The sequence below is a fragment of the Podarcis raffonei genome, chromosome 4 (assembly GCF_027172205.1).
Source record: "Podarcis raffonei isolate rPodRaf1 chromosome 4, rPodRaf1.pri, whole genome shotgun sequence".
NCBI classification, from domain to species: domain Eukaryota; kingdom Metazoa; phylum Chordata; class Lepidosauria; order Squamata; family Lacertidae; genus Podarcis; species Podarcis raffonei.
The window spans coordinates 105,530,985-105,603,073 of NC_070605.1; the positions used below are offsets into that span (position 1 = coordinate 105,530,985).

General features: G+C 41.1%; 1 long non-coding RNA gene across 2 annotated transcripts; it reads left to right on the forward strand.

Moving 5' to 3' along the window:
* The first annotated feature begins 19,715 nt into the window (after nt 1–19,715).
* Nucleotides 19,716–43,871, forward strand: LOC128412008 (uncharacterized). 2 transcript variants are annotated; one of them, XR_008330011.1, is made up of 3 exons: nt 19,716–20,021; nt 22,837–23,037; nt 43,449–43,871. It is a non-coding gene; the product is annotated as an uncharacterized LOC128412008 (long non-coding RNA). The 2 variants fall into 2 exon arrangements; XR_008330012.1 differs by lacking the exon at nt 43,449–43,871 and adding an exon at nt 31,198–31,478.
* Nucleotides 43,872–72,089: the final 28,218 nt, after the last annotated feature.

Sequence of the window (72,089 nt, forward strand, 5' to 3'; positions counted from 1 at the left end):
TCATCCTTGACATGCTTGATTACATTTTTTTTTTCACTGTGTTTTAATGACATGAGATTTAACATCTTGTTGATCTGCGTGTCACAGGCTCATTTGACAAGTTCATTGTCTATTCTCCCCCACTTCACTTCCCACCACTCCACAAAACTACAAGAATAACTTATATGTGTGGGGAAGGGAGAACCCTTCATTTCAAAGTTATTAAAAAGTACACAGTTCGAAAGAACTAGGTCTGGGTAAATGGTTTGGAAAAAATCCAAATCATATCACGCATGAAAAGTAAAGAACACAGAAATGATGCAAGAAAATTATTTTTCATGCTATTTTAGCTATACTGTGTGTCCAGATTTATCGGAAAGCCAAGCCCAAAGTTTCTTGGGTGATTGAGCATTTCCTCTAAGTTTGACTTCAGCTTGCCTTCATGCCAGTATGGGATGACATAAAGTGTCACATGTGATGGATATGGGTTTCTGAAAAACATAGAAAGAGCATTACGATGCTTTTGTGATTTTGATGCATTTGACCTAAAATTGTGACATACCAGCTCCATCCCTGAAACCCTCCGATTTCAGAAGGGTAAAGTGATTTTTTAAAAGTAGAGTTTTTATTTGAGTTCCTACCTTTTTTCACCATTCTCTAAGATGAGGTTTGGAAGGCACAAGCTGTATTAAATATTCTGACTATCTTGACTGTGAGTGGACCCACAGACTGAAAGAAAAGGTTTAGGCAATAATGCTTATTCCAATGGTAAATAATTAATATTTACTGCAGACTATCACTCATAAAAACTATGAAGTATAATAATACATATTTTTATTGACCATAATTAGCAGTAGCCATAGTATCAATTTTGCTCAACCTTGCTCAGCCTTCGTCAGACTTTTTAGTGGTTTGAATTTGCTAGGAAATCATACAACTTTAAAATTAAAAGGAGCGTCTGAGATCAGCAGGGCAAAATATGAGTGGACCATGAGATACTCCGTGGCAAAGGAGCTGTGGCAAGCAAATGATCCAATCAATATTAATCAGTGTTTGGGAAGTTCATTTAAAAAATGAACAAGATGAGTTCTTCTTAATCCAGATGAACTTTTTAGTTCAAAAAACATCATCCTTGCCACATGCAAAAACCAACGTTCTTTATGTTATGTGCTGAAATATAGGCTCCAAGAGTAAATCAGACTGTCAACTGGTGAAGCTTTCCCTATAATTGCATTTCCATACTAGAAAAGGCTTATCTGGTTTGATGGTGTGCCAATCACATAGCTGTTAAAGGCACAGGGCATTATTCCCCTTTTCTTATTCCTGTACATTTTACTGCAAAACTGGTCTTCTTGGAAGAGTGCAGATCTCTTCAGCAGGGAATATAAGGAAATGCCTCCATCCTTTTCTTCTGATTGCCTAGCAACAGTGATTAAGTAGCTAAACATCCTTAGCAACAGCACCACCTCCATATCTACATAAGAAGCCTGAGGACATTGCCTGCACATTTTGCTTTATAACTTTTTCTTTATAGATATGCCTGACTTATTTTTAAAAAATTAAATTTAAGAGTCCAGACCTTATATAAGGTGTGTGGGATGAACATGAAGATGGACTAAAAAATGTTCAACGATCTACCGCAAAATGAACCTAATTCACTTTTATTTCACCTAGCAATTACGGGAACTATTTTCATGTGTAGTTCAGAATTTTACAGCGTTCGTTCATCAACTAAACTAGAAATTAACCAAGAATAAATCAACCTTGTGTGATACTTTCAGCACTGAGTCTTCTTGCAGTTTTTTTAAAATCTTTTTTGTTTTTATGACCAGTTACACCTGTTTATGGTGAGATTGATTACCAAAACAATTTAACAAGTCTTCTAGGAAACCCAGGTGGATTTTATGTCTGAATATATAGGAATGTGGCTATATCTGCAGTTGATAAAAGAATATAAATCCTCACATAACAACTAATGAAAACCTGAACAAAGGAGACCATAGATCTAATCTAATCTCACAAGTTATTATCAACATAGCATCGGTAGCTATCTGCTTGTAATAAATTAAATTAATCACAACAGAGCAGGAATTTCATAATTAACAATTACAGAAACTATTGTGGTTTATATAAAATATATACAGTCTTGAGCCCAAATGCCTCCCATCAACCAATATTCTGAAACTGTGGTTTAAACACCATTGATAATTGGCTCCAGATATATCTCCTATAAACAAATGAATCTTTAGGAAGATCTGTACAAAACTATGAATTTTTCAGTCTTGTCTCAGAAAAATATTCCAGCTGGTTTATTATTTGTCAATTAATATATGGGCAAGCTGTATCATTATTAAATTCTAAGCAATTTCCAATATTTCAATACTTTAGATCAAGACACATCAATGAACAGCTGAGCATCAGGTACATATACTTTGAGAGTTTCTAGATGAAGTCAAATTACCAAACCAAATCTAATATTATTAATTCTAATATTATTAGAGATTAAACCATCTATAGCCAACATTTAAAAGAAAATAGAGAAAATGCTTGACAATTAGCAATCTCTACACAGAATAAGAATGTTAGCAATCTCTACACAGAATAAGAATGGGCTTGGCTGCCAGAACCACTGGCAGTCATCTTTGAGAATTCCTGGAGAACAGGCGAAGTCCCGGCAGACTGGAGGAGGGCAAATGTTGTCCCTATTTTCAAAAAGGGGAAAAGAGAGGACCCAAATAATTACCGCCCAGTCAGTCTGACATCAATACCAGGGAAGATTCTGGAGCAGATCATTAAGCAAACAGTCTGTGAGCACCTGGAAAGGAATGCTGTGATCACCAATAGTCAGCATGGATTTCTGAAAAATAAGTCATGTCAGACTAACCTGATCTCGTTTTTTGACAGAATTACAAGCCTGGTAGATGAAGGGAACGCAGTGGATGTAGCCTACCTTGATTTCAGCAAGGCATTTGACAAGGTGCCCCATGATATTCTTGTAAAGAAGCTGGTAAAATGCGGTCTTGACTATGCTACCACTCAGTGGATTTGTAACTGGCTGACTGACCGAACCCAAAGGGTGCTCATCAATGGTTCCTCTTCATCCTGGAGAAGAGTGACTAGTGGGGTGCCACAGGGTTCTGTCTTGGGCCCGGTCTTATTCAACATCTTTATCAACGACTTGGATGATGGACTCAAGGGCATCCTGATCAAATTTGCAGATGACACCAAACTGGGAGGGGTGGCTAACACCCCAGAGGACAGGAACACACTTCAAAATGACCTTGACAGATTAGAGAACTGGGCCAAAACAAACAAGATGAATTTTAACAGGGAGAAATGTAAAGTATTGCACTTGGGCAAAAAAAATGAGAGGCACAAATACAAGATGGGTGACACCTGGCTTGAGAGCACTACATGTGAAAAGGATCTAGGAGTCTTGGTTGACCACAAACTTGACATGAGCCAACAGTGTGACGCAGCAGCTAAAAAAGCCAATGCAATTCTGGGCTGCATCAATAGGAGTATAGCATCTAGATCAAGGGAAGTAATAGTGCCACTGTATTCTGCTCTGGTCAGACCTCACCTGGAGTACTGTGTCCAGTTCTGGGCACCACAGTTCAAGAAGGACATTGACAAACTGGAACGTGTCCAGAGGAGGGCAACCAAAATGGTCAAAGGCCTGGAAACGATGCCTTATGAGGAACGGCTAAGGGAGCTGGGCATGTTTAGCCTGGAGAAGAGGAGGTTAAGGGGTGATATGATAGCCATGTTCAAATATATAAAAGGATGTCACATAGAGGAGGGAGAAAGGTTGTTTTCTGCTGCTCCAGAGAAGCGGACACGGAGCAATGGATCCAAACTACAAGAAAGAAGATTCCACCTAAACATTAGGAAGAACTTCCTGACAGTAAGAGCTGTTCGACAGTGGAATTTGCTGCCAAGGAGTGTGGTGGAGTCTCCTTCTTTGGAGGTCTTTAAGCAGAGGCTTGACAACCATATGTCAGGAGTGCTCTGATGGTGTTTCCTGCTTGGCAGGGGGTTGGACTCGATGGCCCTTGTGGTCTCTTCCAACTCTATGATTCTATGATTCTATGATTCTATGATTCTATGTTAAAAACAATACTGTTTCTACAGATAAGCAATGATTTAAGGGAAGTTTCTTAAATCTATATACCAGCGGCACGTTACTCATTGCAGACTAAGCAAAATTTCTATAGTCAATATAAGCAGTTGGAGATGTAGAAAAATTAAAGCAGATTGTATAAATATGTTATGGTCCTTTTAAAAGTACTTTAAAAAATAATAATATTAATGAGGTGTTGGATACCACACACCTATCAAATCTACTTGTATGACTGTAAGAAAGGTTCAGCTTCTTACAAGTCTCTGAACAGGTGCAAGGTCATGAACTGGCCAATACTTGAAAAATAAATAACCCTTCTCCCATAACTGAACGGATAGGACAAAATAGCATTGTCAGCTGAACAGACATACCAAACAGGAGCTATAAGCAACTCTCAAAAAATAAATTCATAGAAAGATGGGCTTTGGTTGTAAATTTCTGGGATGTAAAAATTGATGGTAATGTCCCTCTTTGTCATTCATTTTTACTGCTATAAACATATAATATGCTTTCCTAACCAGGAGAAATGTTTATCCAGTGTAGATATGATGAATGAGACTAATCTTTGTTTCCTTTTCATCTTCTCTGTTTTAAGAATTACAAAAATAAAAAAATAGAATGCCTTCAGACTTATCTACCACAAAACATGGCATCTGCAGCTAATTAATAACTGTGCTGTTGTGTCATCATTCCAGCTGAATTTAAGGAGTGCCAAAATATCACAAGGAAAAGTATGAGACCTTGTTCTGATCAAATTCTGGCTGAAGGTTGCAAAAGCTCTAGCCAGTGGTCAGTAAACGTTTTCAGCAGCGGGCCAGTCCACTGTCCCTCAGACCTTGTGGGGGGCTGGACTATTTTTTTTGGGGGGGGCGAATTCCTATGTCCCACAAATAACCCAGAGATGCATTTTAAATAAAAGGATACATTCTACTATGTAAAAACCACAGATTCATGGACTGTCCACGCGCCGGATTTAGAAGGTGATTGGGCCGGATCTGGCCCCTGTGCTTTAGTTTGCCTAACCATGTTCTAGACGACTCTCCCTGGAAATGGGATTCTTGTAAGAAGAATAAAAAATACTTCATGTGCATATTAAATATGATAAGGTAGTTGAAGCAAGATTGAAGAAACTCATATCATGAAACAATATTCTTATTTCACCAGCTCATTCATTCCCTCTTCACTTGAAAGCAATTAAAATTTTGAACGTGACATCTTAGAACGCTCTCTGATGAATTCCTTAAATGGCAATTTGGCAAGTGAGGGGGACAATCTCCAGGGTTACCCTGGAGGCTTTGTCCTAATCAGAACTGTGCCTAAGCCACACTTTTCTCACTCAAGGCCTTGGTTGTTTTTGTGTCTTCCAGCCATATCAGCCACTTTAACACAATTGTTCACGCTGCAGGATCAATGGAACTATGAAAAAGAAAGCAAAAATGTTTTCCTGCTTGATAGACCATTGGTGAGTTTCTGATTTAGCAGGACTTGCTTGGGTGAAAACAATCTAGCCCAAGTTAAGCACTTCAAAGATGCATTGATTTCAACAGGGGAAAGTAAGCATGCACTTAACTGGGGATGGATCATGCCCTTTCTTTGTATATGTTTTACATGGTTTTGATAGGATTTGAAACAGTTTGGCAGCAACTGTACATATAAATTGGCATTTAATGATCGGTCAGATTTCCGAACTTGGAAAACTAGGGTTGAATCTAAAGTGTTACTTTATATTTTCACAAGGGCATTCAACTAAAATAGTAGGTTTTTAGGCTTTTCATTTCTGAATAGGAGGTACCAAATTATTTTGCAACTCTGTTGAAGCTCAAAAGTATGTGGTCATGCAGGCACACACACACACACACACAAAATGCATGTCCAAGCAGTGTCAATCCACTTCTTGACCAAATTTAGAATATTGTGCTATGATATGGAGAATCATAATGTTGATACATAATATTGATAAAACAATCAGATAAATTTTTCAATGTAATTTCACTGCTCAGCATATACCCTGTATTCACATATCATACGACAAGTGTTATAAAAATTGGCCTTTAAAAAGTACAGGCACAGCCCTGCTTTTTTTAAAATAATAATAATCCCTCTAGCACAAAACACCTTAACTGGACTTCTGTCATAACCACATCATTATTTTATTCTCAGCTGCTGTTTCTTATCTTGTCTTACAGCTTGTCTTACAAGTTGTCATTTTAGATTTTTCATCTGTAATTGCTTTGTTTATATGAAGTTGTCTTCTCATAATGGATGTGTAGCCTGTCAAATCTGCTTAACCTGGCCCTCAAAAATGATACTACTTGATATCTCTAGTCATATGTTGGTTTCTTCAAAACTTGAGCTTGTTTAACGTGTGAAATTTTAATAGACAGCACTGTCTATGGAGATCCTCATGTTTCTAAATGTGCTGTCTACTGCAACAATGCAATTACTAATTATGATGCAAAATAGAAGCCTGCAAGGGTGAAGGTCCTGACTCACTTCTTCGCATTTCCATTTTCTTTTAAAAAATATTTACGTCAGCTTTGACCTCTGTCCAGGGAATTGTAGAATAATCTCACCAACATCTCAATTCAAAGGAATAGGTTATTCATAGGAACTGTTAAAAACAGCAACAAAAGCCCAGAACGCTGTTTGCACCTGGTGCCTAAAAATCATCAGATTTGGTGTCAGGTGAACATAGAGTGAGATGCAATCCCACAAATGCGAAGCCTGCTAAAGGATCTTATGGCAGCAGAGCTGGGGAGAGCTGCTGTTGGAAACGCTGGAAACAAGCTGACAGAGAATATAAACACTGGACTAGTTATTCACATTTTCATACCATTAAGGAAAGGGATGGTGAATCTGCTGTCGGCCTCCATGTCCCATCAATCCCAGGCAACATGACCAATAGTCAAGGATGAGGAGATTTGGCCCTCAGCAATATCTGAGTTGTCCTCGCTGATTTAGGGCAATATACTGATGTAGGGCAATATCTCAGTAGTTAGGTACCTGGTTGCACTATATCCCAGCTTTAATTTGTTTTTGCAAATTTGTTTTTCTTAAATTTGCAAATTTAACAAGCAAGGGTTAAAGGGGGAAAGTTGAAAAAGAGAAAAATAAACTAAAACCAAAATTCTAATATGCCACCCTGGTTGGCATCTCGGGAAACAATGGAGGAGTGTGTCTTCAGGGGTGCAGCCAAGCCCTTGGAGAGTTACAGCGCCTGCTGTGGCTGGAGAGAGACTAATATAAGATACACGTTTTGTTGCAGCTGGGGCAGAGGAAGGCATCTGGTTGTGTGCAGGTGTTTGTCATTCCTCCTCTGGTCACTGCTGTGGGTGCATGACCTGACTGTCTCTCTCCAGGCACTGCAGACGTCTGCAAGGGATTTCTACACAGCAGGGTTGATGTTGCCAGCCTTCATGTCTTGTTTGCAGACATCTTTGTAACACAGAGTTGGTCTGGCAATGGGCCTGGTGCCTGAAGCCAGCTCCCCACATCTCAACACCTTCCACATGTGTTGCATCAGGAAGATTGGGGGCATCACATGACAGGGCAAACAAAGGTGTGCTGTCCCAAGCCCACATTCCCAGCATGTTTGTGCTCCTGTCTCAGTGACGTCTACACTGGCTTGGTCATGTCAACAGAATGGAAGATGCCGGGATCCCCAAAGATGTGCTCTACAGGGAGCTAACCTCTGCTAATAATACCAACGATAACAGTAGATCTCCACCAGTTCACGCTGCAGGCACACTGACCATCAGTAAATGAATCTGCCTGAGAACTTGAAGACCCACCAAGTAGCTAGTTTGGGGACACATAGCACACACAGCTCTGTCCTCCAACATCCGAAATCCTAGTTTAAAAGTCTTCCAAGCAGCTTCAGCAGGCTGCATCCACAGCAGACATACTGTCCTGACCTCCTCAGCCATAATACCTGGTTCTGAAAAATGACTCCTTTCTTCTTTTCTCAGAGGTGGTAGAGATGCTGCCAGTGCTGCTGCAACTATTGCTAAAGCAAAAAATGTCTTTAAGCAAAATGTAAGAGAGGGGCCTGGGAAGGGAAGGGAAGGTGAGCAGCGGAGAAGGAAGAGGAAGGCAATGGTGCTGCTGCAGCTAAGAGGAAGAGCAGGGGGTCCATCCACGGGGGGGGGGGGCAGCACTGGCTGGAGTGTGCTGAGGATGTCTGAAGTGTGATGCCAGTCCGGCATGCCATGTGCAACAACACCTGGAACTACACCTGAAAACAGGCTAACCCAGTGGTAGAATTTGTTGCCTATGGGGGGGCACGTGCAGCCAGTTCTGAATACTAGGGATGTTCATCTGTTGAATATAGTGGTATTAGGCTAAATAGCTTGTGACCCTGCAAGACAAATGCAGCTTGGCCGCCTGCCCAATTCTTCACATGCATTCACACCTACCACTTATTCAGTTATAAGCAAGCAGCAACTGCATGTGCACACAGAAACTCAAGACAGACTACTGAGCGCTATGGAGGATTGTGTTCTGCTTGGTGAGTCACAAGGACGTTTGCAATTCATTCCCCCTGTACCTTCTTTTCCTGCTTCCTGTTCCTGTGATGAGTGCTATACATGCACGGGGGGGGGGTGGGGGCGGGTCAGCTAGCAAATAAAGTGACAGGAAGATGTCACGAGGAATTCACCTGGGAACGTTGCAGGTGATAAATGAATTTAGATTGTAAGGGTGGGATTAAGTCTATCTGATCAAATGGGAGTCTATTACAATTCTGGCTTAAATATATCAGCCATAGGCCACATATAATCTGCATAAAACTATAGTGGGTGAAAGATCAGGGCAAAGAGTGGAAAATAGGAAAGGTGCCAATGCCTCATAAATCTGCTATATAAACACAGACTTAATGTGTTTCACAAGGCTTTAATCAGACATTTACTCAACTCTAATGTGATGCTGTTTTAATACTCAACATACATATTCCCAATATATGGACAGAGGCCATCTCCATTAAAAAGCTTTCATTAATGCTGCATTTATTTTTAGCCAACATTGCTATTTTAAAAATAGATTTGATGGAATGCTGGCATCTGTTATAGAATTATAATGTTTAGGGCCGTATGAACATGGCAAGGGCCAGGGTTCAGTTTTTAAGACGATGGCATCCCAGAACGTAATGGCAGTAATGGAATTTTCAATACTTAAGCATGCATTATAAATCAGTCTTCTATATTAGTGCCATCAAAAAAGCAGGAGCATTATTTATTCCAGAGACTGTAAATAATCCATTTGAGCTGTGGGATGCTGAAATATCATCATCACAATGGGCAGCATCTCAGGAATCAGGGAGGAAACCGCTTGGCTCCATTCTAAAGAGAACCTGGAATGGTCTGATTCTGCCTCACCAAAACTCCAGACAGCAGAATCTGGATTGCAGTGAAAGGTCAGTGGTATCATGTGAGAAAAGGTTAGCTATGTAGGCTCGCTTTGCCCAGCAGAATGCAGCAGATACCTCATCCAGCCTCCCTCTGCACCCAGAGCCTAACCTCCGACTTGGCCAGGGCAGTAGATCTTGCTTCCATCCCTACTTCTTTTCTGTTGAAAAATGCATAGTGTAAAATGTGATAAAAATCTTGGATGGAGCAGGAAATGTGTATTTGATGTTTGGGGATTAAATGTGCTACCTAGAATGACACAACAGTTGTGAATTATTTACAAATGTGGAAGCGGTATGCTTCTGAAGGGCAAAGTCTGAGCTGGCAACCTCTGTGTACCTGAGAAATAAACCCCTTTGGCTCTTGCCTGGCATTTGGGTTAGAGTTAAGCAGGAGTCAGTCCTCCCGTCATGAATACCTTTATTGATTCTGGCCTTTGAGTAAAAGAAAACTCAGGCAAGGTCAGAAAGTTTGTAGCATGGCAGCCACAGAGCAGGTGATTAAAGCCCTGTCTCTCACCTTAAGTGTTCCAGTTCAGCCTTGTGAGGTTTAACACCTCACCTCAAGTCTCCAGTGGCTTTGAGTCGACTTCACAAACACACCTCCAAGTTTAACAAAGAAGGCAAAAAGAGGACAAATAAAGGGAAAAAATGTTTCTATGTGCTAGAATGAGCTGCTCCGCAGAGATTTAAAAACAAAGCAGAGCTGCAAGAATACATTGCAAAAGCACATTCAGTTGTTGTTGTTTTTCCACAGCAAGCAACTAGAGCCAATGCCTACCTTTGGAGTGCACGCCAGTGTCCAGATAAAACACTATCATCCTTTACTGTAATGAACTCTGCACTGACAAGTCTGTTATGACAAATTTTGTTTTTCTGGCAGTAACTTCGAAACTCGGTGAGATTTGGAGTCCCATTTAAAGACATCTCTGGTCTTGTCTCCTCACCTGTGTGACAAGTTCTCTCAAGTCTCATCTGGGTCACTAAATGGAGATCCCATGAAAGGGAAAACTGACACCCCATTCATCTTGCTTTGCATGAGTGCTCTTTCTGTCAGGAGAACCACATAACAATGTTAGTTTTATATACTCTCAAGAAATACAGCCCCAAATCACCTGCCTCCAGTCAAGTAAAAGAACCAGCACAAAGGAAAGCAGAGGAAAGAAACTGTAAATGTAGATTACAACAGGCAAACAGAAGTACATTATGTGTGTAATGTTATAAAAGAAAAAACACCTTCCCTCTTTAGCAATCAGAATTTAGGCACATCAAGCACGTTGTTTGCTACAAGCAGGATGTCCATCACTTATACATAACCTACTTGTCAATGGATGAAATGGCTTCTCAATCTGCCATATTAAGCAACACAACAGACTGTGGTCCTTAGTGCAATGCACTTCACAGAATGAACCCTGAGTGTCACTACATGGGATCCTCCTGCATTCCTAAAGTGGTGCTGAAAGTGTGCTAACTCCACATAGCAGATTTTTAAATAGCAACCTTCAGAAACCAGATTGAGAGCATTGCAAATCTCCAAGGACATTGTCCCTCACCTTAAAATTACCATTCTTTCATGAAAAGGTTTAAATGGAGACACCAGAATAAAAATACCTAGTTGGAATTCATTAACAAACTTGATCCTGTGGAACTCACTTAACAAGCGTTGGGAGTTGCTTTGTCACTACAGTAAGGAGTTGTCCCACTTTACATGTTAATACTACCTTCACTGCTCCATTAATTTATCAGCAGTGGCCCCTTTTGGAAAGCAGATCAGGCCTACCCTGGCAGGATCTTGAATTCATTTTTGTGGTGCTCATAACATCAACAAATTTATGACCAGCCCATGTGTTTTATTGACTTTTGGTTTCTATGTAAAATACAAAATAAAATAAAAAATTACCTCTTTTCTGCATCTTGTCAGTTAGCCTCTGTAGCTGCTCCTTAAAAGCAGCTAAGGATTAGCAGATGAAGCTTTTACAGCCTTTGTCACCCAATATAATGCAGTCAGATCAGTCAGCAATTGATCATGGATGCCATGCACATTAATAATTTTGGATGGTCTGCCTCTGCTGAATATGCTGGAAGGGCAGAGTTGGAGCAGGCAAACTAGTAGGCAGGAAGGGAAGGCGGATGAGCCAGATGCAGAGAGGTGTTTTCCCGTTGGATCATCTGTTTCATTTCTGAGTAACTTGGAATTTCCTGTTGATTCTCTTCAACATCTTAGCACCTCTCAGAACCTTAACCACAAGTGTCTTCCTGGTTAGGTGGTCTAAAATAAATTTCAGTGAAACTGAATGATGACATTTATGTTTATATTTGGATGGCTTATTGTAGAAGGACTACTCTCGGGTTTCTTGGCATTTAAGCTATGGAGCCCTACAAGGATGTCTCTTCCCAACCACCCCCAATTGTTTTTTCAAAGCCTACATCAAAACAGCGGCCTTGGAGCTTGGTGCCATCAGTATGGTGGCAACACCCAGTTCTATCTCTCTTTTACGGTGGAAGAACTGAACCCCTGCCTGGACTTGGTCATAGGCTACATAACGGCCAACAAGCTGAAGCTCAGTCAAGGCCGGATAGAGACATTAGGTGCACACGCTACTTCCACCTGGGATCTTCCACCTGAATGGACAGGACTGCAGGCTGCTGTAGCTCTTTCACTGAATGCTCAAGTGTCTTACATGGCATACAGAGACTAGCACACCATCTTAAACCACAGACAGCCTGTCCATAGTAACTCATGTGTTGCTAATCTCCAGGATAGATTACAGCAAGGCAGTGTTCATGGAGCTACCTTTGGAGACTGTACGGAAAATGTTGTAAGTTTAGAATACAGCTACTGGAACTGGGTTTTGGGATCACATTTTGCAACAGCTGGAACAGATGCATTGCTTCACTGTCTTTTTCTGGCACTGTTCAGTGTGTTGCTGCTTATCTTCAAAGTCCTGCATGTCATGGGCTATAGGTAGCTAAAAGACTGACTGCCTCCATATCAGCCAAACTATATAGTGATATCTTTGTCAAAGATCTCCATCCATGTTCAACTGACACCTGAACAAAGTGGAAGTGGCCATGTGAAAGAGAGTCTTCCTAGCATTGATACCATAGCTATGAAATGCTCTTTCTGGTAAGTGTTCCCGAGGTTCTTAATTAATTTTATTCTTTCCAGAATTGGTTCCATGATGCATTTATTTGCTGTTGTATTTTTTATTACATACTTTTAGTGTAGTTTTTATTTATTGCTGAAGGATGCTGAAGTCTCTGCCTGAGCTGATGAAGGTGGCTTCAGTCCAAGGCAACAAGCATTGTTGGCCAAGAAAAAAAGGAAGATAGACTGTGATCCTCTTTATTTTCTTGGATCTCTCAGGGCCATCTGATATCAAACCATGATATCCTTCCTGAAGGATTCTCCAAGTTGTGTGTTGAATGCATAGGGATAGGAGAGAAATTCTGTTCAGTTTTCATTATCATATGAAATGTTCTAACTCACAGTTCGCCAAACAATATGGAGACTTCATCAGGCAAGGCCTTCTTTCACCTTTCTTGCCCCACCCTCCAGTCCTGGACTCCATTCTGTCACCTATGATGTTCAACGTCTACATGAAACATCTGAGTGAGCACACCTGGACAGCTGGACTGAAGTGCCACCAGTATACAGATGGCAGCCAGCACTCTCTCTCTATTTTTCATCTTAATCCAAGTGAGACAGTGTGGATGTTAAATTAGTGCCTAGCCATGGTGCTCCGCTGAATGAGGGTCAATAAACATGGGTGTCATCCAGACAAGATGGGGGTACTGCTGGTGCTCCATTGCCTGCCCAGGTGAGCGTTGTTCACCCTACTCTGGAAGGGGTTGCAATCCCCTAAAGGATGTCATGTGCAGTTTGGTAGCGCTCATTAATTGTCACTAGTGCCACAAACAGCCACTTTTTAGCTTTGGCTGAAATATCAGCTGCAGCCATACCTGAAGAGAGATAACCTGGCTTCAGTTACCCATATTTCCTGTTTGGATTATTTAAATGTGCTGTACATGGGACTGCCTTAAAAAAATTATGCTGAAAACTTCAATTAGTCCAAAACAGGGCTGCATGATGGTTAATTGCATTGTAATGGTAATTGGCTAAAACAATAAACACCTGACTGACTGCCAACTGGAACTGGACAGTTTGAACATATTTTGTCAGTTCTTCATCATCTGCAGCAGCATTCAATCTGTTTCTGGCCCCAGTTCCAAGTGCTGGTTTTGACCTTTAAAGCTCTTCACAACTTGTAACCTGAAACCTTATGGTTTTCTGTCATAAATACTTGCACAGTCTTTGACAACATCTTCAGGGGTCTTTCTCTGGCTAGCCCATCTAGTGAAGTTAGGTGGGTGACAGTTAGGGAGCAGGCCATTTTGGTGGTGGCACTCCAGCTGGGGAATGCTCTTTCCAGAGGTTTGTGGCCTTGTGGGATCACCCAAACTTCCTCATCAGAAGACCCCCAGCAATGGAGGTGGAACATAAGGTAATATATTCACTTTATTTGCAGTAAACACAAGAGAAGGAAAAGAGATGACTGAGGAACACTGGGTTCCCCATTTCACTTTTTTTCTTCATCACATATAGCTATGCACAGTTTTTGAAAGGTTGTTCATGGTACTTTTTAAAAGGTATCACTTCACTTATTATATATGTACATCTTCAGTTATCTAGAAACTCATTTTTTCCCTTTCAGTTTTGCTATTCCAGGATAACTACTTGCAATAAACAACCCATTATTTGGCTAAAGTTCCTGGAATTTATTTAGAATCCTGAGAATTTATATTAGAAATTAATGCTTATATTTTTACTTTAGCAAATGTCTTAAAGTGACTATTTCTTATTGTTTTTTAACTAGGAATGGCTGAAAATATGCTTAGCTAAAGTTGTAACATTGCATGGCTGTTTATTAAAAAAACATGCAGCAACTGAGGTATTAAAAATACTCCAAGGTATTTAAAATGAGTAGATATTAAAATAGGAAGATACTGAAATTTTAATGCTTTGTGTTAACATTGGCAGTGGTCTCCCCTGCATGTTACCTATAGCTAGGCAACCCCCCACAGCTTTTAATAAACAACATGTTACTTCAAGTAATTCCTAAATGATATTCTAGTCAAATTAAAGATGGCATTTGTCATGTACACAAGTGAAGTGACTCATGCACATAATTGGGAGAAAAAACCCCGTCATGGTAAAGTCTTTTATTTGCCACTTCATCATAATATAGCACATAAGGAAACGAGGCTAAAACTGCCTAAACCCTGATGAAGTCTGAAAGTAATAAACAGGATATCAGCCAAGTCTAGTCAACTGTGAATGCTTATTAAAGATGAGTTTAAAAGGGATTGTAAAGTTACTGGCCTAAAAGAAGGCCAATAAAAAGAACATTAATTGAAAAGGATAGAATGACAAATTGCATTTTACACACACACACGCATGAAGCATACAGGCAGATTTTAAATTTTCCAAGTCTGAAATGCTTCATAAAAGGAACATGTCCTCCTACTGTGATTTATCCCTCTGTACCTTTTGTCTCACCTCACACACGTACTAATATGGATGTCTGTGGAGGAAAATTGTATAAAGCATAGTCTCCTTTCTGTGAAGGGATAAGTTACAAATTCACTCTGCCAATGTTAACCCCAAAGGAAACAAGCTGGCATTGCTTGGGCAACACATAATAGTCCCCCTCCCCGTTTCACCTCCGCCCTTCTCTTGAAAGCAAAGGAATTGAATTTCGCAACACTGTTTTTCACAACAGAGACCTGTTTAGTTTAGAAGAAATATAGGTTAAAGTGTAATCTTTTGGTAATCTGGTGGATAAGCTCCACAAGAAGCAGGACTAGGGGCAGGTTGTAGTAAAGCAGGAAAATGTAAAATTCTTAGCATTTTTCACAGGAGTCCAGAACTGCTACGGATCTAAGTGAGGCGCTAGTGCACTGGAAGATGCAAGTTCAAAAGCCCCTTTGGCCATGAAACCTCCTTGGGGACTTTGGGCCATTTGCTGAGTCTCAGCCTGACCTTCCTCAGAGGGTTGCTGTGATAAATTTGAATCCTGGGCTTTATGGAGGAAGAGCAGGATACAAACTTCAGAATCAAAGCAAGCGCTTTCTGGTTCCAGTCCTCAAATATACACTGTATCTCACAATGAACTCAGTATGAACTTTGCTGCCATAATGCTTGATTTCCTTTCTGTTTCCCAGTTGTCATTCTAATGGCGATATCATAATGTTATGTAAACAAAAAAGACAGCATTGTTACAGAGAGTGCATAAAATATTAAGAGGAGTTTGTTGAAAGACAGATCTAAGGAGCAATTCACACATCAATTCAATAGTCTGTTTATAGATGGTATTTGCAAACAGTATTCAAGTGTTGTTCCCCCTATGCCTAAATGAATATAACACCAATTTTTGCTAAGTTTTTGACAAAATAGTTTATTGGCTGAGAACTGTGGGCCACACTGAGAATACACACACAAACACACACAATCTGTCACACGAAGTCGTATGCATACTACACATAACACTTCCTGTACATAGCCCACCCCCAATTAAAGCCTAATTAAGAGGGATGAGAGGGATGCGATGGCGCTGTGGTCTAAACCACAGAGCCTAGTGCTTGCCAGTCAAAAGGTCAGCGTTCAAATCCCCACAACGGGTTGAGCTTCCGTTGCTCAGTCCCTGCTCCTGCCCACCTAGCAGTTTGAAAGCACGTCAAAGTGTAAGTAGATAAATAGGTGCCGCTCCGGCGGGAAGGTAAACAGCATTTCTGTGCGCTGCTCTGGTTTGCCAGAAGCAGCTTAGTCATGCTGGCCACATGACCCGGAAGCTGTACGCCGGCTCCCTCGGCCAGTAAAGCGAGATGAGCGCCGCAGCCCCAGAGTCGGCCACGACTGGACTTAACTGTCAGGGATTCCTTTACCTTTACCTAAGAGGGATGAAATTTCATTTCATGTGCGATCCCTGACTGGGTGAGATTGTCAATGTGGCTAATCCAAACAGAAGAGTCAGCAGCCGGATGGGGAGGCACTGAAGCAGTTGCAGCCAGATTTCTACCCAAGGCCGGCCCACCCTTCAGGGAAGCTGAGGCAACTGCCTCTGGCAGCAAGATCTACAGGGAAAGCATATCCCACACCCTCGTGTTCCTGATGAAGATCTTCACTCCCCCATTAGTGTGTGTGTGTGGGGGGGGTGCATTTTGTTTGGCCTCAGAGGCCAAAATGCATTGTTCCCACCCCACCAAAAACTACCAGTTTCCTTTCTACCCAAAACTGATATTAAGATTGACATTATTGATCAAATTATCATTTGACATGTGATTTGGATGCACAAATTGTGGGAATGTTCAGGGGTGCAGGAGAGGATATATTGACTAATTATATCCTTATCCAACTTGTGCTAACAAGTTCCCACAATATCAGCAGAGTTTATAAACATTCCCCTTTAAGTTCGCAACGGTAACGTTTGCACAGGTTCGCTAGAACCTCTATAATAATTACTCTGGTAATTTCCCCTTTGTTCCCTCTTAAAATACAAGACACAACACAGTCTTCATAAAAGTATAAAAGAGTTTACTCACGTTCTGTTCACAATATGATCCCAGAAGGCACACAGGCTTAAAAAGGTAAAATACATTTAGAATCTATCTTGTAGCAAGATAGTCCTTATCTCCTCTCTTGGCTGGGAGCCAAGAGAGCATCCTTAGATGTTTCCTCATCGAAGGAAGATGGCAGAGAGAGAGAGATGGCTGCCTGCCCTGTGCTTTTGTCATTTACCTGCACAGGTGAGGCCACACCCACCTCTGGTCACATGCGGAGGAAGTCCGTCCCCAGGAAGTTTACCTGCTTGCTAGACAGACATCCCTCCCCATGTTCTAACATGTACACTCTAGGAATGTTGTCATTGACTGCTCCTGTGTTTACATCCCACACAAATGTGGTTCCCCACTGGTTGGCAATGTCCAGCCCACCAGGACCCTCCTGTCAATCACGCTCCCAATTATTCCCCTCTATTTTGCTGCTTCGTGTGCTTCTGGGGGCTGAGTAAGAAGGCACTGCTTCAATCAATGCCTTTCTTGAATTCCCAGAGGTTCACCTTTCATCAGCCATGCCCACTCCTGATCCCCAACCTGCCACACAGCAGCACCATCCTCCTGCAAATCTTCCCTTCTGCAGCTGCTGCTGCTGCTGCTGCTTCTTCTTCTTCTTCTTCTTCTTCTTCTTCTTCTTCTTCTTCTTCTTCTTCTTCTTCTTTTTGGTAATAAATGTTTATTAGTTTTCAATTACAGTTCAATAATAGCCTCATTATAACAATACCAATTTATAACACAATTCCAGTCATTCAAATAGCGAATTATATAATTTGTTAAAGTGGCCCCCCCACATGCTAGATTTGATGATTTTCTTTATTTCTGTGTTCTAAAATCTTCTAGATTCTAGCTGCTCCAGTGTCGCTGCAGACTGTTACACCTTGCCACCAACTGCTTCAACGCACAGCCACTGGCTCCATACACCACCAGGACTCACCAGCTTCCTGCTGAGATGTTGTCGGTTGTTTTGCACTCTGCACACACTCAGAAACACTGGGCCCATAACCTGTCAGTGTTTGAAAAGGAAAAGGTTCTGGTCTACTTTGCCTGGTCCTCAGACCCTAGTTAGCACAAAGAGTCCTTGAGAAAGAGTACTTTGCAGAATGCTGCTTTTATTCTTAAAAGTCTTCTTATTCAACCAAAATCGACAGCTTCATACATATCAAACACAACCAGCTTTCTACCATCCAACCAACCAACACCACACCACACAAAATCAATGACCATTCTATGTATACAGGCATATGCAGCTGAAAGGTTGCATGAGTCATGCAGGCTTTGCCGATTCATTGTAAGCTGCTGACTCATGGTGACTCAGTTCCCTTTGTATTAAAGAAACAGGGGGTAATTTTAAGCTGTGACAGTTAGTTTCAGTTACATTTCAGTCATAATAATAATCCCTTTTACAACTAACTTCTATTTGTGTTGACACATTAAATGATTTATAAAACTACAAGTGAGGAACTCAAACTATATCCTTGTTCTTTCTGTGTGTGGCAGTTATTCTGTCTGTGGTGTTTCTTCCTTGTAAGAGGTTATGTCTTTCTTTCCACCGATTGTTGCTGTTATCCATCATGCCTTGGGCGGAGCTGATATCCCATAGTTGTTCCAGAAATTTCTCCATTGCTTCGTCCCATGCTTCATTGTTTTGCACCGAGAACTTTAACAACAGCTGCAAAAGTTGCTCTGTCCCAGTAAATAAACTGTTATCACCATTTTTCTTCTCAACCTGGGAAGAAGAGTGATCTGTTGAACTGCAGATGACTCAATAAGGAACCTTATTAGTTCCTTGGCAGCTCACAGACTCCTTTCATCCTTCCTTCCAGCTGAAGATATATGGCAAATTATCCTTCCAATTAAATTAAATTAAATTCCAAGCCCTCTTAGTGTTATTCAGTTCACTTCATAGATAATAAAGGATGGGGAACAGCAAGTTCTAAGTTTCCATCATAAACCTTTTGCAATATAGAGCTTTATTCCCTTTCTCCTTTTTTTTTACACACACAGTTCATTTGATATTATAATCCAATTTCTTCCATCCTCTCTTGTAGAAATATAATTTGAACTAACATTCAGAGGAGAGTTGCTGAATCATATGTGAATCAAATGTAGAGAAGAAAACTTTAAATAAAGAAAGCGTAAGCTCCCCACCGCCCCGTCTTTTGCACTGAACGAAGTCTTATCTAAAATTCAAACCTTGAAGTCCTTGCAGTTGGTTTGTTCTGAAGTTTGTGATCTCATCTCTTCTAGCACGGGCCTGTACTTTAGTCCAATTAAGCTCTAATTAACAGAACCTCTGCTTCTTAATGGCAATGTTGGAGGGTTTACACCAGGTGAAGGGCTTTTGCACTCAGCGCCTCCCTGCCCCCCACATTCTATGCCAGAGCCAGGTGTTGAGATGAACTGCGAGTGAAGCCCGTTCCCCCCATCCCTGGGGAGAATTTGCAAGGATGATTCATCCTTGTTTTTCCTTCACCAACGATCTCCCGCTGTCATGGGGACTGCCTCCATTAAGGCAGAGTGGAACTGGAAGCCCCTTCTGCAGCTTCTTGGTTCCTCCTTCTTGGTTCTTTGAGAATGATTGTCAGTGATTGTCAGACGGTTCCGCTCTCAAGACGCCAGAGATTCTTAAGCCACAGGGCTGGCAGCTGGCCATAGCAGAGGGGGTAACCAACAGAACTTACGTGAGGTCAAGGCTCTCAGGGGCCTTTGTGATGAGGGCCTTCCACCTGGGGGTGAGTTGACATCCTTTCTTCAGATGCAGCTGGAGTTTAGGACGAGGCCAATCCTGAACCTCCCAGGTCTCAAGGCACCTGAGATTGAACCTACCCAGGTGGCAACTGGGGAACGGTCGGTCCCGGAGGCAGCAACACTGGCGGCTCCCACCCTGGCATGGAGAACGATGAGGTAACAGAGGCTCCCCCCCCCAAGGTATCACCCCGTGGCCCCTGAGAACACCAGCTGCGGGGGGAAACCCGAGGACTCCTGCTGCTAAGAGGAACACTTTCTCTGTTGCTACAAGTGCTAGCGCAACAGCAAGGGGAGGGCCCCCTGAGACCATTGAGCATGGCATCAACACCGAACAGGGAATTTACCGAGCCTGCCCCTCCTTCCTTTGCCCGTCCCCTGATGTCGCTTGGTTGTCCAGGTTGGCAGATTCAGAGATCATTCGAGTAGACTCAAGGTGGCACATGATGCTACAAAAACCTCCGGGGCCCAGAATTGTCGATAGCACAGGGGGAAGAATCGATCAGGTTTGGCATTAGCCATTCCTTGTTTAGCTCTTAATTTTAGAGGAAAATGTGATCTATCACCTCCCTTGTTGTCCATTAATAGCATCTTATGCAGAATTCTGGGTCCAATATTAAGGGTAGGAGGAACTTTTTTTCCCTTCCCCCCTTCCTTTGCCAGCTGTTTTAGCTCTTTATAGTCCGTTATTTCATGATTATATTTAAGTTTTGCTTCTCTATTGTTAGATACTTGATTGTTGTTTTCCTGCTAGTTAGGTGGTTTTTCTTCCCTGAATGTATGTTATATGGTAGCTTTGTTTAGCCGTGGAATGTTTTGTGGTTTATTTTCTAATTTAATTAATTAGTTTAATATTATTGGTTGACAAATAATATAATAGTTTTCATATAATCAGATAGGTAGCTGATGGTTAGCTGGTTTGTCCTACTCAACTAATTAGAGTATATCAAGTTGTTGATATTTTAAGCAGAATAACTGGGCTGGGAAAGAATAACATCAATGCCATCAATGGAGGCTAGTATGAGGCTTGGGATTGCTACCGTGGAGGGGCGAGGGAGGTATGGTGGTGGGGGCAGATGTTATAGGCGAAGGGGATCGAGATACGGATATGCTCGTAACCCCTTCCAATCTGCACCCCATCCCGAGGGATGAGGGTAGGGTGAGCAAGGATTCTTCACCTCTGTCACTGGTATTGTCCAACACCATGTCTATAGGCAACAAAACTGCCACCCTGCGAGATTTCTTTACCTCGCAGGGGGTTGACCTGGCTTATGTGACAGAGACCTGGAGGCACGAAGGGAAAACAGTTACCTTACGAGAGATGGCGCCCCTGGGTTTCTGTGTCCTCCACCAGTTGCAAGGGCCGGAGGGGGAGGGGTGGCATTGTTAATCTGGGAAGATTGTTCTTTCAGGGCTCTGCCATCACCATCGATCCCCAGCATTGAATGTGTTGGCCTAGTGTGGGGTTCCGAGGAGAGCTTGGCTGTCTGGCTGGTGTACCGGCCACCTAGCGCACCAGCAGCCACCCTGTCAGGCCTACTGGAGGTAGTGGTCGGCTGGACCTTGGAGTTCCCTAACCTATTGGTATTGGGGGACTTCAACATCCATGCTGATGCCACTCCCTCCGCACAGACTCTGGACCTGGTGTCTTCCATGGCGACATTAGGGCTCTCCCACTTTGTTTCGGGCCCCCCCACATCAAGCAGGCCACATGCTGGATTTGATCTTTGGTGCAGGCATAGATGTGATCATGTCCCCCTCAATGAAGGTGCCATGGTCTGATCACTATGCCCTGAAAGCCAGGATTGACTTTCCACCCCCACCCTGCTTAGGTGCCGAGCCGATTTGGGCTCGCCCGCAGAGGCTGATGGACCCTGATAGATTCCGCCAAGCCTTACAGGACCTTGCTTCCCCTGGCGACTCATTGACTGAGTTCCTTTTAGGAACTATATCTAAGCAGGTCTAGGCTCTTCAGAGGTAAGAGACAAAATTAAGTATTACTTAGCAATTACAGGCTTCATGTAGATTTATTACAACACACTGGTCCTGATGCTGCAGTACTAACTGCACTATTACACTTGAGCACTCCCTGAAACATCATCAGTGGTACCTTATAGAAAAGAATGAGAAGCCCATACATATGGAACATTTTCGTTTCAGCTCTATAGTCTTGCTCATGAAATAGTTCATCATGAATAAGTCCTCTGAAATTAATAGGGCTCAATAGGTTGTAACTTTCTATGGATAGGGACCAGTCCGTTTTAGTTGCTGGCTTAAATTTATTCTAATTAGAAAAAAACTTTCAGAAAAGGTGAGCAATGACAAGAATTCACAAGGGAAGCTGCAGAATCTCTTTCACTGGAAGTTTTAAAAATAGATGGGATAAACAGCTGTCAGGAATAGTTATAGGAAATGCTGCTCTCATGCTGTGATTTTGGCTAGATGTCTTTGGGTTGTCCTTCACCTTGATAACAAAGATCAAACAGATATTTGAAAAAGTTGCAAGTGTTTGTATGAAATTAACAAGTGGCTATCAATCTCAAACCAGCAGATCCAGGTCCTAATCCAGGTCTGGTCATGGGAAATAATTTGCTGTGGACAAAACAAGGGCATCCCACCCTGCAGGAAAAGATGCACCCAGCCATTTGAATGCTGGATACACATGCATGGTATTAGCTTTGCACCCAGAAGCTGTTAATGCAGGTGCCCCATCCTGGATTGGGGCCTTCATCTCTTTTTATATGTGTGTTTGCCATTGTGATAGACATTGTTTTTTCAACTTAAAATGGAAACTAATGCTAGTAATATTGCATTTCAGGTTGATTTTATCGAACAGATTATTATTTTGTTGTTTTCTTATATAAGAATTTTAAATATGGGTTGGCTGTACCAAAACTATAAATTATTTTGGGTAACCCATTCATGGACAGTGGGGTCATCACACTAACTTTCTGCTGGCATGATTTTCTCTTAGGAAAATATTTCTTCCCCTAATAGTGGGACAAATAACTGATGTGTGGTGTTTCCTTTGCCTCAGTATGAGTTTCCACTACAGCAGCCAGTAGATGTGCATAAGACACTTGGAGGAGTACAGTCAACAATCCCTATGCCTGACCTTTCCTCATCATGGTTGATCACTAGCAGCAAGGATGTGTCCAGGTGGATCCAAGAGGAGGTAAGTGAGACTGCTCCTGCAGAAACATCAATGGACTTGGTAGCAAAACTCCTGTTATTGGGAAAGCTTTTTGTGTGATGGCAGGTAACACCAGACATTTCTGGATGGCATTTCTGAACCCATTTCTGGCAGTTTTGGGAACTGAAACCTTTGTGGGTAGTCTACACTAGGATGAGATACTTGATTAACTTGTTGTTCTCAGCAGCTTTTACACCATTCCATCAGTCATGGTATCCTCCTGCTTTGGCTATCTGGAATGCAAATAGGAGACACTATGTTGCAGTGGCTTCACCTGACTTGACAGGCAGATTCCAGCAGGTAGAGCTGGATGACTATTCATTGACTCTGTGGCATTTATCTTATGGGATTCCATCTGGTTTTATTCCACCATGCTACATGAAACCACTAGGAGAGGCCATCTACTAAGGGGAAGTACCGTCAATACGCGGACAATACCAAACACTAAATCTATTTTTAATCTTATCCAAAAGTAGCTATGCATGTCCAGAATAGGGATTTGTAGTCTGCAGTGTTCTACATAAAGGATAATAAATGAATGCTTAACCCTGTCCAGACAAGAGACGAGTGTGGTGGTTAGATGAGTCAACACCCATGAGAATAGTAGTTGGCCTGTATTGGATGGGCTTGTACTTCCTTAAGTTTTGCTGTTGGTCACAGAAATGGCATCTATAGCATTTAGTGGATACCCCCAGCTGTGCCTCCTCCTGAAAAGCGGTGACTGTTCCAGAGACTGGTAATATCCGGGCTATATTATTACAGCTTCTCAAGTCTCTTTCATTTGCCATAGCTGCAAATTCTGCTGTACTTCTGTTTACATATATTTTTTTGTTTTAATATATTTCCTATTGTATTGTTTGGTCTTCATAAGCTACCTTAAAGACTTCTAAAAATATTAAATGGCTAATTTTAATAATAATAATAATAATAATAATAATAATAATAATAATACAATTTTGTACGATGAGAACTTGTTTGCTCAGCCTGATTTGCTTTTAAATCCACAATGCCTTAAGGTTCAGTGGCACCATGCCTCTCCTTTTCTTCCTCTTTCTCACAATCTCATGCAATCTGCAGTTTATATAATATAGTCAAAGCTACCACAAGTCACTGAGCAACCCTTTACATGTAAATATTTATCCTACTTAGTACAAAGTTTGCATAATAATGTGTATACTAAAAATGCAGAAACTATATTCATGTAGAATTTCTGATTCATAGGATAAAAAGATTTAGATAAAAGGAATTTCAAGGATGATTAAGATTATGCAAATTTCTGGTCATATTTTTATCTACAAATCCATGGGCTGGCACATGCTGGCCCAAAACTTTAAATCTTGGGGACCCATTCACATGTAATACTGTTAAAGAGTTGTTGCACCAGTTCTAATGTGCCGTGCACCAGGTTGTTGGCCTTTTGCACCTGAACCACTTGCATGGTATCAGCAGGAAGGCTATCACCTGAAAGCTGTGAAAGAGGGGGCCACTGTTCTTTTAAGAACCTGAACAGTTGACCTGCAGAGGAGTCCCCAAATGGCTCTTCCTTCTAGAACCTAATTGTAAAAAAAACAACCTCTCAAAGCGGTTTGCAAAAGATAAAACAGTAACATCAAGGGGAAAAAACACAACTCTACCTTAAAACATACAAAAGTTACAATACTATAACAGATTAAAAATACCTCAAATTTCTAAGCAGCTGGGTAGACTTGGATGCCCGCACACCACCTCCTCCAAAGGCCCCACGCCCACCCCGGAGCTTCCCATACATGAGCAGGAAAGTCTGAAGGGGAATTCTTTGTGGGTTTGCAAGCTTCCTAGCTGGGGAAGATTCCAAGCATGTTCTAAACACATGAATAATTCCCTCTCAGATGTAAGTCTGGGGTGGAAGCAGCAAGGTCAGGGGTGGGGGGGCAGGTCTAGTGCACATGGTTCGTGCATTGCTCGTTTCCCTTCTGCATTCTGTGAACACCTGAATGTGGCTATTGTCTTTGGGTCGTCATCAGGCTTTACAGCAATCCTCGTGCTTATCTCAAAACCTTTTCTCATGCCTAGCAGTCAACATACCCCACAAAATCTGGGGACTGTTGACTCTGGTGCCTCAGCAGTAGATGGGGGGGGTGTCATTGGTTTTGAACAGGAATGAAATAGTGGAAGGCAAGGTTTTGTCTGAAAATGTTTATGTTCCTGAAATGGCAACTGTTGCAGTAAAACAACCTCATAGAATTAGGTGCAGTGTTCCGCTGCGGGCAAAAGTAGATTTGGCAATAATCTTGGTGCTGTTGTTGTAACATGTAGTAGATGAAAATGTGCTTCATAATATCATTGTGTTGTGTGCCCCCCCCCCCCGGCTCATGGTTATATCCAATGTAAACTGGCCCAACATTTATTTCAATAAAATGACCTTCCCAGCTTCTCTTATAATGAATAAATTAAGTGATGTTGTGAAATTAAGACCATTTCCATAGAATAGGCGGGGTGTATTTAATTTTCAGTCAATGTGAGCCTGGAGACTGCCTCATTATTATTTTTAAATCTTCAAAGTGACATCAAATACCAGATTAACAGACATTGCAACCCAGCATCATGGTCATATTAATGTCAGTTATCCAGACATCTTCCCCCCATCATGTGTTGGAAGCCAGTACCATTAAATGGATGACACTCACATTTTCTGCTGTCCTTCTGTCATTTTCATGGCAGCAACAGAGGTGTGATGAATATTTGCTGGAACCCATAACCCAGTTAACATCCCAGAATCGCCTGTGCAAATTTACAGGAACAGTGATTTCACTTTTAACAACCTCTGTTATTAAGGACTGGGTCGCACATGCATATTCATCTCTTGGTTCCTGCAGCATTCAAAGATTCATTGCATGTGTTTACTGCAGAGTGCAGATCTGAATTTATACCTCTTTGACACATATCAATATTTTATTTGATATTGAACAATTCATGGAATCATAGAATTGTAAAGTTGGAAGGGGCCCTGAGGGCCATCAAGTCCGACCGCATGCAATGCAGGAATCTCAACTAAACCTGTCACCTCCTAACTTCATCCTGACCTAAATCCATAAGTCCACAGCCTTATAAGAAGGTGACAGGGTTTTTTTTGTTTGTTTTTTGCAAGTGTACATATTGCTATAAACAAAGTGGTGCTTCAAGCTGCAGGTTGCATCAAGTAGATAAGGCCTTATTTCTACCAAAGACAGAATACTCTAGCTGTTATTTAAAAAGGTGCTATACGTGGAGAGAATACATGCTGATAAACTGAGACGTTTTGGGGGGAGGGGGCAAAACTAACAAAGAAGTTGCTCCAGTAGGAAGAAAGCTTCTCAACTTTTGAACAGTGGTTTAATTTAAAAATTAAAATTAAAAAATCTATTAAGACTTTTCATAATACAATAAAAAGCAAACTAATCTAAGAACAAAAATAATAAAAACAACATGCAAAAACCAAGAAAATAAAGAAAAAGGAAAAAAATATAGAAGAATGTAAAGTTTTCTCTTAAAGTTATATCTCAACTTTTGTTCCAAGCAGGAAAAAGGTGAGCCCCCCTGACCTGGGAGCATCTCCAGCCTCTCACCCTGGAAGATCTCCCCATCTCTTTGTCTCACACAGGATCCTTCACCAAGTGATCATAACCTTCATCTGCGTACAGTTCTCTCTTTAACCCAGAGTATAGGACAATAGCAACAAAAGACCGATCAAAACAAAAACAAACCAAAAAAGAAAAAGAACAGGTAACATAATTATCAGAAAAAGATAAGAAGATAATAAAAAATAAATAGAACTAGTTGGAAAGAAACAAAAATAAAAACAATATTCAGCTGTCTGTCTGTCAGTGGTATATACAAGGTTTCTTCAAAATATTTACAATGTTCAATCCCAAATAATACCCAGTTGTTTTTCCATCTGCTAGACTGTGTTTTTCCATCTTCAGTTCTAGGCATCCCAAGTTCATTTTCCTTCCAAACAAAAAGTCCAAAAGATGCTCTCCAAATCCTTTTATTGATAAATGTCAACAATAGTCTTCCTCCAGTTCAGCATACCAGCTTTGCCTCTGGTCCTGAGCAACAAGACATCCTCAATCATTCCTTCAGGCGTCTCTTCACTGTGATCATATATTGAGACCATAATCCACAATCATTGATTATTATTTATTTATTAGTTCACACACTTATTCAAATCTTCTAGTCTCATTTCTTGTTATCCATGGTTTCCCACACCATAAGTCCACTGACTGTTTCACTTCCTCTAGTTCCACTCCTCCCAGCACTCTTGTGAAAGTTCTCTCATTGTTCTGTTCTGGGAATACTCCATCAGTATCCCCCCCCCCCCAAGAGTCCTTCCAAATACTCTTTAACTTCTTCAGACTCAGCTTTATCCAGTCCATTCTTGTGCATTCTACGCAGTTCTGCTCTAAGTCCAAGAGCCGCCACATTCCCCCAACAATCAGTGAGATGTTTCCCATAATTTCAACTGTGCTGACTCCTATTGCTCGGTTCCACACAATCTTTATTTACTCTCACAGCGCGCAGCCATGTAGTTTCTCATTACAATCCACAGATTCATCAATGAAGCAGAGGATTAAAAGCAGAACAAAGCAAATTAAAAACTTATCAGCAATGGAAAATCTCTGTTTAAAATCTTTTTCGTTGCACGCTTTTTGTTTATTTTGATTTCAGCCCCTGAATAGCATCTTTTCTTAAGCCAGCAGTTGGGACATATTTCATGCAAACATTTTAACTGTCAGAGAGATAGTTTTGATCGTGATTTATAAGGGTTTTGAAGATAATTGAAGAAAGGGAGGTTAATCTGACCTTTGCCCTAAGGACTTATGTCTAGGGTTATTATGCAGTGTTGAGCACAGTTACAATCCTTCCCATCACTCAGCCTGTCCATCCGGGTCCTCCGCAGGTTTATTGATCCCGCAACATGGGATCAGTGCTTTCAGAATATTGAAAGTTAATCCCTGTTCTCTCTGTCCCTCAGAGATAATTCAATAGCTAGGATTTATAGCCTAGCTATAATTAATCACCACATAATTATCTCTGTCAACAGCATGCTGGCAGAAAGCAGTTAGTCAGCCATGACGCCTCTCCCGGAAGTCCTAATTTAAAAAATTAAAATTAAAGGTAATGTATCTGTATAAACCAGAGTATTTGCTGAGCATTGTTTTTCAAGATGATTGTTGTTTCTTACAAGCTTGTGTTTGTAATTAAAATATACAAGCTAAAACCTGACAAACGTAATCCAAATCAAAATAGAACTATAAAAGTGTTAGAAACAAGGAAAAGTGTATGTTGTATTATTCCACTATATAACCCTCTAAATAAAACTCAGTGGCTCTGGAAGTCTGTATGAGTTTGTTCTTCCATAGAGAGAGAACCCATACTGTGAGTTGGTCAGCTTAGGACAGTAGAACATAAATTTATCTGAATTCTTTTCCAGTATGGATCAACAATGACAGATACATACATTTAGACAGACAGAATATGCAGTTATAATATACCACAGACTCTTTCATTTTACTCTACCTCACATCAAATGCAAGCCCAACAATAACTTTCCTTATTATTAGTCCCACAAGTACTGGCTCTTTCTGCCCCTGCAGGACCATACTCCATTACCCTTGTGGGGGTTAAGTCAAACTGTTGGAGAGTTACAGCACCTGCTGTGGCTGTAGAGACAGATATGGGAGAGGCCTCTTTTACTGCAGGTGGGGCAGAGGAAGGCATCAGGTGACCGCCATGATTGTAACAACCATCAAGCAATCTCTCTGCTGAGTCCTGTGGGGAAAGCCTTTGCCCATGTAGTTCTCAACAGATTACAGTCACACACTGACACGGTCTATCCAAGGTCACAGTGCAGTTTTAGAGCTCAGAGCTCAACAGTTGACGTGATTTTCTCATTGCACCAGCTGCAGAACAAATGCTGAGAGCAGAGACACCCCTTGTCTGTTGCCTTCATAGACCTGATGAAGGCCTTTGACCTCATCAGCCAAAAAGGACTCTTCACACTGCTCAACAAGATAGGATGCCCACCTAAGTGCCACAAGATGACTGTGCCCTTCCACAAGAACATGCACATGGTTCATCCTCGGACGTCTTCCCTATAGAGAGCTGTGTGAAGCAGGGCTGTGTTCTCACCCCAACTGCATATTTTTCTGCTTGGTGTTCTCCTATGCCTTCAGCTCAACTCAAGGAGTGATGGGGGCCTGTTTAACCTGGCACATCACCATGCCAAGACAAAAGTATGGCAAGTTCATAGCTGAGAGATTTCAAATCACAGCCAGAACAGGCACAGCGGGTGGGGGAGTTCTACGCCAATCTTCTTTCTTCAAGGTGGGGAGAGCTCTGGGCACTGGAATCTCAAGCACACAGGAGTGGTATCTGCATCACAGGACTTATTATAAATTGTGACATATTATAAATTGGAACTCATGCTTACTTGCATTGGCAGGGAGGATTAACTTGTAATAAAATGTGTTTTTTCTTTCTTATCTAATACATAAATTGTTATTCTTGTTGTTTTATTTCTATACCGCCCTATACCTGAAGGTCTCAGGGTGGTTCACATTAAAAATCACTTACATAAAAGCAAAACAAAAACCAGATCCCCCCTCCCCGAAAAGAGCCAGCATTTTAAAAAGGGTATAGGATGTCAGGTCAGGCAAAGGCCTGGTTGAAGAGGAATGTTTTTGCCTGGCGCCCAAAGGTGTATAATGAAGGCGCCAGGCGAACTTCCCTGGGGAGAGCATTCCACAAATGGAGCTGCAGAGAAGGCCCTGTTCTTGTGTTGCCACCCTTCAGACCTCTCGAGGTGGAGGCACACAAAGAAGGGCCTCAGAAGATGATCTCAGGGTCCGGGTAGGTTCATATGGGAATGGCGGTCCTTAAGCTATTGCAGTCCCGAGCTGTTAAAGGCTTTATGGGTCAAAACCAGCACTTTGAATTAGGCCTGGAAACTAATCGGTAGCCAGTGCAGTTGGACCAGGATCGTTGAAAGATGCTCAAACCGTCTTGTTCCAGTGAGCAACCTGGCCGCTGAGTTCTGCCTTGCCTTCTCTAACAGGATATCAAGCAATGCTAAAGTCTCATTTAGATGACAGTCCAGAAAGGTCAGCCTACCCTATGATACCAGGAAATAAATACAGTGGTACCTCGGGTTACATACGCTTCAGGTTACATACGCTTTTAGACTCCACTAACCCAGAAATATTACCTCGGGTTAAGAACTTTGCTTTAGGAGAAGCAGAAATCGTGCAGTGGCAGTGCAGTGGCAGCAGGAGGCCCCATTAGTTAAAGTGGTGCTTCAGGTTAAGAACAGTTTCAGGTTAAGAACGGACCTCCAGAACAATTTAAGTACTTAACCCGAGGTACCACTGTAAACAGATAGTAATAGTTTAAAACCTTGCAAAGCTCATTTGCCATTAGTCTAGCATATGTAACTCTTACACCTTATCACCTTTGGTGGTGGCAGTGATGTCTGTGTGTGCACCTGCAAATCCTAGCCAAAGGCAAGCTCATGATCAAGCTATATCAATATGGCACAGAGGATTATGTGACAAAATTACTTCGAAAGACTAGCAGCCAATGCACCTTTGTAAAACTTCCCCACATTATTTTAGCTATTGCCCTTTAAAGCTTCACTGATGTACAGTTTAAAAAAAAGATTTTCACAATCAAGTTGCTAAGCACAGGATAGATTGATATTGCATGATATCTCTATTTGGCTTCTGGTTTGAAGGTGTTGCTGCCTCCAAGATTGCATGAATTTTCTTCATTTGTACGCTCATGAGACATTAATACACAGAAAACAGATAATAGTATCATCCTCCAGATACATTTTTAAAAATGGATTACTGATTAGCAAAGGATTTTTAACCTATCTACATATTATTTTAATTTTACTTTTCTGACCCTTCTTTGTAGCAACAGAATATATATTTTGTTTGTGTATTCCCCCTTCCACATTATTCTAAGGAGCTCAGGGCTGTATATGTGGTTCTCTGCTCCCTGCTCCGTTTTATCCTCACAACTATCTTGGTGGTACATTAGACTGAGAAATAAAGACCGGCCCAAACATACTCAATAAACTCGTGACTGAATAGGAAATTAATCCCACGTTTCCTCCCATAGAAGAGGTATCCCACTGTATCTCTGCATGATGATACAGGCTTCATGACCTTTCCAATCAGTCATCATGGGGGTTGATAATTCTGTGTCATCTCTCTGCATTTTGGTGTGAGTGGATCCTTCAGTCACTCCTCATATGGAGACATGGCAAAATTGCCCAATTTCAGAGGAAGCTGTCTGTTCGTCCCCACGTGAACCGCTGCTCTGGACTTTCCTCCATGCAACCAGGAGGAATGATTGGATCTATGATTTATACATAAAAACCAAGGAGAGTGGAAGGCTTTCATGAGAGTGTCATTCTAATTATTTCACACATCAAATGTAAATATTTTAGCTTCAAGACAGAAGTTTCCCTGCAATACATCTGAGAAACACTGCTATAGCATCAGGACAATGTATATATTTATAATTATATATTCACATGTTTAAAATGGGTCCAAATTAAAACATTCAGCTCCAGCAAGTTGCCTGCATACTGCTGCTGCACATTATCTGCCTGGCTGGACATCACCTGTTTGGGAAGGACGGGGACCTGAATCCGTGGCACACTCACTCCCTTTCTCCCAGCACAGTCCACCTTGCTATTTTTTCTCTCCCTTATGTTACCTCACCTGCACTTAATACTGACTTAAGTTCCTAGCCTTTTGTAACTTCACACATATCACCCTAAGTAATCTTGAATTTTCAACACACATAAATCTTTATCTTGCACTACCAGCTAGTCCCAAATGAGTCATTCTAGGACCTCAGGCTTACCACAGAATTGTCTTTTAAAGACGTCCTCCCAGATGAGTAAACAGACTTCTTCATCAAGTTGAACAGGGATGCTGAATTTCAAAGACCTATCTCTTTTTTTAAAAAAAAAATACCTTGAAACACTGGCCTGTTTTGCAAAATAGGTTGTTTTCGATGTTGCTATTTTTAAAATTGATGGAGGTGCACTGGAGGCAAAATTGAGTGCATCTCTCACTCATGCAGCAAAGTGTAAGCTCATCTTCTCTGTGATGGTGAGTGGAAGCAATGAACCTGTGATGGACTAACTCTCCTTAGACAGGAAACTGTATTAATGAATATGAGACCAAAAGAAAAGTGTCTAAACTCGGGCTGCAGTTAAAGAAGCCTGATTGACCTAAAAGAATGAATTTCATTCACTTTATCAATACATATACATATACATATACATATACATACACATACACATACACATACACATACACATACATATATATTCATATTCTGGGATCCCCACCCTATTCCAGTCCTCTTGTAAGAGAAAATCAGGTGCTGGAATAGATTGTTAGGGAGTAGACATCTCCTAATATATTGGTACAATTGCTATTGTCCCAGTTTCAAATCAGGGATGGACAAACACCAATCACCTCAGTCCAAGCTTTTTTGGAGAATGGTTGTCTGTTCTTGCCAGACTCATTCGCAAATGCTTCACTGCTTTCCTTCCATTATTCCCAGCCTTCCTTGCAATGGCCTTATAATATATATACACCCCCCACACACATTTGAGGGCTTCTTATTGGACTTTCATTAGGCGTGGAAGCCCTACAACCAAATCTTTTCAGAGCAACTGCATCTAAGAATTGTGGGTTGCTGGTGTCTACAGGTCCTTAAGAGTCTATGGCAAACCACCTTCCCTGGGATTTTATGCTAAGAAATTCTTTTGGTAAGACTGAAGCCTAATTTACACAGTATCTGGTTGCTAGGCTGGCCCAGCAGGCTCTGTTCACCCTCCGTGCCTCAATACAACATGGCTGCCATTCTAACCTAGGTCCAGGGCCCAAATCAATTCAGTACCTTGCACAGCATTTAATTATGGCTTAAACCCCAATTACATTGAAACGGACCTGATCAGACCTGGGACGATTGGGGGTTGCTAAATTTGGGTTGACCCAAATCAGCCCAATTTGCTCTGGGATCTAGTGTACCACCCTATTATTTTAAACTGAGTGCTTCCCGCCACCCATACCCTCCCACACTTTGAAGCCAAAATCTGGGACTGCATCGTCCTGAATGCCAAATTCCCATTTTTATTCACAAGAGCCATTTTGGTTGCTGAGCTGTGCCCCCAACCCTGGTGGTCTTTTTGGGCACAGCACCTAAAAATTCACACTTTGGGGCACCACATGAGATCACAGCCCTGGAAAAAAAATTGGGGAGGGAATTGCGCTATGAAATTGCTTGAGATCATGGCAACCAAAATGGCTGCTGTTCACTCGTAATAGAACAACAACAGAATGTCCTGTCCCCCCCCCCCCCGGATATTAAAAGGGAATAACATAGCTAGAAAAGTCAGTAGTGCTGAAGGAAAATACTTCAGCATCTGTATGCTGAAGGAAAATACTTCAGAATCTGTTTGTAACTGTCTTTTACATTTTTTCTGCACCTTCTCATAAATGAATTTGTCCGTTGTCTCATTGCAAAGATTCCAAATCACCTAATAATAATATAATAAAAATTACAGAGCAATTAAAAAACATAAAAATCAATCAAAATGCTTTAAAGCTTGGAGCTGAAAACACAACTGCTACCATCGACAGTAAATGAAAGCTCTTTAAAAACAGGAAAAACTTTACCTGTCAGCAAAAGAAGCATTATGGATGTAGCCTAGCAGAAGCTCTTCCTGCCCAGAATATTCATTCATGTGCACATTGAAAGAATAAAGACCCAAATTTCATGCCATGATAGAGCTCATTTAAGGACACTTGAGGACATGGGTGGTGCTGTGGGTTAAACCACAGAGCGTAGGGCTTGCCGATCAGAAGGTTGGTGGTTTGAATCTGGGTGAGCTCCTGTTGCTTGGTCCCTGCTCCTGCCCACCTAGCAGTTCGAAAGCACGTCAAGTGCAAGTAGGTAAATAGGTACCACTCCGGCGGGAAGGTAAATGGCATTTCCGTGGGCTGCTCTGGTTCACCAGAAGTGGCTTAGTCATGCTGGCCACATGACCTGGAAGGTGTACACCGGCTCCCTCGGCCAGTAAAGCGAGATGAGCGCCGCAACCCCAGAGTCGTCCGTGACTGGACCTAATGGTCAGGGGTCCCTTTACCTTTAAGGACACTTGAGAATGCATTATTTGATGGCTCTGACAGAAACAAGCCAAGTCTTCCAGGCAAATGTGCAAAACACACTCTTGGGGTGTGCTCACATTGCCACTTACTCTGCATCCAAAGTTGCCCCACTGCTAGTTTTTGAATCTGCATTCACACAAGGTTAGCTACAATTCCATGTCAGTCATGTAGGGTCATACTGCTGATGCTTCCCTCCCCCACCCCAAACCACCTTCAATCCAACTAAAAAACTAGATGTGGAGTAAATGGCAATGCGAATATACCTTAATAGCCATTGTGGATGCACAGATGAGCACTCTTGCACAAATCACAGCTTAATAAACAGGACTTTGGGGGTTGAGGCATTGCAGAGGAAAGAAACCCACAATGTCATGTGTGTCGGGTGAAGACATCTCTACACCCCTATCTGATATGAACAACACTGTGAACATGCAGCTTAAATTTAGCGGAGGAAGAAGAAGAAGAAGAGTTTGGACTTGGTATCCCGCCTTTCACTCCCCTTAGAGGTAAAGGTAAAGGGATCCCTGACAGTTAAGTCCAGTCGCAAATGACTCTGGGGTTGCGGTGCTCAATCTTGCTTTACAGGCTGAGGGAGCCCACATTTGTCCACTCCACAGACAATTTTTCCGGGTCATGTGGCCAGCATGACTAAGCCACTTCTGGTGCAATGGAACACCAACACCAGAGCAGCACACGGAAATGCCGTTTACCTTCCTGCCAGAGTGGTACCTATTAGTCTACTTGCACTTTTGGCGTGCTTTCAAACTGTTAGGTTTGCAGGAGCAGGGACCGAACAACGGGAGCTCACCCCGTCGCAGGGATTCGAACCGCTGACCTTTTTTTGATCGGCAAGCCCTAGGCTCAGTGGTTTAGACCACAGTGCCACCCGCATCCCTTTTCACTCCCCTTAAGGAATCTCAAAGCGGTTAACATTCTCCTTTCCCTTCCTCCCCCACAACAAACACTCTGTGAGGTGAGTGAGGCTGAGAGACTTCAGAGAAGTGTGACTAGCCTTGCTGTGCTCAAAGCTACTACCATGAACATCCGTTCAATCATCTACTGGCTTTTGCACATTCCAAATGTTCTGAGGTAATTTTTGGCTTAAAGTATAAAAATGCATCACTCACACCCTTGAGGCTCAACTGCTTCATTGCCCGAGAGGCTGCAGCTACTTCAGGTTCAGGTTTGTTCACCTAGCAACAGGCTCACTAAAGGGTGGGGAGGGATATTTGGATATAATATTGGTGGTGCCATTTTGTGCAATGCTTCTCCTGTCAGAGATCCGGAAGGTACCAACTGTGTTATCATTTTGCTAATTACAAAAGGTTTGTTTGCCCAGACCTTCCTGGGCTCCTGGTATTTTAATATCCCTTTTACTGTTATCATATTGTAAAAAGTGGAATAAAAATGAATCAAATTACACACACACACATGTTCTAGAAGTGGACTGATCCTGTAGCAGTGCCGGCACATAACTGGCAGAGCTCAGGTATTAATGGGACTTACAAGTAAGTGCACATAGCATAAGAGTGCTGTAAGCCATGCTTAGGCATGTTTACTTGAGTCTGTTCCAAAGAAAGAGTATGTATCAGAGTCCCACTGACCTCAGAAAACTTATTTTGGATTAAGCATGCATAGCATCAGCCTCTTAATTATGTTTATGGTTTGTCTTACTTTATTGCTGCTTATTAAATCATTGATTAAATTATTACTTCCCAAACTTCTAATACCTGAGGCACATTTGTTTTCTGATTAAAATTGAAGGCATGTTACCTTCTTACAGGAAGAGGGGGGGTGGACATAGTCTTGGAGCACTGGAAGTAGAAATGGATGAATCAGTCAATTTCATTTCCCCTAGTTTCTCATTTTCCAGCCTTAAAACAAGTTCTCCACATATCTGTAGCAATTTAAGTGTGAAGAAAACTCATAAAAATTCATCAGCATTTCAGTGTGAATTTATTCTAATAAGCCCTCTGTTGTTGTTGTTTTGCAGTTTTGGCTAATGTACACATCTTTAAAACAATTTTCACTAATATGATGCATTTTGTATGTTAGTTTCACAAATATATTCATTTTATGCACACTTTCCCCAAATATATGAATTTCTGTGCATATTATTGGTTGGAGAATTTAATCAGAAAATTCAGAAAAGCACAAATTTTGAAAACATAATTGATTTCTCTCCCACCCCTAATTCTCTCCCACAAATTACTCTCCCACCCCCTACACACACAGGATACCAGGATGCAAAACTTCATTAGCATTTTAGTATCAAATAAATAATATTGCACAATCACATATTGGGTTCAGTCCAATACACAGGAAGCTGGCCTAAAACACACGGGTGTAAACTGAGCTAGTATCAAGTTTCACCAGATTCAAACTCCATTCAGCAGTGGAGCTACTGGTGGCTGAGCCGGCAGAGGAAAAGCAAGCCTTTCAAAGAGGTTTCGGGGTACAGCACCCCTTTTGCCCATTTAACTTACTCCAGGTTGCCAGTTCACATGACTGAGCTGAATGGGCTCAGGATCCATCCCAAATACTTCCACTGGTCCCCTCCCCACCATACCCCCCAAACACCCCCTTTTCAGGCTTTAGGATAGCTTGTGGTCTGCTGGGCTCTGCTCAGCTAGCTGGATCCCAGGTAAGTCAGGATGGGAAGACACACCTTTGTATCTCTGGCTAAGCCAGGGATGAGGGAGTTAAACTGGTGTAGCTGGAACCTAAGCCTGCTTATTGCAGCAGATCTTGCTGTAGGATTGGTCCTGCACACATGCAACCCTGAAAGTCACTCACACTGCACCAAACACATTCAGAAAATTAGCTGAAGTCTACATGTCCCAGCAATAATTGAGCCTGCTATGATTCTTTTGTCTTTTGGGATTTGACACTTGATTCCCCCCCCCCCCCGGCCACTGATGGGGCAAGAAAAGGTCAAATTGGTATTTATTTTCAAGCATAATATTTGATTGTTTCAATTGAAATTGGTTCCAGCACTTGATAGTTCAATATCTTGCTTGCTAATCCCTTCAAGCAGTAGTTATTTAAAGTGGAGGAGAAGGAAGGATATGTGGATTTCTTGGATTAGCTACCCTCTCACAATCTGGCGGTTGTGCTTTTGGAGCTCACACGCAGCAGAAGACTGCTTCCTCAGTTGCTTCCATCATTTATCAAATCCCAATTTAATATCAGAAACAAGATACTTCCTACCCCACTCATTTATCTGAAATGACTATTTACTTTCTCTCAGGATTACAACCAGGTAATAGAAAATCTTACAATTCATATTGCTATGAATTGCAAGGGGCCTACAACTGTGGTTCAGTAAACAGGTGTATAATTATCAATATATTGTGCATAACTCTGTTGTGCATTCATTTGAATATTATGGGTAAGGGAATTTTGCCTGGTCTCATCATAAGATACTTTTAAATTCTTATTTTTAGCACGTATTATGCAGACCTGCATTTTAAGCATGCTATTTTCATAATCACTTGCATTACATCTCTAACCTCTGTAACTGCCCAAGGGCACATGATATATATTCAGTAAAGAAAAATCAATTTGGCCTCAGTGACTCTCTTGTAGGCCATATAAACTATTCACTCATACAGAATCAGCCGTGTCCTTAAAAAGAGATGAATAATGACACAGACAATGAGCAGCCAAAGGAAAATGTGATATTACTGAAAGAGTCTGCTCCTCACCCTGCTATTCCCTACCTCCACCCCCTCTGTAAGCATGAAAATGTGACCCCATAGAGTGCCGTTGGGGGAAAGGGTGGGATATATATATGTGTGTGTGTGTGTGTGTGTGTAATGAAACAATTAGATCATTACTTCCTTGCTCATGAATTGTTGGTGGCAATCATGGCTATAGACGTCTATAGGGCTCTTTAGGCAATTCTCAGCCCTGCACACAGTAACTGTGAGTGTGCCTGATCTCCAAGGGGCACTTGGCTGTCCATTGTTCAAGTGCTGAAAAGTCCCATGTTCAGTCTCTGCCATTTCTAGGCTGTGAAAGGCTCTCAAGCAGCAGAGCAGGGAAAGAAGACCTTTGCCTGAGGCTCTGGAAGAACCAGAGCAGGTGAAGCCATTGTGCCCCCACTCAGCTAAAGTCAGGGCTGTATTCTGTTTGCATTGATCTGAGAGACACTCTTTAGTAGCAGCACCATGGCCTCCATTGGTTGAATTAAGTTGTAACAAGAGTGAATTGCTCACTTTGCATTAAAGCTGTATATGTCATGCACAAAATCTGATTTACCTCTGAGTTGCTGCATATTATTCCCCATCTCTGTTACCATATGGAACCATTTAAAAGCTTGAAACATCTTTCTTAAGACTCATAAAGCTGTGTGTGGGGGGGTGTTGTTTCTTGGTTTATTTGTTTTTTAATTCTATTGGCATCATCGGAGGGGTTTGTGCACAATATAATGTGCTGAGTGTTCACTCTTCTTTCAATCTGTTGTCCCATTTATCTCCAAAATGTGAAGACTTATGGATGACACTTGCTTTTGTTATAGCAGAGGTCCAACTCCACTTGGCTGCATTAACAATTTATTTCACCCGCATACATTTTCCCATGCTCACAACTACACAACCAAAGATATCAAACTCTGTTTTGAAGGCATACATTTAGGCTGATTTTTATCCAAAAATAAAATAAAAAAGTGGTGAGCACCAAGCGTTCTTTTAAAAATGACACAGTTAGTGTAGCATGGATGCTGACTTGCTGGGGGGGGGGGACTGCTGAAAGGCTTTCTCCACTAAACAAGGAAAGCATTCTTTGACCTCTCAGAAGTCTATCACTGACATTCCCTTTTGCCAAAAGAATGCATCCATGCCACTTGCAGTAAATGTTACAGATGTTCTTCTTTACTTTTTTTCTCCTACTGAAGTATGTGCATTACTAAGAATGACTGGATAACTGACAATCAATACAAGTCCATTCAAACTTCATGTTTGAGTAACACAATATAAACTGTAGCATTGAACTTGCTGTTCATTAGAGCTGCAATTTGTTTTCAGAACTGCTTTGTTTTCATTAAACTTTTCTTGAAACATGCATTTATTTTTGAATTATTTTTTTCGGAATTATTTTTCTACTTGAGAGCCAATTCCTGCGTATAACAATAAATCTCTACACTATATGTAACACTATGGGAGCAATCCTATAAGCAAGATCTGCTGTGATGAGTGGGTTAGGGTCTAGGGATCTCCAGCTGAGCTGGGAGGTACCCAGTACAACCAGGCTGCCCTGGCTTAACTCCCTCATTCCCAGTTCAGCAGGTAATATGCCGGTTTATGTCCACCAGCCCAGCCCAGCCCAGCCCAGCCCAGCCCAGCCAAAAACCAGCTGGCTGAGCTACCGTATTTTTCGCCCTATAAGAGGCACTTTTTCCCCTCCAAAAATGAAGGGAAAATGTGTGTGCGTCTTATGGGGCGAATGCAGGCTCCTTGGCTTCAGCGATAGCAACGCGAAGCCTCCGAAGCCTGCGCTCCGGAGGCTTTGCATTGCATCCGCAGAAGCCAGGAGAGTCTGCTCTTTGAGGCTGGCGGTGGGGGAAAGCAGCGCTTCCCCCATGGCCAGCCCCAGAGATTGGGGGGAAGCGGGAAGGTGTGCGATGCCTTCCCGCTACTCTCCAACCCTCCTGTGGGCTTTTGTGGGAGATGGGGGAATTCCCCCACCTCCCGCAAAAGAAGGCAAAAGCCGCACACTCTTTAAAGGGGCTCCGCGGTTTCTGCTGGCTTTTCTAGGAGGTGGGGGAATTCCCCCACCTCGTAGAAAAGCCCGTAGGAGCCGCACAGCCTTTGAAGAGTACGCCGCTCTTGGGGGCTTTTCCCCGAGGAGGGAGAAGGGACTGACTGGCCGTTTCAGTCCTTCTCCCTCCTGGTCAAAAAGCCCGTAGGAGTCGCGCACGGCTCCTGTGGGCTTTTGCGGGAGGTGGGGGAATTCCGCCACCTCCCGCAAAAGCAGGGAGAAGGTCTTGGAGTAGCGCACAGGCTGCGTGCAGCCTGTCCACTGCTCCCAGAACTGCGGGGGGGGGGGGATCATATTTTTTTCCTTGATTTCCCCCCCTGAAAACTAGGTGCGTCCTATGGGCCGGTGCGTCCAATAGGGCAAAAAATACGGTAAGCCTGGTGGATCTTAAAGAGGTGTAAGCCCTGAAAAAGGGGTGCAGTGGGGATGGGACCAGCAGTAGCCCTGCTGCTAAATGTTGTTAGGATCTGGGGTCCCTTTACACCATGTTAACTTAGAGCTTTATGATAGCTTCTTGGGTGTTGAATTGCTCCCTTATTCTGCATACCACTTAAAGATGAGGCCACAACAATCACAAAAAGTCTGTATTTCAAAGAGTTTTTTGGACCAACCTGAAATATGAACTAGGGAATGGTAGAGAATTTTTTTTAGAGCATGATGGCTAAGGCTTGTATGGGTTTCTTGCATAATTAAATTTGCAATGGTATAGAATGTTTAAATATACAGTATGTCTGTGCTTTGGGTAGTTATGTTCACATATATATGGAAGATTCCTCTGCAACTTTTCTTTCCTGATGGGGAAATGGAAAGTAATGAGAACAGCAAGTGATATGATGGGCATGAGTTCCTAGGGGCTGGATTGCAGTGTTAATTATTCCCTGATGTTTAGATCCATTAGCCTCTATGGATCCAGGCAAAAGATGCATTTGTGTAATGATGTCACCTTGACATATATCCAGTTACTCATCTACTACACCCCCTAAACCCATCATGCTAGTCAATCTTATAATATACTTGTTCATATCTGGTGGTCATTGTTTCCTTACTTAAATGGAACGTTTGCTGCACTTGTACTTTCCATTGCCGTTTAATGGCTTTTAGCCAAAATTTTCCATTTGTCAAGATTGGTTTAGTCTCTAGAATTTTTTCTCAACAGAAGCAGTTTTAGGGTAGTGCAACAGGTTTGGACACAGTGGGCACCACACTGCAGGAGGCACCACAAAAAGCTGTAGAACTAAGTCCAAGAGATGTTAGTGTTGCCAAATGTTAGTGTTGCACAGGGTGCCACTGAAATTTGAGAGTACAAAGTCCACCACTGATTTGCAGTTCATCTCATTGTCTAAGCCTAATGCCATACTGCTAACCAAAGGAAAGAGCAAATAGAAGCTACCTGATCTTGTCACTATTTGCAGGCTTGGAGACAGAAAGTGAGTAGGCAAGAACAACATATTTATGGAATACTGGGAGTCAGCAGGGAGGAGTGTGGACCTCAATGGGTACCCTATAATGTTGATGCGTAATGCCAACACTGGACATGAATATGGAAAACCAGTCCCAAATGTACAAACATAGAGCAATCAAGTGATGTGAACACATGGGAGAACCAGCAGTTGACTCACCTTGACTATGCATAAGCAACCCTTGTTTGTTTAGGTGTAAGGTTGCCAGACCTCCAAGGCTGACATGGAGTTTGCCTGCTCCCTCCAAATGGCAGGTGGAGGACTTTAATTCTCCTGGAACACCTTAATTTTTTTATTAAAAAAATAAGATGACAGTTCATGCAACTTGCAAGCTTCAGCCTGGCAGGAGTTGAAGTTATTGCCTAGACTCAGGGGGAGGAGTCTGCACTTCTCCCCTCCCTCTCCCCATTAACCTCTGTCTCTGGGGCTCAGCGGTGAGAGGGAGCACAGAGGTGGGGGAGAATTGTTCTGGCCTCAAGAGAAGGAGGGGATTATGAGCATGGAAGGTGCAGGCTTGCAGGGCGCATCTCGTGCAAGGAGCAAGTGCATAGCTTGGGGGTTCTCCTGGACACATCTTTGTCACTGAGAGGCCCAAGTTCATCTGGTCAAAACATGTGATCCCATTGTTGAAACAGCTGCACTGGCTGCCCCTCCACTACCAAGCCAGGTTCCAGGTCAACAATACAGTGGAGGCATGTATGGATGACTGAAATGATATGTGCAAGGCACTTTAAATGCATGGAATTCACTACGTGCATTCTAATGTTAATTATTGCTACCACCACTTGCTCTTATTCAGTTGTAGTCCCTCCCCTTAAAGTAGATATATGTAAATGAGTTGCTCCCACCCCCTCCCACCCTGAGCCTGATTCAATTTCCACAAACATCAGGAAGAGAAAATGCTACCAGTAAAAGGAGAAGATGTTATATTCTTCTATAGATGGAAGGGAGCATAAGAATCACTCTGGAAGACAGGGTGCACAATAGGCTTATGGTGTTGTAGAGTTGCTATCCTCCTTTAAATAGACATTGCAGTTTCAAAGAGGACCATTTCTACATGCACTTCAATATCTCTATTGTTCTGTGAGGGAAAAGATGATCTATTATTAGGATGTGTAGCCAAACTCATTTGTCTTAAGTGATTCCTCCATAGAAATCTGTTCAATAGAGATACTTTGTTCTATATTATGAGTATAATTTTCCTAAAGGATTGAGTAATCAATGTATTGCTTGTTTAAGGAGGAAAAAATTAAACCTAATTGATGGTGTGTCACCAAGGACACTAAGGAAGAGGCAGAAAACGGGGGGGGGGGGTAAGAATCAAATTGAAAATCACTGGCAAGAAAAGGAGGGAGAAAGAGGGGAGAATCTGAAAAGATCATTATTTTGTGCGTGACACATCAGCTCGATAGCTGTGGGAAGGGGGGAAAGCAACAGTAAATGTAATATAAAAAGACAAAATTGGTAATAAGCAGTGGCATGTAGAAAATATCTTGTGGTGTATAGCTTTTCAAATTATCTTTAATGTGCTAAGCAATTTCTGTTTGTAGCTATGCTCTTTAAATCCCAGAGCTTGCTTGATTTTTTTCTAATGAAAAGGCTATTGATGAAACGTATTTTATTTCTTCTTCTTCTTCCTTTTAACTATTTTTATTTCTTCCATAATCTTAGACTCTTTAGTTAATACCACTAAAGAGTGAGTTCTTTGATCCATCGTTATGCAATGCTGTTCTTTTTAATGGCTAGATGCTTAGCTATGTGATGTGACTATATACTGAGCCAGGGCAAGAGACATTCCATTCCAACCAAATAATGTCAGCTCAGGCTGGATCTAAGAACAAACTGAAGTCGGAAATTATGGAGAATGGTCCTGAGTTGGTAGAACAGATATCATTTCAGACTGCTGGTGTGGAGGAGTTGCTGGGCTTGAATCACTTGTGTATATATTTTCTTTCAGTTGTCTTAATATGGGAAAACGTTTGAAAGACACCATCACCTGAAGTCTAGAACGATGCAACCCACTTAAACCCAACCATCTTATTCTGCTGCATGTGAAGACCAGGTTATTGGACTTTCTCTCTCCCAGTGCTAGCCCAAGACATTTTGCTGCCTGAAGTCAAGAAGTCTACATCAGTTTAAACCCAAATTCCTAGGTTTATCTGGGCTTGTCTGGCAGCTATTTTGCTTTGAATGAGGTCTGAAATACAATCTTTAGCTGGCTCTCTTAAGACATTTTATATCTTTGCTTTCTTCTGTAACATATCTTTGAGGTTAGACAAAAACTCCTGCATCATCACAACTCCGTCTGTTCCAGTTCCTGTCATATTCGGATGGGAAAAAATTGTTTGTTTTTTGTTTCTTAATAAATCTGCTCTATTTATGACTGTGATCTTAATTATGTTTAGAGAGATGTTTCTCTTCAGGGAAATGCATTTCTGTAGTCTTATGCTGTAAAAAACGTGTGGTGCTGTCAGCTCTTTCCTGCACATATTGGGGGGGGGGATCCATAAATACAGCTTCAGAAACCATTGAAAGAAAAGTTCCATCTGCAAAACAATGGTCTAGGTGGCAAGTGAATTAGAATTAAACCTTATGGGCAGAATTCACTGAAGGAGCCCTGTCCATGGCAGCCCTGTGTAAGGATTTCCACTTTCTTAGAGGGCTTCCTCCCTTTCCTCTCCCTCCGCATGTGCACATCCCAAAATGGGCTTGAGGAGGTCAGAAGAACCCTCAGAAGAGCACCCAGGGGAGGAGGAGCAGGGTCCTCTCTGTCTGGCAAGCTGAAAAGCTTGGGCAGATGCAACTACTGGAAGAGGCTCTGAATTCTATCCTATATATTCCCCACAGTGAACATCCTGGATTGAGGTCAACAGCTTGAGGTTGAGTCCTGACAAGACAGAAGTGCTGTTTCTGGGGGACAGGGGGCAGGCAGGTGTGGGGTATCAAACATGGCTGAGATTGCTCTTCTCCCATCTCTCTCTCAATAAAGATGGGATTTATTTATAAAATAAATTTGGGATATCAAATTTCAGCAGCACCCTGTGTGACACTAAAATTTGGCACCCCTTACCTCTTGCACTACAGCATTGTTGGAGTGCCTCCTGCAGCATGGTGCCCAGTGCGGCTTCACCGGTTGGGCCACCCTTCAACTGCCTCTGATCAAGGTGGATGTACCACACTAAGGACAGCTGGTAACACTTCATTGCATGATATTTTATTTAGTAGACCCATCCAGTTACCCACTCTGGCTAGTATTAGTAAGCCAGGATGGACAAATGATATAACAAGCGCTTGTCTGGACACATCACTGCAAGTTTCCTGTCCACATCATCATGCCACATTAACTAAAATGGATCCCATTACACTGGATCTGATCAGCTGGCACTGCTACAATACACTGCAAAAATGAACAACTGTATCTTGCAAACTGATTGCAGCTAGACAGTGTGTGCTCCAGAGGTCTACCACATAGTCATTAACCAACCCCTGGACCACACAGAATTACTCTTTGAAGAAGCAATGGGAGACTGTTTGAGGATGTGATCATATAATAGAATTGTAGAGTTGGAAGGGACCCCTAGGGTCATCTACTCCAACCCTCTGCAATGCAGGAAACCTTTGCCCAACTTCCTGCCAACACATACCTGAACATGCTACCACTAACTGATGGAGGCAGCAAAGTAGGTTTTTGTGTTGCCTCCAAAAGAATTATGCCACTTATGTGGCTTATGCTCCTTGCTTAACCCATGTCATCAACCTTGGTGTACCAAGGAGCAAAATGGGCTCCACAGCTCTGGAGAGGGCCCTCAGCAGCAATTGTGTCAATAGCACATTCCATACCAAGACTAGAACTTTGACAGGATCACCTGCTCTATCCGCTAGAAAATCCCTCAGATTCTATCAGTCTCCAAGGATGGGTGACTGTAACTGGTTGCCATCCCTGCAGGGGATAATTTCACTATGAGACCCAAGAAACTGAGGCTAATAAGATGGAGGAGCTTTGGATGGGTGGTCTGGAATTCAGTGCAGATGTTGCACTTTCCCTGATGGAACAGCTGCACTTTCTGGGAGTGCACCTTGATTCCAACTATTACTGCAGGCCAAACCTCTGTAGCAAGCAGTGCTTATGCTCAACTCCAGCTAGCTCACCAGCTGCAGCTGTTCCTGGATTGAGATAGCCTGGCATCCGTAGTCCGTGCTCTAATGGCCTGCTGTCTGAACTATTGCAATGCTCTTGAAGATGGTTCAGAAGCTGCCTCATGCACAGAGCATGGCAATGGGACTATGTCTCGCTGTTCCTAGATGCACTGCACCTGCTACCAGTGAGCTAATGGGCCCAATTTAGGAAGTTGGTATTAACCATGAAGTCCTGCTGCCACTGGTGCTACTGTGGGACACTCTGTAAGGGGAAGTGACCCAAGGCAAGGCTTTATCAGTCGTGGGCTCCTGATTATAGGACTTCCTTCCTAGTGCTGTACATTCGTCTCTCTCATTTCTATCATTCAGAAAAAAAATCAGAAAAAAGTTTCTGTTCACCCAGGCATTTGGTGACTGAAATATAATGGTTTTTATCAGCTTTGAAAATGTTCTTTTGGGGACTGTTGTGAAATTTGTTTTATATTGTTTTAAATTCAGATGTTGTGTGGCCGCCTCGGACTCCTTTGGGATAAATGGTGGGGGTCAGGAACCTATCGCTTTGTCTCTAAGGGCTTGGCACACTCTTCATAATGAATTTCATATATTTGCAAGTACTACGTACATAATGGGAAGAGTTAAAAAAGAGCCACTTCACCTAATGAGAGGATTGGTGCAGCTGAACCTCACCTCCCGTATAATGAAACCAAGCTGGGCAAGTTGGGTGCTAAATCTGCTCTTGCCAGAAATGCTTTTCTGGTATCCAGTGCTATGAACTTATGTGCACTACCAGAGAGAAGAAAGGCAGTTAACTCAACCCCCCTGGCTTCTATCCAGGCTATCTTTTTAGTAAAAATGCAAAAATAGTGAATTTCAGAGGACAAGGAATGAATCCAAAGTACTTCTTAATATAATGAGTTATTTGAATTCATAAGGGTAGTTCACTAGCTGTTGGCCCCCTATCTTGGAGTGTGTGTGGTAGCTCTTGCTACCCATTCGAGTCTTCATTGGGAATGCATTGTCTCTCCCTCATACGCCCTCTGATTCCTATTGCACCCACCCAAAATGGTAAAGTCTTCCTTCTTGGGAGAACCATCTCAGCTATCATTCTGAAATTCAGCAGGCATCATCCCCTCAGAAAGGCAGACCATGCCTACAATTTGTCTCTGATTCTGGCAAAAAAATAAACATAGATAGACTTTCTCTATGTTTTGGGAAGGGAAGCCAAGGGTCATCTAGTCCAACCCCCTGCAATGCAGGAATATCACCAAAGCATCCATGACAGATGGCCATCCAATCTTTGTCTTAAAAATCTCCAAGGAAGGAGAGTTCACCACCTCCTGAGGGAGTCCCACTGTTGAACAGCTCTTACTGTTGGAAAGCTTTTCCTGGCGTTTCATTGGAATCTCCTTTCTTGTAACTTGAAGCCATAGGTTCGAGTCCTACCCTCCAGAGCAGGAGAAAGCAATGTGACTTACATAGTGAAACAATATGATTCAGGCATATACAATGGCAGGCAGATTCACCCTTCCATCTGCATGAATTAGGAGGAATTCTTTTATGCTGCAGCCCTATATAGACCTACCTGGGAGCTCCACTAAACACAACAAGTGGGACTTACTTGTGAGTAAACATGAGGGAAGGAACTCACTGCTTGCCTGTGCTTGTGGTTCCAATCATACTGGCTTGGTTTATGCCAATACTTAGTCCACTTTAGCAGTACAGACTTGTAGATGAATCAAGAGTGAACTTGCCTCTGCTGTCACAGATGGCTCACAAATGCCATGACTGATGTCGACTCAGATGCAAATCATCTACTCTAAGAGACAAATAATGAAACAATGATTCATTTTTTAAAAAAACTTCTTTCTAGATTGTAGATTGAATCTGTGTAGCCCCTTTATGTCTGTTGATGCCCCCTCCACAAAATAAGTAGTATTGCTTTGCCATTCCCCCTCCTCACAATTTGATATTCTACAGTATCATTTACATTCCTCACCCAACAGTCCATTTCACCTCAAACCAAGAACCTCCCCACAAGATCCTTCCTTTGCCTTCAGGGCATAGATATCTAAACAAAGAACATTCATTCTTCTTCAATTTAGCCTTTTCTTCTTTGATAGGATTACCTAAAAAGCCTACCCCCACCTCCCCTGGAACTTAATCTGTTAAAAGCTGTATTTCCCCGAGTTCTTCAGGTATTTCATTTAATAATAAAATAAAATTAGCATTTTTAAAGTAAAGTTGGTATTCTAAGCAAATACGATATTTGGAGGACGAGCGCAGAGGCAAATGGCATATCAGACTTTTCAACCAGATTTAATTTTGACCTAACAAAATTCTTAGTTTACCATGCTGTATTGGAAAAGAAAATAATGGCAGAATCAGAATAATCTGCCTACTTTTGCATATTATTTAGAAATACAAAACACATAATATCTGTAAAAATGCTAAACAGAAATAAGCATTTAATTATCATTGACTTCTCCTTTTTAAAAAACTGCTTCCTAAAAGTGAAGCATATTGAATTAGTAAGTGAAGAAGATTTTCAACATTCAAACTAATATAAAATATTTCTAATTCAGCAAAAGATAAAATCACTGAACTGGTAATGGAAGGGGGGCAGAAAAGGGTGTGCACTGTTGTAAATATTAGAAAATGTATTAGAGGCATTATTTTTACTTCATTGCTCATGCAGAAGGCCAGAGCAGTAAGCCTCATTGAACTTAATAGGACTTACTTTTGAGTAAAACATACTTGGGCTGCTGTTTTGGTAACAACCCCATGTGAGCAAAAACATTTCATTTTAGGCTCCCTGTTTATTGAATTTAGTGTAAATCAAAAATAAGGCATACAGTCCCTTGAGCTGAAGTCAGAACTCTGGGCCTCTGTATAAGAACCTTCCATTAATGTTTTAGTAAGCTTTAAGAGCTCCACTTCCAGTGGGGAATGCTTATTAGAGCATTAACAAATACTCAAATGGGCATTTTGCAGTGAAAAATACTGCCATAATGTTGCAAAATGACTACAGGGACTTCCCTCTTTCTGAGCAGGGCATCCAACATGCCTACTTGTGGGTTGCAGTTTTTAAAATGACTATTTTTGGCAGCAGAATTTTCATCAAATTGTAATAAAGCATTTCCCTTTGGTGGAAAAAAAGAAGCAACTGTCCAATGGAAGCCAGAGAGGTAATCATGTAATATAAACACTCATAGATACAAGTTTTATTCTTTATTGATAAAGTAATCACACAAAGAAATGTCTTGGGAGTAACTTCAAAGGCCACTTAAGTTTTTCACTCTCATATTCACTTTGTTGTTCTTGGTACCTTTATAGCTTCCGATTACATACCGATGGATGCCTTCCCCTCTCTGTGGATCAAGACCCACAGTCTATCATTTGTACAAGGTTCCACGGAAGCCAACAGGGATTTATTTTGAATAACGACTCACGGAGTTATTTTCTCTCTGAAATAGCATCTGTCTCTGCCACAACATCTTAGAGCAAAAGCAGCATCTTTTTTCTCTGGCTGCATTAAGCAGAAAAGAAATCTCCACCCCAAGCGATTTTTCCCTATTCAAGGTGACAAGGGAGGCTTAGGAAACATATGCAGCATCAATATGGTAAGCGTGACATGTGTTCATTAAAAGTGTTTATGATGCATTCTTTGGGGGCAAACATGCTTTTCTGCATTGTTAAGTTCCACATTTTTATTATTTTGTTACTATAAATGTGTACTATGACAAGGTCATATTCGCAGGCAAATCTTTCTGTTGCTAATTACTAGTGATTGCTGGACCATCCCCCATGTCCGATTTGGAATTTAAAAAAACAGGTCTAGTGCTGGATTAACTGAGGCAGAGCACCTGTCTCATGAGGAAGCCTCTTTGATTTGGGATGGCTCTTCAGAGGCTGCTTCTGGTGCTGGGACAGAGAGAGACTGAGGTTGCCTTTGGTGTCCTGCCCACTAACCACCCAACTAAGGTGTTCTCAACTGCAGTGTTAGAAGAGCAGAAGACTGTAGTCCTGGGTGTTTTCAACATTCATGCTGAGTCCACTGTGATAGGTCAGCTTAGGACCTCATGGTCTTCATGGGGCAGTTTAAAGCAGGGCATTGTCCCATGTACGGAGGAGGAAGGTCTGGATATTGGGGCAGGGGAAATATTTGCCTGTTTTCATGGTCCAACCACTTCCAGCTGAGTTTAGAATTACAGCTCCTAGACCTCCCTGCAGAACTGGGAGACCAATCTAAATGGTCTGTCTAGGAAAATAAATGGAATCCAATGGAATTCTAAATGCTGTGGGGCATTTTCTACCAGACAGAGCTGGTGATCCTGTTGATGCTCTACTTGTGCCTACTGCATGTCTGCATGGATAGCTAAGAATGTATATTTTCACTGCCATCCTCAACTGAGGCAGATGTCAAAACACACTGGACAACCTTTACAAAGCTCCACTCAGTGAGGTCTATGAGCCTCAGTTAATGGAGCAACTAGATCCATCAGTTGCCAGTCATGATTTGTTTGCAAGGAGCTTTGAGGGTAAAACAACTTAACTGCTCTATTATCTTGATACTATTACAGAGAATCCTGATGTGGTATCCAAAACCCCATCAAGGCAAGTTTTATGGAATCAGTTTCAGCTGATGCAGCTCAAGGACATGGACAGTGTTTTTTTCTGATAGGCATCCATCCACACAAACTCTTGATGCTTGCCAGGGAGGTTTGACTATGTGAGTAGAGGTAGCAGTGAAAGTGTCACTATAAGAAGACATGATGTGGAACTGCAGCTGCTTTAAACTATAATCATATTCAGGTTACTCAGAAGTAAGCCCTACTTTGACTGACCTGGGTTCCTAGCTTTCTGAGGTGGCTCCAAGAGCTCAACCAGATTTATCTGTGCTTGCCAAGTGAAAGTAATGGAATTTAAAGTCTTCTTTCTTTCTATCAAAAGGGAGATGCCCTGAAGTTACTAGTTTAACGGCATTTCAGTCTGTGGCAACAGATTGCATGCAGTGTAGATTTTGAACTGTGAGCAGAAGTGCACATATAATTGAGAATACCAATTATATTCAAAAATTAATAGTCACAAAACAGCTACCTTCATGTTTAATTGAACCTGATATTCCTCCCTTTAAAAAAATCAGGGGAATTCAATGATAAAAAACCCTGCCTGATCAGAGTAAAGGCTTGTGTTGGCTCAAGAACTATAAAATCAGGAAATTGAAAACTAAGGTTGATGCCTTAACATATGGTCCCCGTGATTAAGAATCATTTGGGTCTTGTAATCAGGATTCAGATTTGCTCATTAGCAAGCCAGTGGAACAGGGAATAAAGTATGACCAGTGATAGAAGACCACAAACTCAAGATTATGACTGAAACAAATCAATTGGTGAGCAATGTTTCATTTAAGACATATAATACAGGAGAAAATGAGGACATGAATTTTGAAGAAACCAAAGCAAAATATAAGGAAAAAATAGAAAAAAATATAAAAAATATATAGCATAACATAGCTTGAAATTGTCATAATAACTGAAGCAATCAATATAGCCTTCTAACTTCCTCCAGTCCACCTAGTTGTGAAGCAGAATTTCTAAGATCCCCAACATGTAGAAACTCTAAGTAATTTAGGATCCTAACATTGGGATCAAAGGAATTTTAAGGCAAAGTGACACCAGTATGCTGAGATGCAGCTCTGTTTCTCCACAATATGCAAGTCAGACATGTTTATGATTAATTTTCATAGATTTTTATTCATTCAGAGAACCTTTGGATAATGCTGATTTTGAATTACATTCACAATGTGCAAGTTTCACTGTGCTGAAATTTGGCTGAAAAACAGAATCATCTGAGCTGTGGGGACACAGTTCAGCCCTTTTGATGAACAACAACAACAAATTCCCAAGTTTACAGGTGTACAAAAACCCCCCCAAAACCCTACTTTGAACTCCACAGCATAACACGTGAAAGACCCCCTCAGGGGTCCATGTAACATCTGCCAGCTCTGGTAGTAGGTGGGAGCTTTCAGTGTTCTCAAATAATTGTGGCTTTGCAGCAACAATAGTTCAGTAGACACCAATTATTATACTTTGTAACTGCACATCTGGAGCCATAATGTCTTGGAATCACATGAGGATGAAAGAACAGATACCAGATTAACATTGCCAAACGTCATAAAGGTAAAGGTAAAGGTACCCCTGCCCATACGGGCCAGTCTTGACAGACTCTAGGGTTGTGCGCCCATCTCACTCAAGAGGCCAGGGGCCAGCGCTGTCCGGAGACACTTCCGGAACGTCATAGGGAACCACAAAATACCTTGACAAACTAGAGCATATTCGCTGCCAGAGCATGTCAGTTTAACATGAGAGAATGGCCAGTGTGCCACAAGAAATACATTAATTAAATAATGTAAGGGCTCCCATGAGCCAAAAGTACACACCCAACCGAGACTGCTCTGTGCATCTCTGCATGATTCGCTGCTCTGGCTCTGCCTCCTGCCAATCAGCCTCAACTGGGGGCAAATGCAGAGAGGCAGCTAAATGGCCTGCCCTGGGATGAGACATTTCTTGTTTCTAAATGAGTCACTGCTCTGCCTTGTTTTGATTAGGAGGCAGGCCCAGAATGTGACACAGGGCTCCTTCCTGGGAAGAAAACTAAAAATAAACTGCTCTGGATATAAGACTGCCTCTAATTTTAATTTTTTAAAAGAGGGTATCGCAGCTAGTGGAAATCACTTCTATTTCTCTTCCACTTCCATTTCTCTGAGGAACCCTTCGTAGCTCACTCCTTACTTCAGAGGTCACTCCCTCTTTTAGCCAGAGTTCAGGTCCTCTTCTCAATGGATCTATCTGTGACAGCTGTTAGGCAAGCAACAAAAAATGCACAAGTGGGACTTTCTGTCCCCGCAGCCATCTGAGTACCTTCCACTATGCACTTCTTCTTGTATCAAAAGACGAGCAGAGCTAGAAAGAACTCAGAAGTTGTGGGTGTCTGCAGCAACATGTCATGCTTGTTAATTTGGTGATCTAGACAACATCAGCATATACCATGCCAAATCCTGGTGCATGCAATAACACTCACTGGATCCCAGCTGAGGTTCTGTTTTGCCCAGTAGCAACCTAGTGGAACAGGGAGTGAATCTCACACACATCGAGAAAAAACCCCAAAGACTGCTGAACGTAACTGAAATGAATTACTCAGTTTATTGATATACAAAGCTTAATAGGAATGAAAAATGTTGATGATATGAAATAAAATGAGAATGCATGTAGAAAAAGGGAAAACAGAAAATTGAATATATGGGAATTGATACAAAATAGGTAAAAATTGATTAAATGATTAGCAATTGAATATGATTTGCATATGGATTAACAAGCAGCAGGCATTGACAAAGCAATCAATCAAAGTGAATAACGTAATTCCCATCTCCCTCCAGCCCATCTAGTTGTGAAATAATTCTAAAAGTTCCTAGTATATTAGCATATTTTAAAGGCAATGCTGCTCTAGGCCGCAGCAACACTCGTCTCCCAGTCAAGTGAAGTGATAGCTCTGCTCTCTTCTGCCTTGATCAGACCACACCTGGAGTCCTGTGTCCAGTTCTGGGCACCACAATTTAAGAAGGAGATTAACAAGCTGGAAAGAGTGCAGAGGAGGAAACCAAGATGATCAAGGGTCTGGAAACCAAGCCTTATGCTGAATGGTTGAGGGAGTTAGATACGTTTAGCCTGGATAAGAGGAGACTGAGAGGAGTAATGATAGCTATCTTCAAATATCTCAAGGGCTGTCACCTGGAAGATGGAGCAAGCTTGTTTTCTCCTACTCCAAATTTTCTCCTACTCTAAAGGGTATGACCTGAGCCAATGGAGTCAAGTTATAGAAAAGGGGCGTCCAGCTAAACATCAGCAAGAATTTTCTGTTCAACAGTGAAACAGACTCCCATGAGAGGTTGTGGACTTTTCTTCCTTAGAGGTTTTTAAGCAGGAATTGTGTGGCTATCTGTCATGGTTGCTTTAGCTGATATTCCTGCATTGCAGGGGGTTGGTCTAAATGACCCTCAGGGCCCTTCCAACTCTACAGTTCTATGATTCTAACTCCCTCAACCTCATAAAGCTTGGTTTCCAGACCTTTTTCATATTTGTAGAAAGTTGGCATGCTCTTCTGACAGATAGATAGGTACACATGTTCTTTGGTGGTAGCAGCTCTCCTGAATCTCAAGCAGCAGAGGATCTTCCCAGCCCTCTTCCCAGAGATCATATGACTATAACCTAGGAATTTCTACATGCCAAGCATGAGCTCTAGCAGGGAGGTGTGACCCCCCACCCATCAAGACTATAGCGCTTAGAAATAGCAACCCTTTGGAGTTTCAGTGTAGCAGAACATCTAGGCCTCCTCTCTCTTTTGAAGATATGGGGCCTTATCCAGTGTTGCAGCTTTGATGGCACAACAAACTTCTGTGTGAGCCATGGAGCTCCCTCTCCTCTCCAGCCCCCCACATGTCCTCAAAATCAGTTCTGGGGGATTGGAGGACCCCCCCAGAGAAGATACAACCCATAGATTGGCTATTGTTTCCAGCAGGGCTTTTTAAGTACCTCAACATTTTATATGTAGGCACAATATTTGGATGATCCACTACTATATGTTGTAAATCAATTTCACTAGGACATAATTACACATAATAATTTATAGTAGTATTGCAGGAAACAGCCTGTTTTGGTGTGTCTCTCTGTGTGTTTTCTTAATGAATTTATTATTACAGAAGTTTAACATTATCAGCAGCTGCAGTTTAGATAAAAAGATAATTCATTTGGTTCTGGTTGTAATTTTTTTTAGTTAGCATTAAAATAATAATCATATTTGCCTTTCCATTGTTTGACAAAGACTTAGGGAGTGCTATGTTTCACTTCAGTACTTGATATATGGCTACAGTAATTAATAAAGCAGACATTGGCTAGTGCCTAGCAGTAAATAAGTAAGCGACATGAGTTCATCAAAAACAAATCAAGCTGAACGAACTTAATTTCTTGTTCTGATCAGATAACAAGCTTAGCGTATAAAGGATATGCAGTGGACATACAATGTCTTGATTTTAATAAAGTATTTGATGCAGTTCAGCATGACATTCTCACAGGAAAACGAAGAAGTGATGATTAGCCGCAACAGCTCTAAGATGCATACCCAGCAGGCAAAATAAATTTGAACTCAAAAAGGACAAAATATCAATTCTTAATGGTTCAGCATTCAGTTGGAACAAGGAAGGGAACATGATTTCCCCCCTAGTGTGGAATTTCATCCCCACCCCTCTGATTAAGACGTTGGTTGCTGCAGTGGAATAGGCAAGCCTCCATAGTCTATGCACCACTAAACCAAATGCAGATCATGGAAGTGTTTGCAGCTCCACCCTGCATGCACAACCACACAGTTGTTTTATAGTGTTAGGCCGACAGCAAAACCATGAAGTTTATTGAACCTTTGGTGTACTTCCTTGCCCACAGTGCCGATTGATTGCCTCCAGCTTGGCGGGCAGCAAGGTACACACTCCCAATGTTTGTTTTCCAGGTGACTGCATCCAGAATTATCACTTTCTTTCTTTTGGAACAGAATAAACTGTTATGACTATTGGGTGGTAGTCAACAAAGTTTTGCTCTGAACAGGTCTACTGAAATTAATGGACCTTTCTTAGTCAGGCTCATACATTCTTATTCATTAATGGAGCGCTCATTCATTTCAATGAGTCCATTCTGAGTAAAAATTAGTTGAATACCACTCACTGTGTGCAATAGATTCATCTAACAAAATTCAGCAAAGACACTCTGCATTTTTTATAAGCTAATCAGAGTGAAATACGGACTTCACTCTTCTCAATCCTCTTCTGTGAATTTTGATTTTTGACTATTTGCTATTGATACTTGGCATGATATCTGAAAGTAATCTAAAATTGAAATGCAATTGTATTTAGCAAATGAAAGTGTATAATAGAGGACATACAATGGTATTCAGTATTTTGACAGTTTCTGATTGTTAATATGCAGTGACACTTAAGAAAATCAGAATTTTGCATTCATAATTTGAATGGCAAAAGTGGAATGCTGGCAGATATATAAATATTAGGGAATGATGGTTTTGTCTCTATTACTGACCATCCCATCCGTACACTTTCACCAAGGTATCCTGTGGTGCAGGGAGAGAACAATTTCAATAATACAAAAATTCTTCCCATTCTTTGGGTTATACCCAACAAAGCTGTCCTGTTTGCTCAAGGACATCTTCTTGGACAATGGTACTCCTTTCACTCTCCCACATGTCTCCAATGCACCCACAAATCTGCTCTAGGGGGTTGAGGGAGACCCCAAAACAGACTGGGGGCACATGAGGAGAGGGAGAGGAAGTCCCATTGTTCAGGTGAAAATGCTTGTGCTAACAGAAGGGCTTCACTAGATCCCCCTGCATGTAGGAGAGGCTTTCTCGCTCCCTCTCATCGGAATCCCTATCGTTCCGGAGTTCCAAAGCAACAGTGGAAGCAACAGTATCCATGCTGCCTCTCTACAGATGTTCAAATGCAGACTTTCCCACCCTGGTGACCTCCAGATGTTTTGAACTGCACAGCTTCCATCATCCCTGACCATTGGCCATCCTGGCTAGATCTGGGGACCTGATTCGTGAAGGCTGTTCCCATGAATGCATAGAGGCTGGGGCAAAATCTTCCACCACGATTGTGCTCTCACTTCCCTTCCAGGAACTTTCATTAGAACACTTGAAAGAGGCTGGCATTACCCACTTTACCCATTACTGGAAACAATCAAAACACTTTGCATCACACAAGTTGAAAAATAATTGGTGAGAGGGAATTCATTGATCATTCCTAACTCAACTTCTACTTCCCTTCAAGACTGTCTATTTATGAGGAAGAGGAATATTTGATGGTTCTAGTTATGAGCAGTGAATGAGATGGGATGTGCATCAATGGAGAAATTCAATGAGTTCCCAATGAAAGCATAATGACGCAGAGTTAAATGGCAGATGGATCTTTCCTAAAGATATGAAACTTGTTTTATGTGGGATCAGATCACTTAATCTTCTCTGATCTGCTGCTTGGAAGTCTTTGGCTGGAAAGAAGCTAGGGATGGAAGAAACCTGACTAGAATCTCATGTGCAAGTCCTATATTCTGCCACTGAACTAGGGCTGTTCTTCCTGTACAGCACCTGGCAGCTATATGTTGTACACATACTTCCATATGGACAAGTCTTCCTTTACGGAAATCAATGGAAGAAAAAATTGGCTAGAGTATGCACATTCCTCTGTTTTTATTTGTGTTCCATATTTGTGTTTTACTTGATCTTTTGGGGAAAACTAAATGAAACAAAGAGAGACTAATAGAAAGAGACCCTTCACTTTAAAATACCCCCCAATCAACCACACACAAAAGAAACCTTTCAATATCTTAGGTGACTTAAATGATGGATATTTTACTCAGCAAGAGAAAGGTGGCCCTGTCATCTTTTTGTGGCTATAACTACCTTAGAAAATAGTTCTTCTTCTTTTTGCAAGATGTCCTTCTTAGACACATTTTGAGCTAATTAGGAGACATGCCAGTGTGCATCAGGTGTGCTGTGGTGAGGTAGCAGTGGGTTTTTCTAACTATATTTGATTGTAGTGCACTGCATCACAATGCCCATATTCTCAAACCAGGAATTTTTCATTATATATGTGTAGCCTGTGCATCCTTTTGCAATCTCCTGACTCCTGCTCGCCTGCTGTAGCCTTAGATGAGGGGGGGGGGCGATGCCATGTAATAAAACATTTATTTAAAAAAAACAAAAAAACCCCAAACCATACATATCCACATGGATCAAAGAAAGTGCAGGGTTATGAAACATCCTCAATAGTTTTGTTAGAATCTGCTAACCCCCCCCCCCCATTTTTCTATAGAGTAGAAACTTGCAAAAATTGATGCTTGTTTTCTCTCACTGCTGCCAGACTTCATTGTAGGCTGGCCAGCTTTCTCATGAGCACACTCAACTCAACATTGGTTGTTCTTGGGGTTTGGTGGTCTTTCAGCAGTAGCAAAGTGGTTTCATGATGGTAGGAACCAACATGCTTTATTCATGGGTGCAAGAAGGGAAGGAGTTCTGGATAGATCAGAAAAGAATTGAACCCTGTGGCAAGGCTTCAGTTATTTTTATTCCCTTGCTAGAAATAAGGCAGAACCAGAGATAACCTAACCCAGCCATAAGCCATAAATGTTCATCAGCACTCCTGGGAGGTTGCATTTGCTGAACACAGTTGCTTTTTTTTGGGGGGGAGTGATTCTCTACCACCTGCCTCTGCCCCCAAGGTGGAATAATTTGAGAACAAATGAACTGCAGGTCATCTGCTCCTCCTGCCCTCATCCAGACAGAAGACTTGGCTAAAAATAACAAACCAAATGTAAATTCTCTCCCCTCTTGCCACTAGCAAGCAGACATGCCCAGCAGTTAAAGGCTAGCCTACATACTGTATACTAGCTATGAGTCATGGGGGATTGGGGATAGAGATAAGGGGTCAGTTAGCCATCTTCTCTAGATGATCTTCTTCCCTGCATTGTAACAGCCATCCCCACATACTTTGTGTTTTGCCAATGTTTATATACAATGTGTATATAGACCTCAAGGTCTTTGCTTCTAGTGATAGGATACTTCCTGAAGTACTGTTGTATGATTGCAATCCAAGGATCTCCACTGCAAAAAAAAGCAAGTGATGAACAATGAAATAAATCTGGATTGTTATTTATTCCCCGCTCCCCAATCTGCTCCAATCTGTAGAAGCCAAGGCATATAGCATTTCATGCAAGTAAACTTCCTTGGCTCCGCTATCTAACATGAGGACATCATGGGCAGAGCCAAAAGAGCCTGCATGATATTGGGGGCAGTGAGAAAATTGTACCTTCACTGCCCCTTTAGCTGCACAGCCTGCAATAATAATGCATGTTTGGGTTCATGTGGAAAGTTCACGCTGGAACAATTGCCTGGCTCAGGCTAGATAGGCCATACTAGATCTCACCTCCTTTAAGGTTTTAAATTCTCTTGGAATATGGATTCCAATCCTAGCATCCACATTCCTATAGGGATGTGCGTATAGATATGTGTGTGCTACACAAATAACAATTGTTAAATCATCTGTCCTTGCCTGTATCACAGCATGAGATGAGCTCTTCTGGGAAACAGCGGCCAGATGACATAGCAATCAATGTGAAGCCACGTGTGAAACAACCTTGCTCTGTTTGTGTGAAACATCCTTGCAGAAGCGGACCGAGTCAGTGATGACAAACCTGGCATTGGTAATCAGGCAATTACCACTCCTTTTCAGGCTGATGAGCTAGGCTAGCCAAGTTTTAGCTAGAGTTAAACAGAATGCTTGGAGAAACGATTACTTACCTTAGTTTGCCTGCCTGGTGAAACCTACGTTAAAGCTGCCGTCGCTGCAGGCGTTGCAAGTGCAGTTTTAATTAGGAAGTAAATGTAAGTTTAATACAAAGAAAATTGTCAGCAAGACTGAAATACCTAGAGCCAATTTGACACAATTCATCATGCATTCGCATTAGATTAAAACTCTGTGCTGTGGCAAGGCATGTTAATGGGGTATATTCTGCACTAGATTAAAATATGTAGTAAACAGGACCACAATTATGTTATTGAGAAGAACAAGTGAACTCAATCCTGATGGTACAAAGAGAATATTATTCAAAATGCAATTATATAGTAAATGAGAATATACAAATATATTATTTTGCCCTTTTCAGCAGCAGCAGCAGCACAACCTTGATGCACACCTAATTTAGGACTGATCCACACATGCCAATTTCCCATCATTCATCACTCACTAATCTTTCATCACTTGGTTACTCAGTATTTGGTAACTTTCAGACAAAATTGTGAACTATCAGAATTGAAAAACAGCATGTTAGAGTGAGTTTTGATGGCATAAATGTTCTATGCATGATAATTAATCTTGGATGGCTGATTCACACATGTGCAAGTTGTCACAGATAATGAGCAATTAACATGCATGACTGAATGAGCCTTTATGCTTTCAGCAATTAAAACATCTGGGAAACTGTGTAAGCGTGATGTCACCACCACTGTAGTTAAACCAGGACTTTTCTTGATATAATAAAAGCCATGCTTTGAAAAGCACATAATGCTCAAAATAAAACATCCCTGCACTAACAACTATGTTAAGCACATAACGTAGAGGTGGCATGTGCCATATTGACAGCACACATATGAAATCCTGTGTAATAGCTCCCTGATCAGTAGCTCTTGCTACAAATATTCTAAGCCATATACCATTGCCTCTTTAGGAGAAATAAAGGATAAGTATGGTGGAGACATTTATTTGGCTTGTCAGCAGTGCTGGGGCTATCATTAGGCCAATGAGGCAGCTACTTAGGGCGCAGTCTTCAAAGGGGTGCAATACTGACTTCGGAGAGGAGCACTTTTGAAACCACTGAGATATCATCTTGGTAGTAGATATGATGCTTTAACAGAGTTCTTTAATGACACAAGTCTAAAAGGTTTATATGGAAATACTTCCCAAATTTCTGATGTAAGTTTGTGGTATCTTTTGTAACATGGCACAACATCCTTTTGGAAGTCAAGCTTACAAGCAAGCTATTACAAAACAAGGAAGCTGATTTAAATTTAGCTACAAGTCAATTGCAAGTGGCCAAGAATTACTTTGTGGGTTGAAGGTGTGATGAGTGTTTTCAACAAGTTTTGATAGATGCTACTGGGGTTGTAAAGGAGCTAGAAATACTACCAAATTTTGAGACATAACAAGTTAGAAAGGGGAGAAAGAAATGGCAGTTTGAGTATGAGGCCCAAGAAAAAACACCACAAGATCCAAAGCAGAAATTAAAGTATTTAAGCTATACTGTCTTAGACAGGACCATACAATCTGCTGAAGAGAGACATTCCAACAGCTACAATATAATTTCCTATTTGGCTTCCTATGTGGTATATACAGTATTAACATAAAATCTGTTGAAGATGTACTTAAGGCCTGAAAGAATTTGGAGAAACCACTGATGTGCAACGGAAACAAAGATATTATTGCTGAAGAGCTGTGCTGTGAACTTACAGCAACAGTTTGAAGACTTCCAAAGTCCAGGGGTGATTCTGGCCTTAAACAATCTATCACATTTTTAACTGGCGGTATTGTTTTTGTCTGTTACTATGTTATAGTGTATATATGCTTTTATCTTGTAAACTGCCCTATGAATGGCAGTGTAGAAAACAAAGAAACAAAGAAACTCTCTTGCTGGAGGTCTAGGTGATCTCAGTGGCTAGAAGTGCCTTTTACGTGCATTGGATGGTAAAATAGCTACAGCTATTTCTAGAGTAGAAAAGGTTGACCACTGTCATTCACCTACTTGTAAGCTCCAGATTGGATTAATGCAATGTGGTCTACATGGAGCTGCCCTTGAGACTGACTTTGGGCTCTCAAATTTCAGCAGCACCCTGTGCAACACTAACGTTTCGTTCCCTCACCCCCACCTCCTGTGCTCCATTCTACAACATTGCTTTCGTGTTCCCTGCAGGGCGGCATCTAGTGCAACCCCACCAGTCGTCCTACCTCTGAGCCGAGCCAGAAGCTGCAACTCGTGCAAAATGTGGCAGCTCAACTGCTCACTGGGGTGCAATGTTGCCATAATATTAAGCTGCTGCTGAAAGAATTCCACAGGCTGTCTCATCCCCTACATCCCCAGCTGATCACTGTGCTCTGTAGGAGAGGGCACCCTGCAGATACTGTGTTATCAGGAGCTCTGTCGCACACAATGTCAGAATTGGGCCTTTAGTGTGGTGGCACCTCACCTTTTGGCACTGGCTGCCATTGCATACCAGACAGGCACCTTCTTGACTGTCTTTCTGGTGTAGGTGAAAAATGTTTCTCTTTCTAAAAGCCTTCTTAAAAAAATTATCCCAATTGGTATCTGCCATGGATTTGAATTGATTTTATGTACAGTGGTACCTCAGGTTACAGACGCTTCAGGTTACAGACTCCGCTAACCCAGAAAGAGTGCTTCAGGTTAAGAACTTTGCTTCAGGATGAGAACAGAAATCATGCTCCGGCGGCGCGGCAGCAGCAGGAGGCCCCATTAGCTAAAGTGGTGCTTCAGGTTCAGAACAGTTTCAGGTGAAGTACGGACCTCCGGAACGAATTAAGTACTTAACCCGAGGTACCACTGTACTTGGATGTTCTTGTTTTAGACTGTTTTGACTTTTTAAACTTTGTTTTTATATAAGCAGTTGTTTTTTATGTGTTACTTTATTTCACTTTGCAGATTGCATTGGGATACCTCATGGCAAGATAAATGAATGACTGAATGAATGTTGTTTTGGGTCCAAAGAGGATTTCTTCAGAAGTGATCTCACCACATCCTCTTCTGGGCGCCCCAAGGCTGCTGTGTCTGGTAAAGAGACATTGATCAACTCCCTGGCACAGCTGGCTCTTCCCTGACTTCCATTTTTAATTAGCCATCAGAGGAAAGACTCCCCTGCTCCTTTTATCCAACATAGATTTGCAAGCATTTTGAGCAGGATTGTCTCAGTTTTGGCACATGATAACCAAAGACTGTCAAAGAAGAATGAGAATCTTATTTGTGTGTGGACATCTCATGCTGGCATCATACCTCAGATCATACAAAAAGACAAGGCTGCATTCCTCCCCAGCCCCAGAGCCCGCTTTGAAATCCTCCTGCTACATTCACGGGCAACAGACCAGAATATACTTTATTAAGGGCGCATGCTGCTTACAAGAATAAGATGCACGCACAGTGTATCTTAGCCGTCCCCACATATTAAACATCAGTAAAGTTACATGTACACAATATACTTTTTTGTGATGCTGTCATTTTTACATATTAACCTAGAGAATAGCTAAACTGAAGCTATTTAGATTGTTTCAGGATATTTTCAATAGGCAGAAAAATGCTTCCCATTTTCAGACAGACTTAGCATTCCTTATGGAAATGTTCACATTCATTTGCATTGCCCTAATTACTTTCAGCAATATGACCACAGAGCCTCATTTGGCTAGGAAGTGTTGCAGCAACATCCCATTCACTAACTAACCCAGGAAAAAGCAAGAGCAAGAGCAGGGGCCAGGAGGGAGGGAGGGGTGACAGAAGTAGCAGCTTCGCACAGTCTAAGCCTTTATTTGGGAACAATTTCTATCCATTGAACTTCTCAGTTTTTGCCCCACTATCAAAAGTGGATCAGCCGTGTTTAACACACAGCTCTATATTATATTTCACCTAACCAGAATCTTTAGGTTAATGGATAACAGTAGGCTTTCACTCTTGTCTGATGTTCCTAACCCTTCTTTTGGGCTTTATTAGCTTCTTTTGGATTCTTATGGAGATTATATATATATATATATATATATATATATATATATATATATATATATATATTCTGTTTTAACTCCTTTTAGTGTTGTTGTTTTTAGATTTTAAATGATTTTAAAAGATTGTACCCCTCCCTCCTTATGCTGGTCTACAACCATAATAAAGTGTTGTGTTGTGGACAATAGTAGTCACAATTGTAGTAATAAATGATAACCATAATCAATGGCAGCATTTTCTGAGACAATGTAATCTCTCAACTCTTATTAGGAGATATGCTATTGCTATCCATAAGTATAACTGAGCCACAGCTATGTTTATCAGAAAGATTATTTGCTCAGTGCAAACATCACTTTAATAAAACAAATGCAATACATTTCAACAAACAACCTTTGAAACAAAGGAAATGCAGACTGTGTGGGAAAGATCTGGTGGGAAAAGGCTACCACTCAAATATTTATAATAATGGGGAAAGCATCTTTTTTGTGCAGCCCCCCCAAGCCACCCAGGCACCTGCTTTGGCATTCTTCCTTTATATAACCAGAAAGGAAGACACACTTTTGTTCTGATGAAGTAGGACATCAAGTTAAAAGGGTTCAGAAATCTAAGATGCTGCTCACTTGCAGCATCCTTTCAGTGGGGCAACAGGCAGCAGAAAGCATAGAGCAAACGAAAATTTATCAGCCTGCCACTTCAGGAGCAGATTTTGGAAGGCCAGGAAGACCTGAGATATCTTTTAATTGCAGATATTGACAGAACAAATAATTCTAAATGAAAGTGCAGTTCCAAGGAATTATCATCCTCATAGTTCAGTGGATGGCTTTATCCAGTTTGGTATACATGGGGTCAATACACAAGAAGCAACACAATGTTTGCATTGCACATTAAGAATTAGAGCTTCGTTCAAAGATGCATGTCAATCACCTGTTGACTAGTGCTTGCATGTATGAATGAAACATCATGGAAGAAAATCCCCTTAAATGCAACTTCGACAGGAGAAGCTTACACCTTCAGCAGTGAATCAGCAAATGTGCAAAACCTGAGATATAGTACAACCACTGCTACTACCACCAATATTATTATTATTATTATTTAATGCATAAATACCCTGTCTTTCTCCCGAGTTTGGATTCTAGGCAGCTTGCAGCATCTTGAGAACATCATTATAAAACACAAAGTAATAAAACCAAACCTGTCAGGTGCTGGTGTGGTTGCTCGAGAGCAAACAGGCAAGACTCCGACCTGTTTTTTCCAGGCTTTCTTCTTAGTGCAAACTATTTACAGTGAAGAGCGTCAGAAGTTCATGTCTGGCTCAATCGCTAGCAGAATCTAACCCAAACAGTTATGGATCTACACTTACCCACTCTTATCCATGATTACACTTATTCAGGAATCTTTTGTGAGGGACTTTACCAAATGCTTTTTGAAAATCCAAGTACATAGCTTTAACTAGATCACCCATAAGCTTATTGAAACTGTAAAAGGATAATGAGCCAAAGCCATGCTGGCTCTATTTCAGCAGGTCTTGTTCTTCCATATGTTTGATAATCCCATCTTTGGTTTCCATCAGTTTCCCAGGAACAGACATTAAGGTAACTGCTGTGTAATTTCCTGGATGTTCCATGGAATTTATATTATAATATATTATATTATTATATTATATTATATTATATTATATTAATTATCATATTATATTATATTATATTATATTATATTATATTATATTATATTATATTATATTATATTATATTATATTATATTATATTGGTGTTACAGTTGCCACTTTCCAGTTCTCAGGTGTGAAATCTGAGCAGATCAGCAATTTCCCATTTGAGTTCTCCTATGGATGCCATCTGGGCCTGCTGTGAGATGTTCCCCAACAGTTGAACAACACTTACATTGATTATAGTGCTATCAAATTCAACATAAATATGTAAGTGGGCAATTGCCAAGAAATTGCCAACATAGTCACATTTGACTTCGAAAGAGGAAGCTTCACAATAATGAGGGGACTGGTAAAAAGGAAGTTGAAATGCAAAGTCAAGAGGGTCAGATCTCTCCAGAATGCTTGGGAATTATTCAAAACCACAATAATAGAAGCTCATCTAGAATGTAAACTGCAAAATGTCCTTATGCTGGCCTTTTGTTTTTCTTTTTTAGATTTGGATATTTTAAAAGATTTTTATTGTGTTTTGAATTTCTTTTGGTGGTTATTTCATTTTGTAATCTGTATGCTGCTTTGTGGTGTGTTTTCGACTAGGATGCAAATTATAATTTCACATCTGCACATCTGTAAAAAAAGAAAACCTGCAGGCACTTTATAAGTTAATCACCCCTAGCACTGGGCTGTTATGTTCTTCCTCTTATGTCACTGTTACTGTTTATGCTGCTCTCCAGCCCAAGACCCTCAGAGTGTTTTACAAGAGAATGAAAATACATAAGAAAAACAGTAAAATAGGAAGGGACTTCGGGTTTGACCCGCGGACAGCAAGGAAGCACGGAAAACCTCTTCCGGGGTTTTCCAGCAACACGGGGGCTTGGGGGAGTCGCTAGGCACTGCACACCCCAAAAATCTCAAGGGGGGAGACCCTTGAGGGACAGGCTTCCCAGCAGCGGAGGAGCGGTTTCGTCGTTTTTTTGAGGTTTTCTTTTAGAAGAGCCCGAGGACGGCGAGACTGTGAACGCAAATGGGAGAGCAGCGGCCCTGTGTTGCGATGCCTGCAGCTTCCCCTGAGAAGCGCGACAAATCTCCAGAAAGATAAGAATAAAACCCTTGGCGAAAGTGGAACATCTATACCTCAAAAGTGGAACATCTATACCTCAAAATCTGGAAGATTGGACCAAGTGGATGCCTTAAGATTGAAAACAAGGAATTCATCCCGGCTGAGGGGGAAAATGGCGCAGGAAACAAAGTCGCAAGAAGGAGAAAGGAAGTGATTTGTTGCCTATCTGAGTGAGTACAAAACAAAAAAAGTCCACAGCGTTTTTCTTCGCTGTGGCAGATTAACTTATCAATTACAAAGTAACTAATAAGGAATTGACTAGAGACTTTGAACATCTTTATGCTGGAAAGTTAAGAGCTAAAAAGTAACTGCGTTTATTTATTTCAACTGAGTTGCAGCCAAGCGGACTGTTTAAAAGAATTTGACAAGGCTTTAAGGAGATTGAAAAGAAAGACTGCATGAAAATTCTACCCCCCTCCTCTCTGTCGGATTAAAAGAGACCAGAACTAGAAGGGGAATGTATAAGAACCGTGGAGGGGCTGTAAGGGATAAAGGAAAGAGGGACCAAAGTTAAAATCAGTTTTTCTCCCCTGCCTCTCCTCAGCACACTAAGCACATAAGTGACCATCCTTCTGTTTACCTTTATATTAGTTGCTCTGTTTCTGAAACCTTATTTAATCCCCCTTCATTAAGCAGCACAAAAGACCTGGGGACTATTGAACTATACCGGTCTCTCTTTTCTGTCACTTTGTTTCATCTTTTTCTCTTCTCATTTTTATAATCGTTGGAACGATAGTGCAGGGGGCACTCCGACGCAGTCTGAGTTGGAAAGGGCTAGAAGATTCCAGACTTTGACCCCAGTGGAGAAAATTGGTAATTACACCCCACTCTTCGTCTTAAGCCTTGATATACTGACTTCACCCTTCTCATTACAACTTAAATTCACTTTTCTAAATTAAAACTTCGCCGACCTGGCAAAGTTGTATGGACTTTGGACTTACATATTCTCTTAAGGATTCTGAACTCATTTAAGGAACTTTAATATTGAAGATATTTGGATAGTTTGATACTTGCATAAAATAAATTACGACTATATATTTTGAGATCCTATTCCGGAAGGGTACTGAAGAAACAAGTTATCGTGGAAGAAACCAGTGGGATTGAGCCGACAAGTGGCGGAAGACATCAGAACCATTTAGAACTGTGTTGAATTGACCAGAACTATTTAATAATTATGTTTTCTCTATAAGAATATTTGATAACTATTCTTTCTCCATTGGAACATTTGATAATTAATTTTTCTCTACAAGAACATTAACTTCTCCTACTTTTGTGTGTTTTTTTTCTTCTTCTTTCTTCTTTATCATATATACTCGGGAGGGAAAAACACGTAAATAGAGTTTTTACTCTCAAGAATTAAAACCTCTGGGTTTCTTTTAGGGGAAAAAATTAAGTTTTATCAGAGGACTTATCAGAGTCCTAGGTTTGGGGTTTCTTTTTCTTTTCTTCTCATTTGCTTTGTTCCCCTTCTGGGAAAGATCTTTAACTTAAATCTTAAAGTCCCCAATGTTGTGCAGCTGGATTAAAATATAATCTATATAAGATGATCTAAAGTAATAGATATTTCAGCATTAGCAAACATATTGTGGACTTAGAGAAGAAACTCCGGTATTTATTTATTTTTTGGCTACATGAGGTTTATTATTTAGACCTGACGGGGTTTGCTTCAAGTTTTGGGGACAAAGACTCTCCTCAGGTTGGAATACTGGGAGGAATATATTGGAACGCACAGGAACTAGAAGGAAAAGGAGAGAGAGATTGTGAGCCCTTTAAGGGAGAGACTAGGAAATAAAACTGATAACTTGGGAAAACAACGTAAAATGTTGGGGAAAGACGGTTAAAAGGTATCAGGGACCCCTGGGGAAAGGAAAGGATCCAGACAAGAGGAAATCAAAGATTTAGATATCTTGTGGTCAAAGATTAAAGAGGAATTTAAACAAAGTGAGGCACATATGGAAAATAAATTAGGAGAGGTGCAGGAGATGATAGACAAGAAAATAGAAGGGGCCGTTGGAGAGCTTTCTAGTAAAATTCAAGACCTGACAGTTAGGTCAAAATCAATCAAAGAAACAAACAGGAAAATTCAAAAGAAGATGAAGGAACAAAAGAAAGAGACAGAAAAAATAAAGGAGGAAATAAGAGAATGGAATAATAGACAAGACCAACTGTCAGACAGCTTAGCCATGGTAGAAATGCGGCAGAAACAGTTTAACTTAAAATTTAGAGGAGTGGGTGAAGAAGCAAATGAGAATGTGAAAGATAAAATGACTAGAGAGCTTGCAAAATGGTTAGAAGTAAAAGAGGAAGAGGTGGCCTACACGATAGATAAGGCATTCAGAATTAGAGGGAAAACGCAGCAGGCAAAATCCAAAAAACCTGCTGGCGACTGTTTAGTGGTCTTCAATTCAATTAAAATGAAAAATATGATTCTAAGACTAAGCTATAAAAAAAACCTAATAATTGAAGGAAGACCGATTATCATTTATAAAGAAATTCCAATTAGGCTCTTATGCAAAAGGGACGGATATAGACAAATAGCAAGTGTCTTGAGAAGGAATGCCATACTGTATAGATGGGAATTCCCAGAAGGGATTACCTTCTATTACAAGGATAAGAGATTTAGATTGATGAGTACCCAAGAAGCTGATAAATTTATGAGAAGGAACTTGGGAAAGTGGAAGAAAGGTTGGAAGAGGGAGAGAGATTCACAGAGGTGAGAGAGAAGAAGAGAAAGAAAGAGAAGGGGAAGGAGAAAGGAGAGTAAGAGAAAGAAGAGGAGGAAGTAGAAGAAGAAAAAGAGGAAGAGGGGGCTGAGGGAGGAGAAGAAGAGGAAGAAAACGAGGAAGAAATTATAAGGAACAGGAAAGTTAGACTTCAAGCTTGTGCATGCGTGTAATAAGAACTAAAAAATAAACGTATACAATAATGACTCTTAAAATCCTATCTTGGAATGTGAACGGACTAAATGACAAATCTAAAAGAAATAAAGTTCTGAAGGTTTTGATGGAAAAGAATATTGATGTGATATGCTGTCAGGAAACACACGTGGCCAAAAAAACACAAACATATTCTGATAAATAAAAGGTTGGGGACTGAATTTATCAACTCAGATATAAACAAAAAAAGAGGAGTGGTGATATATGCAAAAGAAAAAGGAGACCCCAAATTAATATGTAAAGATGAGGAAGGGAGAATCGTGGGGGTACAGATTACCCATCGGGGAGAAAAATTAAATGTGGTAAATGTTTATGCCCCAAACACGAATAAAGCAGAATTTTTTAAAAAAACTGGAACAAATATTATTGGACTTAGAGCCTCATAAATTGATCCTACTAGGTGACTTAAATGGAGTTCCAATACCAGAGCTAGACAGAAGTGCAAAAAAGAAAAAATTGAGTCAAGGGAAACTACCAAGATCATTTAAAAACCTTGAAGAAAACTTAGACTTGGTGGATATTTGGAGACACAAAAACCCATTGACAAAACAATTTACACATTTTTCAGAGCCACACCAGAGCTGGGGAGGAATAGACCAGATCTGGGTATCAAGAGAATTAGTAACAAGAGTTGAAAAATGTGAAATACAACCCAGAACTCTTTCTGATCATAATTCAATATCTTTGGAAATTAAATGTGGAGTTCAGGGCGTGTACAGATGGAGAATGAACGAGTACCTATTTGAAAATGAGGAGATAATTGAGAAGGCAAAAAAAACTCTAAAAGATTTCTTTGACTTAAACCTTAATAAAGAGACAAATATTGACACAGTCTGGGACGCCAGTAAGGCGGTGCTAAGAGGCTTTCTAATCCAACAAAACAGTTATAGGAAAAAAATAAGAGAACAAAAGAAAGATGAAATCCTGATCCAATTAAGAGAATGTGAGAAAAAATTAATAATAAACCCTAGTGATGAACAGACCAAACAAACATCCAAATTGTTACAAACACAATATTCAATGCTAGTCAATCAAGAAGTTGAATGGAGAATCAAATCAATGAGGCAAATATTCTTCGAATCAGCAAACAAAACAGGGAAATTCTTGGCCTGGCAACTGCGAAAAAGCAAAAAGCAAAATGTGATTAATAAGATAAAAATAGAAGAAAGGCTTGTGGAAGAACCAAATGAAATAAAGAAAAATTTCCCTAAATTCTTTGAAAAACTCTACCAGAAAGAAGAAGAAGATATAGCAGAAATAGGAAAATATTTAGAAAATAACAGTTACAGATAGGTAGCCGTGTTGGTCTGCCATAGTCAAAACAAAAAAAAATTTTTTTCCTTCCAGTAGCACCTTAAAGACCAACTAAGTTAGTTCTTGGTATGAGCTTTCGTGTGCATGCACACTTCTTCAGATACACTGAAACAGAAGTTGCCAGATCCTTCTATATAGTGAGAAGGTGGGGAGGGGTATTACTCAGAAGGGTGGTGGGAATGGGTGATTGGCAGATAGCTGTGATGAGCCTGTTGACGACTCTAAAGACTAAGACTGCAATAGGTCTTACAGGAAAAAGCAAGGGGTGAGAAGGTGAAAAATGGCTTTGTCATGTATAATGAGATAAGAATCCAATGTCTTTGTTCAGACCAGGTCTCTCCATGGTTTTAAGTTTGGTAATGAGTTGCAATTCAGCAGCTTCTCTTTCCAGTCTATTTCTGAAATTCCTTTGTAGTAAAACAGCTACTTTGAGATCTTGTATAGAATGTCCTGGGAGATTGAAGTGTTCTCCTACTGGTTTCTCTGTCTTGTGATTCTTGATGTCCGATTTATGTCCGTTTATTCTTTGGCGTAAGGTTTGGCCTGTTTGTCCAATATAGAGAGCTGAAGGACACTGTTGGCATTTGATGGCATATACAATGTTAGACGTCTTCTGTTTCAGTGTATCTGAAAAAGTGTGCATGCACACGAAAGCTCATACCAAGAACTAACTTAGTTGGTCTTTAAGGTGCTACTGGAAGGAAAAAAAAATTTTTGTTTAGAAAATAACAGAATAACATCCATAACGGAGGACGAGAAAACCCAATTGAATAAGTGTATAACAGTAGATGAGGTCAAGGAAGCAATAAAGAGAATGAATCTAGGGAAAGCACCGGGCCCAGATGGTCTATCGGCCAAATATTATAAAACTCTTGAAGAATACTTAGCCCCGGTGTTATGTGAGGTAATGAATAATATTTTACAAGGAGGGAAGATACCCGACTCTTGGAAAGATGCTCACATAACGCTGATACCTAAAGTGGACTCAGATAAACTAAACCTTAAAAATTATAGACCGATATCACTTCTCAACAACGATTATAAAATATTTGCTGAGATAATGGCAAACAGACTCAAGAGCTACTTTAAAAATGCAATACATACGGATCAAGCTGGATTCCTGCCTAATAGACAACTAAAAGACAATGTCAGGCATATAATAAATATCATTGAATATTTGGAAAAGAAGAATGAAATTCCTGCTGCACTAATTTTTATCGATGCAGAAAAAGCATCCGATAATGTATCATGGCGATTCCTATTAGAGTGTATGAAGACAGCAGGGATAGATGGTGCCTTTATGGAGGGAATCAAAGCAATTTATTCAAATCAAAGAGCTAAACTGATCATTAACAATAATTTATCAGACACATTCGAAATTTCAAAGGGCACAAGACAAGGCTGCCCCCTGTCTCCGCTTCTTTTTATAATGGTGTTGGAAGTAATTGCGAATAAGATAAGGAAAACATCTGAGGTACGAGGAATTAGAATTGGGGTGAAAGAATTCAAACTGAAGGCACACGCCGATGACCTGGTGATATCAGTTGAGGACCCGGTACAGAGTATTGACAAAGTTTTGGGACTTTTAGAAGAATTTGGGAAAGTATCGGGCTTAAAGCTAAACAAAACCAAAACTAAAATGATGGTTAAGAATACGGGAGAAGATCCAAGGAGGCAGCTAGAACTCCAATTGGGAATTAAAGAAGTAAAAAAGATAAAATACCTAGGAGTGTGGCTAACGATGAAAAATATAAATTTAATGGCTGATAATTATACAAACACCTGGAAGGAAATCCAAAAGGAACTAGATATTTGGAATAGGATAAAACTCTCCTTGTCAGGCAGAATGGCTGCAAACAAGATGTGTATATTACCGAAACTTTTATTTTTATTCCAAAATGTCCCAGTGATTAGAGGAAGTGCAATATTTAAAAATTGGCAAAAAGTTCTTTCCAAATTTATATGGCAAGGTAAAAGACTGAGAATTAGATTTAAATTGTTAACGGACAGAAAAGACAGAGGAGGATTCTGGGTCCCAAATTTGAGT